Here is a 72,089-nt window from a genome sequence, read left to right on the forward strand (position 1 = left end):
CTCCGAATCGAGCTACTAAACTTAGGGTTTTGGGAAGAGCTAGCCATTTTTTTTCAAATTTTAAAAAAATAAAATTAATTGAATTGGACTTACCTCGGATTGCTAGTTCAGAATCCCAACTTGATTTCAACGGTTAAAGCCTTTCAACATGACAACCAGCTAATCAGACTATGAAACTATCAGAGTTCACTCAGATTGCAGAGAATGTATGAGAGACTGAGAGTCTGAGAAACAGAGAGAGGAAAGACTGAAGAGATTAAGATAATAACTTAATAAGAGAATTGTTGAATGTTGATTATTAAATTGGTGGGATGAGAATGGTGAAGGATAGGGCTATTTATAGGAATTGAACATAATTCAATTGCCCAAAAAACTAGTCGTTATTTAGTTGTTGGGAGGAGTATTTTGGTCATTGTAAATTTATTTATAATTTTACCCAAAAAGCCCCTCTAAACTATTTGTTATATAGCTGTTGGGGGAGCATTTATGTTATTTTTTATCCCCCCATAAGTAAAATACACAAATACCCCCCTAATATGACTGTTTATAACTGTTGCGGGGGTATTTTTGTAAAACCCCCCAAAAGCTTAAACTAGCCATTGGGCCTCAATGGCTATATTCCGAGGGGGCCACGCTCGGCCCGTGAGGGGCCGTGCTACAAGCTGGGCCATGCCAGCACGCGAGCCGTGGGCGACACGACACGAGTTGTCGTGCCGTGCCGTGCTGGCCCATGGACCTCGAACCCCCAGCCCAACACAACATGAACCTTTGTGCCAGGCCTGGCACGGCCCGTGGGCCTTCGTGCCGGGTCGGTCTAAAATCGTGGCCGTCCTACGGGCGGCTCGATCCGATTTACACCTTTACAAAATAGGTAAGCTTGACTGAGCATTTATTTCTTTGAATAATCTTTACCTTTTTTGTGAAAACCTCTGTTAAATTCCAAGCATTGTAGCTGGACGAGTTTCATATCTATCTCCCTCCATTTTCTCTATAAATAGAGGCCCAGGTGGAGGGGGCAATTTCCCAACTTCGGTGATACACCCATTCTGCTTGTAATCCCGAAATCCTTGAAGTTAAGCTCAAGCCTCATCCCCTATCTTCCAAACTTAATACCATAAACACTCAGCCCAACCCCTGCCTTGCTCAAGTTTCATTTAAAAACCTCTTAGCTGCTGGAAAACTTTTGACAAGGTACATACGAAAGGTAAGTCTTTTAGTTTTTCTAAGTTGCTTGAGGTTCTGAAATGTTGGGAAACCATTGTTTGTAATTTCTTCTTGACTGAGAATAGAGACAAATAGGCAAGGGTCTTAGGGAAATAAGTACCTAAGACCCGATAACATCACCTCAAAGTCAGTTTTAGGAGAAGTTGAAAACATGTTCTTCTAGATTTAAGAAATTATTGCAACCATTTTTGTTTTGCTCTGAAAAAAACAAAGCCTGAAAAACTCCCATATTGGGCTGCTACATCAGCCTAGAGAGAGGGGTGCCTAATACCTTCCTTCTCCCAAACCTTGGGACCTAAAATCTCTCAGTTATGTGCTTTTTCCATGGAAAACAGTCACTATCAAAAACTTAAATCGAGTTTTTCAAATATAAAAATGATGGCCCATTTCCTCTAAAAAATGGGTGGCGACTCCATCTCTTTGAGCCGACCATGAGCTTCCTGGAGCTCACAATGGGCCTTAGGCCCATTTCCTTCAAAGGATCACAACCCAAGATATTGCATGGCCAACTTAGGCTAGATTTGTATGGCGTGGGACCCCATAGTGACTTCACATATGTCCACATGAGTTCAACCCAACCTCTATGAAAAGGCTTAGCGACTCCATCTCTTTGAGCCGACCATGAGCTTCCTGGAGCTCACAATGGGCCTTAGGCCCATTTCCTTCAAAGGATCACAACCCAAGATATTGCATGGCCAACTTAGGCTAGATTTGTATGGCATGGGACCCCATAGTGACTTCACATATGTCCACATGGGTTCAGCCCAGCCTCTATGAAAAGGCTTAGTCAAATTTACTGCTAAACGCAGTGAACCCTTGAGAGCATCACTATGGGCCCAATATGGACTAACATTTACACCTAAATGATCTTTGAATTTAGCCATCCTATGAAAACCCAAGGTTAATGGACTTAAGTTAGATAAAGCCCATCAAGTAATCAACCCTGTAATGGTATCTTACAATCAACCTCTCAGCCCATAATGATTAAAACGCTACCCGACAGGGAAGGACCTCTCCCATGGGTACAAGGTGCAGTGTCACACTCTCTACTCAGATGGATCCTGAGAATTAAAACCTCTTGCAAACATTTTTCATAAAAACATAATATATATCATATAAATATATTTTGCAAAATCAAATTTCAAACATTTTTCATAAACCATACTATGCCTAGTCGCTTTGGCACCTAGGCACTTCAGGTTATAATCCCATACTTAATCTATTTTTGAAGTTTATCTTTCGAAGAAGGTAAACGCGAGGTGTAAAAAAAGCAAATTTCATTAAAGGCAACAAAGAGTTACATCATAAAAAAAAATCATGCCGTAGCTCCCTTGTCGACCTCATCTTCCTCATCCTCGAAGTCAACCTCTAGATCGACCCGAACTATCATCTCGTTCGTGTAGGCCAAAGACTTTATCTTGGAAAGGTTGACCTCGGGGTACACCGACCCCATTAGCATCTGACACAGCTTGAAACCTTGGCGAAAAGTGTTAGTGTCAAACTCCTCCCTTTCCTTCAGGAAGTCCAATGAAGTCTTGAACTCCTTGATTGCTCGGACCCTGGCAGCCTGGACCTCGTCGAGGAGCTTTGCCTCATGTTTGATGAAGAAAGCTTCCTTTTCTTCTAGCTCCTGGTTGAGCTTCTCTACGTGAAGCTCCAACTCACCAATCCGGTTCCGCTCTACAACTAGCTTGTTTTTTAGGTCGTTGATGAATGAAACAACTCGTTTAACCCGAGATTGGTACTCGCTCACCGCCGCCTCGACAGATTGGGCCCTCGCTAGATGCCTTTCAAATTGCTTGACCAGGGGAGTTCGGGTGCGAAACCAACTTTGGACTAGACGGGTTGAGGATCTCGAACACACATCGTGAGGCCCATAGTAGCTCGCCTATATAAAGGCATAGCCTCAAGCCTCACAAGGTATGCACAATTCAACTCTCTTAATATTCTAGCAATATTGCTTTCAACTGTCTCAAAAACCTCTAATTTGCTAAGTGCCTACACTGGGTAAACCACCCTGGACACTTTGACCTCTTTTTCTTATAGCTCGAGTAGGCGACCTCGTTAGTCCAACTTCCGAGCTGTCCTCCAATAGGGAGCATTAGATCACACATCATCAAAATTCACTCTAAAATTATACATACATGTATTTATGCAAATATATATATATACATATATTTTATGTATATATGTATGCAAAATATGTATGTAAATAAATAAATACATATATGTAAATATGTATGCAAAATATGTATGTAAATAAATAAATACATATATGTAAATATGTTTGCAAAATTAATATATATAGTTGAGTTGGACTGGTTTGGTCTACCAAGGGCAAGGCCCGGGCTTGACTCGAAAAATAAAAAAGTCTGATTTCTTGGACCCAAGCCTAACCAGAGAACGAAAATCTAAACCCAACCCATGTAAAATTTTGAGCCAATCCAGGCTCGGATTGGGCATGCGCAAGTTTTACACCCCTTATTTGGCCCTCCGCAACCCCGGGTTGGGCACGCGCAAGTTGCACCCCTACTTATTATTGGCCTTGCGAAACCCCGTAAGTATACATAGGTATATATATATGGTTACTCAGGATACAGAGAAGACTGTAACTCCGAGTTGCGGATTCCAATAAACAGCAGTAAAGCTTTGACTTTCTCCATCCATTTGTTTTGTGTCTTCGTTTTTTCCTTCACACGTCGCAGACTCCCAATTAATATTACATCAAGTCCAACCCTCAAACCAAACCAAAAAAGGGTTTGTGTAGTCGAGTAGCCATCAATAAAGTCGCCAAACCAGAGTAATAGATGAAACAATTTTACAATCCTCAATTAGAACAGTCCGGTTCTACCAAACGAACAAAAGAAGTTAGAAGTCAGTCCGGTAATTGAGTTTCGTACGATTTCCATTATAAATATATAATATATTAATTAATAAAAAAGGAGAATATAGTTGATTTTTAAAAGGGAATTAGTTGTTGAAAAGTATTCTATGATGGGTTGGGTCTGATCGACGACTTCTGCTATTTAAAATTTATAAATACTCTCATAGGAAATTTCCTTGTTTTCTTCGGAATTTCTTCTTCCTTATTCGTCTGTTTTCACTGAATTAGGGTTTGCCTGCTTGTGACTCCTAAACTAATTTTTGTTGGGTTCCATTTTGACATTTTCTGTTGGGTTCCATTTTGACATTTTCTGTTGGCTTTGATTGACTATCGGTGTTATTCTTGTTAAAAGTTTCAGGAAATCTAGGTTTTTGAGGTATTTGGTTCTGAAATCGGCTTATAACAGGGCTTTGGCTGCGGTGCACCAGTTTGGGGATGTTCTGGAAAGCTGGGAGTTTCTTCGCACGACCTTGAAAACGTTACAGAAATTAGGGTTTCTAGCTGTGCTTGATTTTTATTTTTGTTGGGTTCTGTTGATGATTTGGAGTAACAGCTTGTTAATTAGGTGTGGAGTTACTGGGTTTTCTGTTCAAAGGGAGTTAAAGAGGAATGATTGAGTGATGGCTCCTAAAGGAACTACACCGCAGAAAGCTGCCGAGGTTGCGATTCAGTCAATTGGGCTGGGATATGATGTTTCTGAGGATCTGAGGCTCAAGTACTGTAAGAGGGATTCGTCTGGTTCACGGTTAATTGAGTTTGATGAAGATCAGGTTCAGGAAATTGTTCTACCTGGTGGTATCAAAGTTCCAAATGTGCCTAAGTGGATCAAATGCGATAAAGGGGAACGGATGCGTTTCAGGTCCGATGTGCTCTCGTTTCAGCAGGTATTCATTGTCTCTCTCTCATGGGTTCGACTTAGTTTGGTAATTTGTTTTTTTTTGCTTCTTAGAAAAACCAAACTGGGTATCTTTCTGTTATAACGAACTTCAGAATTCATTGTCTGAGTCTCTTTATTCATAGATCAGGCCGAAGGAACATGTGCTGCTTTTCCTCATTGTTAATTGAGCAATCCCTGAAATTGTCTATAAAAGAAGGGAAGAAACATTGTAACTTTCTTCTCCTAGTTATACTTATACATTACATATAACACATGAATAATGCCCCTAATAAATTAATTGAAGTAGAATTGATTTGCATGATGATTTTTATTTAATTTTATTATATGTCATTTTATTTTTCGAGGATCCACACTCTTTCAGGATTTCCCATGATAAATTGGTGTGATGCAAGAATTTGTGTACATTACTTGCATAAATAACGCCATTACATGAAGTATGAAAGGTAAAAATTCACAATGAATGCAGTTAGTGAAGAATAGAACTGGACTGAAGCTCTAATTTTTGGTATTAGCATATGAAAGCCTTAAATGCAACAGACAATAAGTACCTTGATGCTGTTCAGTGTTTAGGCATTTTGACGTTTTGGTTTCTCTCAGATGGCGGAGCAATTTAACCAGGAAATATCTTTGTCTGGAAAAATCCCCTCAGGCGTTTTCAATTCAATGTTTGATTTTTCGGGTTGCTGGCAGAAAGATGCAGTCAACACTAAAACCCTTGCTTTTGATGGTTGGTTCATTTCACTATATACCATTGCATTGGCAAAATCTCAGATAATACTGCGAGATCATGTGAAACAAGCTGTCCCATCATCATGGGATCCTGCTGCATTGGCGAAGTGAGATTCTGTCCTCACCATTTTACTTTTCATGGGATTGATGATATATATACACATTTGCAAAAGAACTCTTTGAATAATTCAGGTCTACGGATGAATTTCTGTGGCCTTTACTGTGTTTACCTAATACTCTTTTTTTTGATAATCACCTAATACTCACTCTTTTCATTGTTTTCATTTATACACAAACATGGTGATATGCATGCTTTTAGTGGCAATATGATACACACCTGGTTTAAAATGTCCACATATTTCCTAATTTTCCCACGACATATTTCCAAGTCCATGGGTATTGTATTGACACATAATATTACTAGAATTGACTTATTTCCTAGTGAAAACTACCAGCACTATGTGGAGTACTCAAGATGGTATTATAACATAAGTTGGTAAGAATATTGTGATGTGTAGTAGTAGTATTATGGCTCACCGTATGGATATTATTACCATTTTGAGCAAGCTTGAATTCTCTCCAGCCGTGAAGTCACTCCTAGTTTTATTTTTATTTTTTTTTTGTGGAAAAATAATTTGGTTGATCTATTAGAATCAATTGCACTTTCTATGAGTTTAAATTTTGCTTAAACTCAGTCTATTATGTAACTTTGACTCTTAAGTTTATAGGACAACTTCTCTGTGTATTAATTTTTCTGTTAACCTAAATTTCTATTCTCTGTTTGATGCTTTGGAACAAGATGATAATTTATAAGGGTGTAGCTAGCTTTTTTTATCACTTCTTGAAATACTGTTCAATATTTTCACTTATTGCACAATGTTTACACTGTGTATAATTTGTACACTATTTCCATGTCTTTTTTTTTTGATAAATTCTTTTCATATGGCATTTTTGACATTTTAAGCCATGGATATATATTGTGAAAATATAGCTACACCCTTATATATATTGTATATTTCCTTTGAGAATTTTAGTGGATATTGGTACCTTGTATTACAGTGCATGCTTATTTGTGTTCTATTAGAGAATCTTCTTTCATGACTGTAGGATTTTGGCAAAAAGTTTTAATGCTGATTGTCAACTTGGCACATTCCTCCTCCTTTATCTAGGCTTGGGTCCAGTGGCGTAACCGTGTAAGACAAGCTCACATTGGTAGAGTTACAATGGGTCTTCACCAAGGCTCAACACTTGGTCCTTGTTTAGTTGCACTAGTCATAGATGAATTGACTAAACATATTTGACAGGAGGTCATGTGATGCATATTGTTTGCTGATGACATGGTATTAATTGATGAAGCTTACGAATTGATTAAAAAAAAATGATGAAGCTTACGAAGGATTAAATACAAAACTAGGTTTATTGAGAAATACATTAGAAACAAGAATTTTAAAATAAGTAGCTCTACTAGAATATGTGCAATTTAAATTTAATAATAATAGGATTGCAAATGAGGGTATAATTGGGATTGGAGACCAAGAGATAATTCAGTGTGGCCTCTTTTGTTACCTTGGTTCAATAATTCATAACAATGGAAAGATTGAAGAGGATGTTACTCATAGAATTAGAGCAGGATTGGTAAGATGGAGGGGTCATAGTTTTCAAGGTGTCTAGGCGATTCTGGGTGACACTGGGGTGCCTAGTTTGTCTAGTTGCCAAGGCGATAAAAATTCTATAATATGAAGAATTAACTTTTGGCTAGTTCTATGGTTTTATATACCATTCAGCATACATATTAATTGAAACAATAACATTCTCTTTATTAAGAACATTAAATTTCCTCTAAAAATGTTTCAAATTACTATCTAGAAGATAAAAATCTTTTAAATATATTAATTTCTTTGTTTTCAAAAATAATACTCCTATAATATTTAATAGATCAATTTCATATCAATTAGCACCCAATGAAGGTTGTTAACTTTATAAGATAAAAATTCAAGATGGGAAGTAAAATAGAAGAAAATAAGGATGAAGTTGCTATTTTATTTAATTGATGAGAGGGAGAGAGAATAGAAAAAAAAGAAACCTCTTTACACTTTTATTCATTCATTCTTTTTTCTCTTTTGAAAGCCCTTTGATTTTTTTTTTTAAATTTCAAAAACAAAACATGATTTTGTGGCCCCCCTACTTCATGCTTGCTTTATGTTATTTATGTTGCTGTTAGTATGTTTCTTTTTGATCAATAACAGAATTCAATTTATTAATGGACAATAAAATTACAATAACCCCGGAAGTGGTAAAAAGGCTTAACTCTCCTGAAAAAGATAAAAGAAAAAAGAAAAGAGGATAACAATACAGCCCAAAACATCTGTTCCCTTCCCACCCCTTGTTTTGCCAATGTATCTGCAAAAGCATTTGCAGTCCTCTTCACCCAATGGTATTGAACCTCCAACCCCCTAGTTAGCCATTTAGCTTCCCTTCTCTCATTTGCGTATTTCCACAGTCTATTGTCCTTTTGTAACCAGCTTAAAACCAACTTTGAGTCTCCTTCAACAATTAGTCTATGAATACTAAGCTCCTTTGTCTTTCGTAAACCTTCCATTAAGGCACATATCTCAACTTTGTTAGTATGTTAGTTGTGTTAGTTATTTCAGTTTCTGTTTGTTTATGTAAGCAGTAGGGGCATTAGTGGAGCTTTTCTATGTTTTAAGTTGTTAATAAATACTGATTAGACAACTTGGTACCATAGCCAACCTAGGGTCTCTAATGTGTGTCTAATCCAGCTGACTGCATGAGAACTTCCTAGTGTTGAAAGTTTAGCAAGATTGATCCATCGAATGATTCTTGGAGATTACTAGAAGAGTGCAGCAGATGCCCAAGGGATTGTAGAGCCTTGGAGAGTGTTCGGTGATCTGGAAGAATCTGAGAAAAAGGAAGTTCAAGATTAGGGTTCAGTTTGAGGAACTTAAAATTTTATCTAATCAGCACATTTTCCTCCATATATTCTTCTTCTACACAAATAAGGGTTCAGCCCCTATATTTTTTGAATTTTATTTTCCTTCTTCCTTTTTGTTTCATGAATATGTTGATTTTCTATACTTTAATATGAAATTTATACTTTTTTTATGAAAATAATGAATAATTATTAAAGAAATGTGGTTATGGTACCTAGGGAACTACCCTATAAAAAATCTGTCGCCTAGGCGATGCCTAGGTGACTAGGCGACAAGGTGCCCTCTAGTCGCCTAGCCTTGGCGTGGCGCCTTGAAAACTATGGAGTATAGGTGATTTGCAAGATATCAAGCAATCACTCGCAACGGTAATGGCACAGTTGGAGAAAAACTCATCGATAGGAAATCTTGAGAATGAGAATGAAGAATCCAACTGAGAAGCTGAAGGAAATAGAAGAGATTCAAGAGCATCCATGAGAATGGCAAAACTCAACTTTCCAAACTATGCAGGTGAAGACCCCATTACCTTGGATTTTCAAATCTGAAAAGTTCTTTGAATACCACAACACACCGAGCTATCACAGTTCATAGAGTCTCCATAGCCTCCTTCCATCTTGAAGGAGAGGCAATACTGTGGTTCCTTAGGTCTCATCCTCAAGTTTCTTGGGCTGACTTTATGCAAGCTCTGTGCATAAGGTTCGGGCTAGTCAAATTTGATAGCTATGATGAAACCCTATCAAAGCTGAAGCAAACTGGATTTGTAAGAGACTATCTGGTTGAGTTTGAGAAGCTTTCGACGAGGGTACATTGGCCAGAGACTGCTCTATTGGGTTGTTTCATCGGCAACTTAAAAGAAGAAATTGAAGTGGAGGTGAAGGACCTCCAAACTCTGTCGTTGCTTGCAGCTTTCAGCCTATTCAGGAAGAGAGGCTAAATCGCCTCAAGAAACTCAACCAAAACCCCCTCTTATGGCCTTCCTAGGTTCAAATTGGACGCCACGGTTCACCTCAGCTAACATAGATGAACTAGTCAACAATCGGTCTCTACCCACTGGAAAGAATAGACTGGCCCAACATAATGAAGGCCCACAGTCCAAATCTATTGCGGTAGTGCCTGCATCAGTTCTTCTCAAGAAACTCTCATGGGCCAAAATGCAAGCCCGTAGAGACTAGGGTCTCTGCTACAACTGTGAAGAAAAATTTGGGCCGGGTCACAGATGCAAAGCCCAATAGTTATTCATGCTCCAGATTGAAGAGATAAAAGAGGCTCAAACTAAAGTCAGAATTGTAGAACAATGTGAACCCGACCAACCGGAAATATCATTGCATGCCCTCACTAGGATAAAGTCCCCAACCATGAGGGTTTTTGGGTCTATAAAAGGGCGGAGAGTTTTTGTCTTAATTGGTAGTGGTAGCACCTTGAAGCCAAGGTGTTATCTAAACTCGACCTTAGATCGGGTTATCATCAAATATGGATGCACCTGGAGGATGTGCCCAAGACAGTGTTTTGCACACATGACAGCCATTATGAATTCCTCGTTATGCTATTTGGGCTCACCAATGCCCCATCAACATTCCAGGCCATCATGAACGAGGTATTCCGACCATACCTGCATTGCTTCATATTAGTCTTCTTTGACAATATTCTTGTGTTTAGCGCTGATTGGGTATCTCATTTAAAACACTTGTCTATTACCTTGGAACTATTGAGGCAACACAAATTGTTTGCAAAGGTTGCCGAATGTGTTTTTGGATAATCACAAGTCCAATATTTGGGCCATGTGGTGAAGGCAGGACAGGTCATGGCTGATCTAGGCAAGGTTAAAAGTATCCAAAATTGGCCCCTGCCAAAGTCTGTTAAAGCAATGCAGGCCTTCTTGGGCCTTACAGGCTACTACTAGAGATTCATCCCTTATTACGGGTGGATAGCTGCACCACTCACATAGCTGCTGCGTATGGATGCATTTCAATGGTCAGATGAGGCACAATTGGCATTTCAAAGATTGCAAAAAGCAATATAGGTGCTGTACTGATGTGAGAAGGCCAGCCCATTGCTTACTTCAACAAGTCTCTATCACAACAAGCACAATCGTGTAGCAGATGCCTTGTCATGCATGCCCGAAATGGCCCAGCTCATAGTGTCTCAATCCAGCTATCCCTTGCTGTTACAACTCAAGCAAGAAGCATAGCATGACCCTACATTAGTCATTTCTGCTAATTCCGCACGTATACCAGAAGTATTAACACTATTCCACAACCTGTCATGGGAGGCCGCCACTCAGGATTTTTTAAAACAGACAGGAGAATTGTGGCTCATTATTTCTGGACAGGCATGAAAAGGACCATAGAGACTTAGCTACTTCATGTCCTTTGTTCCACCAACAGAAATATGTGGCACAATCCCCAGCTGGCTTGTTACACCTTTGCACATCCCTAATGAGGTCTGGGGTGAAGTTTCAATAGACTTCATTACAGGACTACCACCATCTAAAGGCAAGTTAATTCTCTTAGTGGTTGTCGACCGCCTCTCAAAATACAGCCATTTCATCCCTCTAGTCTACCCATACACAACAAGAAGGGTGGCTGAAGCATTTGTTTGAGAAATTACAAGATTACATGGCACACCCAGGGACATTTTATCTGACAGGGACCTAGCCTTCCTCAGCAGCTTTTGGAAGGAATACTTCAAGCTGCAAGGAAGCAAACACAACACATCAATCAGTTACCATCCACAAACTGATGGCCAAACTGAAGTTGTCAACTGATTCATTGAAACTTACTTGCATTGCCTTGCAAGTGAAAGGCCACGCCAATGGACTCAATGGCTACCGTGGGCTGAATTCTGGTACAACTCCTCTCTTCATGTATCAGCCGGTGCCACACCATTCAAGGTCCTCTATGGTAGAGAACCTCCAGCTATCCTGCCATATGACAAAGGGTCCTCAGCCAATGCAGCAGTAGATGAGTGCCTCACTCAATGGGATGAAGTCCTAAGGGACCTCAAGGTCCACTTGAAACATGCTCAAGAATAGATGAAGAAACACTATGACAGAAAACATAGGCCCTTGGAGTTTCAGGTTGGTGATCTGGTTTACCCCAGATTACAAGGCAGTCCTCGGTAGCTACAAGGTCTTACAATAAGTTGGGTCCCAAAATATTATGGACCTTTTAAAGTGGTGCAGCGCATTGGTCCTTTGGTGTATTAACTAGAACTACCATAATCCACTTTCCACTCGCCCTCTGTTCTCTCACCATCTTCAATTTAGGAGGTAGCTTCTCCCTCGAAGAGAAGCCTATGTTGGGGCAGGACCTCAACAACGACAGAACTAAGCATATTGAAGTGGATCGACACTTTATCAGAGAGAGAGCTTCTCAAGAAGTGTATCTTCCATATATTGCCTCCGATGTAGCTTGCAAATTTACGAGAGTTGCTTTTTAGTTACAAAGACTAAGTTGGAAACAAATTTACGCAAGTTGGGAATGATTAATATCTACTCTCAACTGGAGGGGAAGTGTACAGATGTAGAGCAATACTATGATTATTTGTGGTCCCCATTGGGCATGCTTGCTTTATGTTATTTTTGTTGATGTTAGTATGTTAGTTGTGTTAGTTATTCAGTTATTTTAGTTTCTGTTTGTTTATGTAAGCAGTAGGGGCATTAGTGGAACTTTGCTATGTAATTTGTTAATATAAATAGCTGAGTGGGGCGCCACTCTATCATTGACCCGCACTCTTTTCTAATTCTTCTCTCTTTTGTTTTCTCTCTTCTTCTCATTCTCTTCTTCTTCTTCTTGCAGACCTAAAGTAAGACTGATTACAGTCTTTGTTAGACAACTCACATATTAATAAGATTGGTAGGTTGGAAGGGGAGGTATCTTTCACTTGGTGGAAGGATAACTCTTATAAAGAGTGTGTTGTCTAATCTTCCAGTATATTACCTTTCACTATGGCTTCTGTAATAAACTCAATTGAAAAAAAATGCAAAAGGAGTTCTTATGAGGAGTCAAAGGAATTGAAAAGAAATTTCACTTAGTAAAGTGGGATAGGGTCTGCAAGGAAAAGAAAGATGGAGCCATGGAGGTCTGGGAATAAGAATATTGAAGCATTTCAATAAAGGTTTTCTGGGAAAGTGGTTGTGGAGATTTGGTTTGGAGAGGAAGGTTCTTTCGAGGAGGGTGGTGTCTTGTAAATATGGGGGTGATTGGTCATGGGTGGGATTTTGGAGGAGTGAAGACCTCACATGGAGCAAGTGTTTGGAAGGGAGTGTTTCTAGTCGGATTTTCTCATCTTAGTGTCTTTTAAGGTTGGAGATGGTTCAACAATCAAATTTTAGGAAGGTGACTGGTTAGGTATTGGAAAACTGTGTGATCTTTGTCCTCAGCTATATAGGTTGGGTATGAAAAATAGCTCTGTTGTGGAAAATTTTGAGATAAATCAAGGTAGAGCTGTGTGGTACCTAAAATTCAGGAGATCTCTATTTGACTGAGAAATTCAAAAGTGTGTGGATCTACTTGCAAAACTTCAATCAACTGAAACATAGGTGATGCACATTGGGAGTGCTGAAGCATGGATGGAGATGCTTTGAAAAGTGAAGTGACTTGAAGAATCTTCAACAGAAAACCATATTATTGGCTAAAACTAAAAGATGGTCATTTGGGGCTTTCTAGGGTTTTCACAAAAGTAGCTTATGGGCTGTCCAGGTGGGACACACATTGTAAAGCCAGAAGCCGCTACGTCAAGGCCCTCTCAAATGGGCACTACATTTAGAAAATCTAAAATTACAGAATTGCCCATACAGCTGTTCAAAATATTGGAATACATCAAAGTGTTTACAACCATAAAAGTCTTTTATGATCTTTTTCAGTTTTTCTTTCCCTCCTTTAATGGTACCTATGTTGCAAGCTGAAAACTTTGCTATTTTGGTATCAACTAGTTCTATGTAGATAACCTATTCCATAAATAGAAAGTTCATCTTCAAATTTCCTCTTTTTTTTCCTTGATTTGTATTTTATACATATGTTAGTCCAATTTTATTAATTTTGAGAAGAAAGTAAAACATGCATCCAGAAATGAAGGGAATTGTTGATTAATGCTAACATAAATGTTTGATATATTTTATTTGAACCCAATACTTATTTTAATATCTCTATTCATTTCTCAATAACTATAATCTTTGAAACCAATCTGCTAGTCCAAATTTGCCATCTTTATTTGCTTTTATTTGAATTGTGTATTCTATATATTATTAATCAACCGTGCAGGTTGTACCAGTTTTATGATAAATTACATATTAAGTTCCAGTTTCCTATGAATTATGATAATTGATCTGCTAATGTTCTTCTTAACTTGAAGATCCTAAGAAGTTCTTGAGTTATTATTGTTTTGTTTGGTTTCAGGTTTATTGGAAGGTTTGGTACCCATGTTATTGTTGGTGTAAAGATGGGGGGAAAAGATGTAATATATTTGAAACAACAGCATTCATCGAATCTTCAACCTGCTGAAGTACAAAAAAGGTTAAAAGAGATGGCAGATAAAAGATTTCTAGACATGAATGGGCAGTATGAGATGAACCCTGAAGAAGCTTATGAGAAGGAGAAGGTTTGTGCTATCTCCATTTCTGGCGTCCTTTAATTCTACATCTTTCTGAAATTAAAAAGAATATAGTAGTTATTGTGCTTCTAGCTAGATGAATTTAAGCAATTATTAAGTCACTGAAGTGTTATAGTTAATTCAAGGACAAAATTGTCACTGGCAAAATAAGTTGAAGTTTCAGGTATCATACTTGTCAGAAAGGAAAGCCCACAGATAGAACATTGCTCTCTCAGATCTCTTCTAGATGTTACAATATCATATACTACATGACTTCTTGGTAAAGATTACTATTTTTTGATCATTAACAGATTATATTCATTAAATAACTGAAAATTTGGTTATTGTATGTTATAATATATAATAGTATATATATTGTATGTTATAATATATATATATATATACACACACACACATTGTATATTGTATGTTATAATATATAATATAGTGTATATTATGTAACCAAATAACCGAAAACCGAACAAAAAATTTCGGTTTTGGTTATTTCAGTTTTTCTATAATTCGGTTTTGGTTTTGGTTTAGTTTTTGTTTTTTTTTTTATGTTTTTTAATTTGATTTATTCAGTTTGGTTTTTAACTGAATAAACCGTTTCACCCCTAATTTAAAATGGTATAATATAGTCTTTGATCTGTTGTACTCATTCTAGTTGCTTTGAGAATTTGTGATTGTGCATGATTGGTTCCTGGTATATAGATAAGACATGATGTAGGATGGGGTAGGGGTCCTACTAATTTAAGATCTGGTAGTGGGCTTTGTAGCAGTGAAAGAAGAGCTTAGGGTGATCAAGGATGAAGAATTAGGATTGCAAAACAAGTAGACAGCTTGCTGTCCCGCAAAGAATAATGAAAACGGAAGTTTCCTTGGCAATCCCAGTGCTTTGAGGGCTTCCAAAAGTTGGGGCAGAAACACTTCTATTAGATGAACAAAATGGTCGATGCATAATAGTCCAGCAGTTCAAAATTTTCCAGCAAATACAGGCTTATCCCAAAGATAAGGGGATTTGACAATGGAGGCAATTCGACGTGACGGAACTTTCCATACAGCAAGAAGATGGAGGTTTGAAATTGCTGTCGAAGCAAAAGAAATATTGTTTGAACTTGGAAGAACAGGAGGTAAGGCTGCTTTGAAAATCAGAGAAGACAGCAGAGCGACAATCTTCTTGCCTGCGGAAGCTATGCTCTGGTTGAAGGGTTTTGTTTTTGTGTACTCAACTCCCCTAGATGAGTGGGCTAGAAAAATTGGAAACGACTTGAAGCTGAGCTGAGAAGGAATGGGAAAGCCTGGTTTATCACTGTTACAGAAAACTTTGGTAACAATAGGAAATAGATGATTTGCGTGCTGGAAGGAGAGGAAAAACAAGGGTGGAAAGTGTTCTCGAACAAGCTTCAACACTTCCTTCTTTTTGTTGACAAGATTACAAGGACGAAAGAAGCTTCCTCCAATGAAGATCTTGTTGTGCAGAATCTTCTTAGCCAGAGGGAAGAAGTTAAATCCATCACACAAGGGGAAGTGGAAAACAAAGCTCCTTTGTTCATGAAGTAGTGGTTGTGAGTTCCACAGGACTGCAACGCCGGGGAGAGGTAAATGGTAACGAAGATTGGTAGTAACAACCAAGGATAAAGTAAAAGACTAGGGGAAAATTTTGGATGTGGTGGCACAAGAGTTGGAACCTGAAAATGAGGCAGCTTTATTACTGTTTATAGACAGGAAGGGCAATCTTCGACATTGGTGGTGGAAAAAAGAGTTCTACTATGCTTGATTCAGAAGAGGGCTTGATCCAGGTTCAGGAATGGACTCTGCTGTGCAATGAGGTGGAAGGCATTATGAAAAGCTTCTTGCTTATGATGTTAGGTCTTCCGTTCCACTTATGGAGTAAGATGATCATCAAAAACATAGTGAGTTCTGTGAGAGGAGTCTTGGAAGAAGTTAAACTTCAAGATCTCCATGCCATAGAGATTAGCTTGGCAAGAGTGAAATCAAAGCTTTTGCCTCGATCTGTTGAAGTTCTCTCCAATGGTGTGTGGAATCGTGTCTGGCTGATTCCGGAAGTGGAAGCCTTGCTCTGGGGAGGAAGAACCAAGGTTGAAGACGACTCTGATGTGTTGAGTTTGTGTCCACATGGCACATGAGTGTTGGTAAGAAAGAAAGGGAATCAAAGGGAAGACGAAACAGGAAACTAGAAAGTTGCTTGAGGTTAACCAAAAGACAAGTAATTCATCAAAAGAAAGTTATTTAAATTGTTTTGACTTAAAAGGAAAGGTGGCAAGACATTTATATTTTGCAGACATGGCTAGGAGAGAGTGTGGCCCAACCTTTAAAGCCTTTCAAGCCGCTATCTCTGACCCATCTGGAGGTAGGGCGGTTTAGCAAGTGGGCTGGGCTTGAAGGTTGTCTACCCACATGACACCTTAAGTAATCATGTGGATCGGGTTAAGGGGCAGCTGCTTATAGATGATACCAATTGTCTATCTTCTTCTACTTTGAAGGGTCCAGTCTTTGGAGGTGCCGCAACATTGAAGGTTGGCAGACCAAGTTCCTGGAGGCCTCTTGCAGTGGTCTCCTTGACTAGATTCAGACATCGTTAGTGCTGTTCACTCCTCTTTGGAATGTCCAAATCCAAGATACTTGAGAACTTGGTTTGAGGAGAGGGAGGAAGTGGACGAAGGATGGGTGGCATGTAGTGTGGAGGAGGATGTTGAAGAGGATGACTCAGATGACTTGACCAGCCTAGCAAGTGTAGGGGACGAAGTCTTGCCTAACGAAGAGATTATAGGAACCCTAAATCTGGAGCTGCTATTTCAGGAAGATTTGGGAGAAGGAAAACTAAATGGCCCAGTGGTCCAGAGCAACAGAGAAGTGGAACTTCTAGACAAGGTGTGTGTAAAGAAGTAACCAAGGCTTATCAGAGGCTAGGCAGGACCGCTTCATTGAGAGATAAACAGAAGGTCGAAGGAATCCTTGTGTTGCACAAGTGGCGGGTTCACATTCTCATGGAAGCCAAGTGAAGGAGATAGTTGATTTTGAACCTCCTAAAAAAGGATGAACAACCAATTGCATCAGTCCTAATTCTCTCCCTCTTCAGCTTAACCCCGATAACTCTGTTCATTCATTTTGTGGTACTAATGAATGCTCTGTGTCTGTAGTGCTAGATTCGCTTCCCAGCCCAAAGAACACAACCTGTGTTAGAAAAGAAGGAGAAATAGGGGACATTGGAGAAAGGGAGGATAAAAAAAGAAGAAAGGCATCAGAGGAGGAAGCAAAAAGGAATAAAAGAATTTGGGAAATTCTTGAGAACCTATTGAATGGATTTAAGCATGGAATGGAAGCCACCAGCACTGAACAAACTAAAACTGAACTTTGATGGGAGTTCTCTTGGCAATCCAGGAAGGGCAGGCTTTGGGGGTGTGTTTAGAAATCATTTGGGTGTGGTGGTGGTACTTTACTCAGGACCAGTAGGTTTTGGTGACTCAATACAGGCTGAATCTCTAGCCCTACTTCAAGGTCTAAAGATGGCTGAGCAGCAGATAGGAACAACAGACTTAGAAATAGGAGACTCACTATTGGTCATCTCTTGGGCCTAAAACATCACACCAGTACCTTGGAAGCTCAAATTTATCTTCAGAGAAATTGACACACTTGCAAAGAAATTCAACTCTCAGTTTGGTTGGGTCAAACGGGATGCAAATGGGATGGCGGATACCCTAGCAAAACAAGGGGCAAATAGATCTTCATTGTACTGGGCAGAATTGTAGCTAATTGCTGGAGTTTGCAGTGTATTCCTCTGCAATCTTTATCTATTGTAACTTAATTTCTCTGTTATTAATGAAAGTTTTTTGCTGATAAAAAAAAGGAAACAATAGAAGGGCCAAGTGCAGAAAATATCGAGAAGAGAGAAGAAAGGAATGTGGAGGGAGGCAAAAGGGGAATATCAGCAAGGTGAACAAAGGGGAAATGAATAATGAGGACTTTGTGGCAAAACTTGGGTGGAAACTAAAGGACCCAAATGACCTTAAGGTTTTCTTAAAAAAGAAGAGAGATGAATTCAAGGCAAGGAAAAAGAAGTTGAGAGATTAAAGAGGGATGTTGAAAGAGACAAGAAATTTGGTATATAAGGGGAAAGGAGGAAAGAGATTAAAGAGGGATGTTTGCTTTTATTTTTAAATTTTCATTTGAATACGCTTTCCATGTTATGTTTATGTACTTTAATTTTAGATAGTAGGTTTTTTAAAACATTTGTTTTAAGTTTATATTTTTTATTAATATTATGATTAATACTTTTTGAAGTCTTATGCATTTTTAAAATTTTTTTGGCATTTTTTTGATTTTTTTGTATTTTTGCACCTTGCTTAAAAAAGGTGTGCACCTCTCGCGCCTCAGGAGCAAATTGGCCCTTGTACTTTTTTTGTGCCTTGCGCTTTTGAAACACTAGGGCTGCTACTTTCTGGTTTGAAAACATGTGGTTATACACCATCCAAGTTTCATTTAGAAAGTTAGAGAGTGGTGGACGAAGCGTAATCCAACAATGGTGTGGGAAGGGATGCGATTTCATAAGAAACTTCAATATTTGAAGGATAGAATTAAGGAGTGGAACATATTGGAGTTTGGTAGGCTAGAAGAAACAAACAAAATTTGATTGAACAGCTTGAGGAATTGTATTTCAAGGAAGGGAAGGGGCCTATAGAAGAAGAGGCTGAGGAGCAAAGGAGAATGGGAAATCAATAGGAGGATGTTTTTCTCAAGGAGGAGATTAGATGGAGGCAAAAATCTAGATGCAAATGGGTGAAGGAGGGATATAGGAACACTAAATTCTTTCATGCTTTGATACATGGTCGGAGGAAGAATTTCTTCTTGAGATTAGAAGTTGATGGCTCAATCACTTACCATTAGAGTGAGATTGCCAACACCTTTGTGAATCACTTCAAATCTATATCTTGAAGATCCTTAAATGATAGACTATGGCTAGAGGGGATGGAGTGGCCGAGAGAGGAGGCTAGAGAGGAGTTAAAGAGAAATTTCAAGCTAGAAGAGGTAAAGGAAGCAGCGTTTTCTATGGATACATCAAAAGCACCAGGCCCAGATGGTTTCACCATGGCTTTCTAACAGGATTGTGAATAGTTACCCATTTGAGGCTAAATTCTACCTTCATTGCTTTGGTTCCCATGAAGAGAAAAGCTACCCATCCGAGGGACTATAGACCAATTAGCTTGGCAAATACTTTATACAAGATTATTGCAAAGGTGTTGCTGCTTAGGATTAGAGAAGTGCTCCCCAACCTTATCACTCATAACCAAGGAACTTTCGTGAGGGTAAGGTAAATAGCAGATCAGATCCTAATAGCAAATGAGAGTGTGGAGGATCTTTAGAAATCAGGGAAAAAGGGAGTGGTGTGCAAATTTGATCTAGAAGAAGGCTTAAGATATGATAGATTGGTCATTCTCGCTGGAGGTGATGAGTAGCTCTGGTTTTGGAGATGGATTGTGCAATTGGGTGTTGGTGTGTGTTAGGACTTGCCATTACTTTACATTGTTAAATGGGACAGTGGTGGATTTCTTGTTGACATTGAGGGGAATAAGACAAGGTGATCACCTATCTCCATTCTTGTTTACCTTGGTGCAGAAGTTTTGGGGAATTTGATATCTAGAGCACATTCTAGAAGCTTTGTAAGGGGTTACTTGTAGTTTGTAGATGACATGATACTTTCCTTTGAAGGAGGGGATTTTTGAAGTTGCAGACAAATGTCAAACATAAAAGTGAATTTTGAGAGTTGTATAGTGGGAGTCAATATGGAGGAAGGGGAAATTTTTGAAGTTGCGGACATTTTAGAATTCTCAGTGTCTAATTGGCCTCTAAATTACTTAGGTTTGTTGTTGGGAGACAATCTAGGAAGAGGTAGTTTTTGGACTCCAGTTGTGGAGAGATTTGAAAAGAAACTTGGCTCTTGGAAGAAAATTTGCTTATCTCTTGGAGGAAGAATAACCCTGATTAGGTCTACTTTAGCTAACCTGCCTATTTATTTTTGTCGGTTTTCAAGATCCCAATAAAGGTGGCTCGCATATTGGAAAAACTAAAGAGAAACTTTCTTTGGGATCCAGGGGAGGAATAGGGGCACTGAGCATTCTCCATTTCTCCATTTTGTTTTCTAGGACTTTACGATGTGGAAGATGATTGGTGGAGGTTGTGAAGTTGGAGGACTATACTACCTAGATGACAATGGTCCACGAAGAGGTCTTCACTCGTCTCTCACTCCTCATCAATGACATTGTTGTTTGGGTCATCCCTCCATTCATGTTTGGAAAAATTGGTCCCTAGTTTAGAGTCAATCTCTCAATTAGAATGTGAGTCATGTGAGCTTAGTAAACATCACGGAGTTCATTTTGTTCCTAGAGAAGATAAAAGAGTTATGAGTCTTTAGTTCCTCATTTTGACTAACCTCCTTTTTAGCTTGATGTTATGATTGCCTTCCCCAATGATGATCTACAGAAGGTGTACATGGAGCAACCTCTTGGTATGTTGTTTAGGAGGAGGTAAGAAAGGTGTGTAAATTGTGGAAGGCTATCTATGGGATGTAGTAATCTTTATGAGCTTGGTTTGGCTGATTTAGTGGTGTGGTGCGGGAAGTTGGCCTAAAGGAGTGTAGTGCTGACCATTTTGTGTTTAGTTGGAACACCTTGTCTTGGAAGATTGTCTTGGCTGTGCATGTTGATGATATAGTTCTCATAGGTAGGGATGCACAAGGATTATTGAACTGAAGCATTTCTTGTTGCAACATTTTCAAATCAAGGATCTAGGTTCCTTAAGTATTTCTTGGGAATTTAAGGCCTTGTTGGTGGTACTTTATGCTTTATACTTTCAATAGCACTAAATACAAAGTATGTGGTATACTTTTGGTTTTGTATTTTCACTTCAAAAACATGTTTTTTCAAAGTAAAAGTAAATGATGGTGTTTGGATACAACAAAATGTTTTAAATGTATGCATGTCATGTTTCATCATATATGGATGCCATGTGGCGATTGAATGTAAGTCAATAATATGTGGATGCCATATACATGGTGGTATGTATGGATGTCACGTGGCATTTGAAAGGAAATCAATGACATTACATGCTCGTGGCAGCATAGATTAATGCTTTTCAGTAACTATGTTCAGATGACATGTGGCATCCATATATGCCACTTGGAAGCATATGCAAATGCCATGTGGCATTTGAAAGGTGGATCAATGACATGTGGATGCCATGTGACAACATAGATGAGTGCCATGTGGCACCTAAAGGTAAGTCGGCGATACTGTATGCCATGTTACGTGCCAAGTGTCACTGAATACATTAATGTATCTATATGTCCATGTGGCATTCAAATATGCTATCACATGGTGGGGTGTATAGTATCACGGGTGTGGTTGATGCACATGTTTTAGAAAGTATAAAGTATGTCAGAGGGCCAAAAAGCATGAAGTATCAAAATCTGACATCATGCTTTTCGTGTTTTTTGTACTTTTATTTCATGTTTTTTAAAAGTAAAAAACACCCCAAACAAATGCTTTCTGGTACTTTTCATACTTTCATACTTTTGAAAATATGAAAAGCACTTTCAAAAGTACCACTAAAGTCTAAACATGGCCTAAGTTCCCCGTTCTAAGTCGGGAAGTTCTTTGTCACAGAGGAAGTGTGTTTTGGATCTGTCAGATGAAAGTAGGCTATTAAGTGCTAAGCCAATTCAGACACCTATGGATCACAATGTAAAGAGGACCAATGGTTAGGGGAGCTATTGAATAATCCTTGGAGGCTAGTTGGAAAGCTAATCTGCCTTGCTACCACCCATCAAGATATCTCCTTCAGTTAGGTGTGTTGAGCTAGTTTATGCAGAATCCTACAACTACTCATTGGGAAGGAGTTGGTAGAGTGTTGAGGTACTTGAAGGATGCTCCAGGCCATGGTTTATTATATAAGAAAGGGGAAGAATTTTCCCTTGAAGGATGCTCCAGGCCATGCTTAAGCTGAGTACAGGGCCATGACACACACCACTTGTGAATTGATTTGGTTAAAGCATCTCCTCCAATAGATGGACATTTCTATTAGCAAGCCAATTAAGCTCTTCTGTGATGAATATACTGCTACACACATTGTAAGGTAAAAGTTGACAAGTGGGATGTTGTCACACTATATGTGAGATCAGTAGATCAGCTAGCTGATCTGTTCATGAAAAGTTTAAGCTGTGCCAGAATGGGTTACATATGTAACAAGCTGGAGCTTTATGATATATATGCTCCAGCTTGAGGGGGAGTGTTAAAATCTAGTTGTAAGGGCACTAGTGTCCTTTTCCCTTTGTTTCTTAGCCTTATGTAACGATTGAAGGCTATTTTTGTAATTTTGTTTTTATTAGAAACTTAATAAACAAAAGGTCAATAGGAGGGAGAGAATAGTTAGAATCTCTCTCTCTATATTAGACCTCGTTTCTTCTCTCTTCTTCTCCTTTTTCTCTCTTGTTGGACTGTGTCTCAACTGAATTTCCTTCTCATCTCTATTCTTTTTTATTTCACCCTTTTTCCTCACTTCTTTTGGTTTTTTATCACAACTACAACTAAAGTCACCAAACTATTTTCTCTGTATACAGGCCAAGAATTTAGGACCCTCTTATGAACTTCTTTGGACTTGCATTAAAGGGTCTTGGTAAATAAGTCTACTGGTGGATAGACGACATCATAGAAATAGGAATACAAGATGTTTAACATCACATTAGGTACATGAAGCAATGCAAATGGGAGAGAAATAAACTGATTGAAAGTTTAAATGCTTGAATTATCGAGTGCTTGAATATGTTTTATGTGTTATGGTTGATTTTATTTCTACATTTTTTACCTTGAATATGTTATATATGTTGTCTTTATGTATTTTAGTTTGAGCCAATAGGCTCTTCAAAACATCTAGTTTCTTTTAAAATTAAGTTTGCTGTTTTTGAATTAAAATTATATTTTGAAAATTTTTAAAAATTTGTCTTTGCTTGAAAAAGGTGCAGGCTTTACCTTTACGCCTTGGATGAAAAATCCTCTTGTGCTTTTTTTTTGTGCCTTGTGCTTTAAAAGGCACTAGTTTTGATATGTTGTTGCATGGGAAATTATGATTTGAATTGCAGCTAACTTGGCAACCCGAGAAAAGGTTTCTACATAGTTTATGCCATGTTTTTGTAAATCACTTGGAGAGTAGATGAGCAACTGGTCCACTGAACCATCCTTGGTATATTTAGTGGTGTAAACTCAGATACGTCCGGTACATGAGTTCCAGTTACTATTCACATGCAAGGTTGATGTTCTTTCATTGTTGTCCACTTGTCCTCTAGTCCAGCTCAAACATAGCACCCTGGAACGACTTGGAGATAAAGTTGCTAATTCTAGGAAAAAAGAGATTTATATGAAGCAAATTGGTAAATAGGATTCCAGTATAGAGCCTTTTACCTTTACAACGGGAAATAGGGATATCCAAATGTTTGCAAAGTTGTGCCATATGGGCTGATATAATTGATATGTTACACCATGGACTGAAATTAATAAATTTTTGACCTGCATCCTATACTTTTAATATTATATAGATTGTTTCTGTTGGTAGGGGGTCATTTTCTGACACAAATTGGCCAACATATTCAACAATATCAATTTTTGATACCATGCACCAATAAACTAGAAATGATCTTTTTCATGCCTAAATTGATCCAAACAAAATCCAAAATATTATGAAATACTACTGGATGATGAATCAAGAGAAACCTAAGCATTATGAACTTTGGTCATCTTACCATCATCATTATGAACTTTGGTTATCATATTATTTTTAAGAAAGCATTATATGAGGGCTCCTTACCCAACTGTTTAACTTATGATGACATTTTTTTTAGTTTGAGATTAGGGAGCAGCGGCTAAGGTTTGCAGAGACCAACATCTCAAGTTCTTGCTCGCATAAGGAGGTATCAAGTTGATTCACACAAGGATTTACTTTTGGGTGACATTTGCCGTGTATTCTAGTTGAAGACATATAATGAAAGCCATTGAGGCCCATTGACCTTAATTATAGTTTTATTTACATATTATTTAACTGCAGGATATTACTACAGTACTAATCCTCACCTATCATTTTTTTTTTTAATTTAATTGCAGGATATTACATTCATTTACAAGAGGAGAGGGGGAACTGATGATATAGCCCTATCTCATAATTTGTGGTTAAACACAGTCCAGCAACATCCTGATGTGATTTCAATGTCTTTTATCCCCATCACATCCCTTTTGAATGGAGTCCCTGGGAGTGGATTCTTGAGCCATGCCGTCAATCTTTATTTACGATGTAAGCATGATCTGCTCTCTTCATAAGTCGTCATCATCATCATCATCTAAGCTTTGTCCCAACTATAACGGGTCAAGGTTTTTTCACAAAGATGTTTTTTATCTTGCATTTTCTGAATGGGTTTCTATCAGACATGGGAAGCTTGTTGATCACTTAACTGCAATACTGCATCAAATGGATCTTCCAGCAGATTATCATTCATCACCATATCACCTTAAATTCCTAAGCCAAGCCAGAATTTTTTAAGCCCTAAATTTAAATCAGCTGAAAGGAAAACTAGATGCTGACTGCAAACAGATAGGATCAAATTGGACATATTTAGATCCAAATTTGGATCGTTAGTTTGTCAGATATTAATCATTTTCTTATCAGACTTGGATTTGATTCAGATATTGAACATCATTATGAATTGAACTAAAAATGATTAGAACATTTTGTATTATTAATAAAAATGAAATAAAAATGACTTTGATATTGTATATCATGCGAAAAAATGTTGCCTTTGTTACTAAGTAACAATTGATAGAAAAATGTTGTTCATCTTGTACATTAGCTGTTCATTTAAATCAAATAAGATCGGAAATAATAAAGAAATGTTGCATATATGCCCTCAAATGTACTTGGAGTGTTGGACTCCAACGTGTTGATTTAGGTTATTTGACTAGCAATAGGGTTTGGGTTTCTTGTTTCTCTATAAGTAGTTGTTTTCTCTTTTAGGAGCTTGTGAAGAAGGTTATTTGACTACCAATCAAAAAAGGTTAGTGGAGACTTGTTTTCAATGAAATTTGTTTTTCTGAAACTTTTGGATCTTATGGCTTGAGGAGGGATCATTTTTCTTCGTTGACACATTATTGATGTCTGTCTTCCTGTATGCCTATCTTCTGTCGTTATCTCTTCTTCTCTCCATTTTTCTTCTTTCTTTAGTTCCTTCCCTTTTCCTGTGGAACTTCAAGCTGCTGCTTAAGTCCCTTTCATCAGAGTGTGTCAATTCAGAAAAGGCAGTACTTGTGCATACAACTTAAGTGATAAGTTGTGATTCAATCTCTTATAAATCAGAGCCTAAGTTCAGGTAGAAGTAGCCTTATCAGAGGTGTAACCAAATGAACTAATAGGGGCATAATCACTTCAATTTTTAGTTTCAGGTGTAAGTGTGAATTTTTTCATATTCAAATGTGACCTCAGTGAAAGATTTGCCATGCATTTTACTAGTTATTGGAAAAACAAATGTGTAAAAATCAGCGATCTGCTGTTGTCACTTGTTGATATGAAGTTTGTTAACCCTGGCTTCTGGTTGCAGATAAACCCCACATTGAAGAGCTTCATCAGTTTTTGGAATTTCAACTACCGAGGCCATGGGCACCGGTATTCAGTGATCTTCCTCTTGGTCCACAACGTAGGCAGCAGTGCACTGCAACTCTGCAGTTCAGTTTTATGGGTCCCAAGCTTTATGTTAATACCAGTGCGGTAAATCTTATTTTTTCTGTTTTTTCTATTAATCCTTTATTAATGTTGTAGTGTATATGATCTACATTTTAGTTGGACTTTGTCTAGTAGGAGTTGAAAATTTGAGTAGTGTAGCTTTCTTCATCATATTTAACTTCAATTCTGTAACAGCGATGTAGGACAGGATACAAGTTCTACAAATTGTAGATCCGGTGGTGGGCTGTATGTGGTGAAGGAGCAAGAAAGTAGAAAGAAAAGGAGGAACTCTTGCTGTTTTATAAATAGCAAAGACTAAAGAGATAATTACTTACAAGAAGAAATAGGTGAGAGAGAGAGAGAGAGAGAGGGAAAAAAGCGAAAAATTCTTGGCAACAACCAGAATTGACTAAATTGAACATCTTTTGATCAAGTCAATCTTCCTTTTGTATTGCAACGTTGATGACTATTTATAGACAATCCATGAGAACTTAGATATCCTTTTATAGATTCCAATTTGCATAGAGATAGTGAAAGTGAGGGTTGAATAGTAATTTTACTTTCTTATAGTATCAGTAATTTTCTATTCTTTATTTTTGTACATAACTTATATAAGGACAATAGTTCTTTCTTGGTGTGGTTGCCTTAATGAGACACACCCCAAATCTGCTGTGTGCTCTCTTGTATGAACTGCACTGACATGGTATCAGAGCAGGTTTAGTGTGGGAATTAGTTTGGTGAACAAAGACTAACAATCGAGTCACTGTTCACGAATACTATTCACGTTACTGTTCACGCGAGGTTCATTCTATTTGGCTTTGATCTTAGACTTAAATCATTTTTATTCAGCATCGAGTTGGGTATACTTCACAACTATTTCGGACTATTATATTCTCTCTTCCTGGATTGTTTTGTTCCAGACAAAAAAGCTAGATTTTCTGGACTGGAACGCCCATCAGGTCAGCTTTTTCAAAGTTTTCTCTCAAACTACTGCTCCGTTTACTTTGAGATTTTAGATTTGGTGTCGCCCTAGACTGTTCTTACAACCCTAGAAATTTAGTGAGATTCGGAGTTGATTTTCTAGGGTTTTGATCACTTCCTTTATTCGGTCCATCTGAGAACCTTCTTTTTTTAGACTACGAACTCTTCATATTTTGTTTCAGCTTGTTAGAACCCTTTTCCTCTTTGTTTCTCTCACTATGGCATCTAAAAGAAGTGATGTTCTTTCTGTTAAGTTTGACGGAACCAACTATGCTTTGTGGTAGTTCCATTTTTAGTTTTATGTTGAAGGCAAAGGGTTGTGGGGTTATATTGATGGATCAACTACTATGCTTGAAGTGATTGATGCAAAGGGGCAGCAAACTTGGAAGATTAATAATGCCCAGATAGCATCCTATGAGGTGTCTTCGGACAACCAAGGAGATGTATGATTATTTGGAGGAAGTGTATCAATAGTCCAACATCTCACGATTGTATCAGATTAAAACTGAGATATTTTCCAATAGCTAGGGCGAAAGGAAAATTTAGGAATACTTTATAGGGTTCTTCAATCTATGGAAAGAGTACAAGCTTATTCACATGGGTGAGATATCCTCAACTTGTTGTCTGAAGACTCTGAAGGGACATTTTGATAGAAGGAAAGTAATGCACTTTTTGATACACCCCCAACCTAAGTTTGAGGTAATAAGATCAAACATCTTGTGTAGGTACACTATACCATCACTTGATACTATTTTGGATGAATTACTCAAAGAGCAAACCGGGATGATTACTCAATAAAAATGAATGCGAAGAATGATAAACTAGATGCTATGTTCCTAGCAACTGACAAGTCCAAACCAAAGGATTTATCTAGGGTGCAGTGTTACGAGTGCAAGGAATTTGGCCATGTGATATCTCATTGTAAAAAGAGAAATACTTACTGCAAAAAATTTGGTCACATCATTATAGAAAGCCTCACACGTCCACCTAAAGGGAATCAATGTGGTGGGAAGAAGAGTCATCACAAGGCATATTAGACTTCAGTTGAAGGAACAGATGATGTTTCGTCCTCTACATCTCGGACCAAGACAGATGTTGCAAATGCTCTGACTAAAGAAAAGATTCAACAAATAATGTGCTCTACAATCTCCTCTGCTTTTTTTGCTTTTGGCTTGTTTTGTAAGTATAGCTACTATTGTGCTTCTCCTAGTCATTTGTGGATAATATATTCTGGTGCTTCCAATCATATGATGGAGGCTACATGTGGTCAGCCATACGAGCCACTTTATAAATAGATATTTTCTATTCCTTTTGAAGCTAATGAAGATTTCTTTGAGTAGAAAAGTGTAGAAAATCTGTGTAAGAAAGAGAAAGAAAAGAGAAGGTTTGTGCAAAGAAGAAAAGAGGAGAGGAAATTGAAAAGAATGGGAGAAAGCCAAAATTAGGTTTGCTCATCCCTTTCATTAGCTTATATACTCTCACAAATAAAAACTGAATACAAAGACAAGCATGCCCTTAGTAAGTCGGCTACTTGTAAAAGCTAAGTAAACACTCTTAACTTAATCATAAACTAATGGGCCTTGGACTCAATAACTCACTAACTATGCTATGTAAATAAAAACAACTGTTATCAACCCAAAACCGAACACTCCCCCTGAAGTTGGGAAATTGATGTTGCACATTCCCAACTTGTGTAGATCATGCTCCTGCTTGTTTCTTGCAACACCTTTTGTAAAAACATCAGCAAGCTGCAAGTCGGATGCAACATATAGTAAGCACACTTCTTCGGACGTCACTCTTTCCCTTATAAAGTGTCTATCCACATATATATGCTTTGTCCTATCATGCTGAACTGGGTTGTGGGCGATGTTAATTGCTGCTTGATTGTTGTAGTATAGCATCATAGGTTCTTTGGCCTCGACTCCAATCTCCCATAACAAGGATTCGACTCAAAGTAGCTCTGAAACACCATGTGCCATGGCTCTATATTCAACTTTTGCACTTGACCTTGATACAATTGATTGTTTCTTACTCTTCCATGAAACTAGATTACCTCCAACAAGTGTGCAAACTCCTGATGTAGATCTTTTGTCATCTAGGCACCTTGCCCAATCAACATCTATGTAAGCCTCTAAATTTAAATGTCCATGGTCATCAAACATCCTCCTTTTAACTAGGGCTGTTCATAAGAAGGTCCAACTCGACCAAACCGACCAACCCAGACCGACCCAACCCGAGTCGGTCGGGTTTTCATCAGCACGGGTCGGTTTCGGGTTGTGCAAATTCCTAAACCGATGATTTGGGTGGGTTTCGGTTTTCACACAAGAAAACCGAAACCGATCCGAACTGAACTGAGTTCCTAGTTCAAACATGAAGTTCCAAAGCCCATTAGGCCACCTAGTTTTTGAATGGTTGCAAGAAACTTTGGATTAGTGAATAGTGATTAATGAACAACTTTTGTGATTAACTTTTCATTTAAATTTTATCATAGGAGATGGCTGAAATGATGTTCAATTTATGACTGTTTTTAAAATTAGCAAGATTTTATCACAGGGATGAACTTAGAACTGAAACCGACCCAACCTGACTCAAACCGACCAGGTCGGTTTTGCTTAACACTGGGTCGGTTTCGATTTCTATATCAGGTAACCCGACCAGGTCGGGTCGGTTAGAAAAACCGCAATAAACCGACCCAACCCGACCCGTGAACAACCCTACTTTTAACAAACAGAGTATGTATTGACTCTACCTAGGTGCCCCTTTAAATAGGAAAGTATCCTGTCAATGGCCTCCCAATGTTGAACTCGTGGGGCATGCATGTATTGACTCACCACACTCACTGCATAAGAGATGTCTGGTTGTGTCATACATAAGTATAGCAACCGACCCACTAATCTCTGATGCCTTCCAAAATCCTTCACTAGTTCACCTTCTGAAGCATTTATCTTGTGGTTTTGCTAAATAGGTGTATCAGCTGCCCTTTGCCACCTCAATGCCAAGAAAGTACTTCAGATCCCCAATATCCTTAATCTCAAACTCTGTGTAGGTTCTTCTTCTTCAAGGTTTCATTCCCATGCAAATCATTTCCTATGACTACATCAAAACTGACACCAGTGATCCCCTCATTTCCTTTAGCCACATCATTGTAAAAATCAGCTTGAAGAGCCATGTACACCTCCTCTTGCAAGTCCCCATTTTTTTTTGATAAATAAAATCATCTTCCATTAATTTAATGATTGGTTACATGAAAATCCCCTTAGAGGTGCGAGGTGCCGCCTCTCCAAAAAGCAAATACAAAAACTACAACAGAGATTACATGAATGTTGATGTTAAACAATGGTTACAGTTGTGCTCAGAACAATGTTTTCCTATTTACCCCTTGTTTTGCCAAGACATCGACAAATGCATTAGCTGATCTCCCAACCCACTGTACTGTTATAGACATATTTCTTGTCAACCATTTGAATTTCTTTAACTCATTTTTGTAGCCCCAAGTGACATCCTTCGGATTATTTAACTAGTCCACCATTGTCTTAGAATCTCCTTCAATCAAAAGCTGTTCCACGCCCACTTCTTTTGCAAGAAGTATTCCTTGTATTGCAGCTAACAGTTCTCCCCTGATAGAGTTCCCAACACCTAAAGGGCCAGAGTAGAGTAAGACAACCTCTCCAGCCTCATTCCTCAGTACACCTCCCATCCCAGAGGGACCTGGGTTACCCTGGCTACTCCCATCAAAATTCAGCTTCAAAGAACCAAGAGGAGGGGGGGACCCAACTAGTCACTACCCTTACCTTCTAGGAAGAACAGCTTGCTACTAACTTCCTATCTTTCCAACAATCAGTAAAAGAGATGGTTAAATAATTCTAGAGTCTTTAACCAATGTATTGGCCTGTACATAATGCAAGCCAATACATTGTCCATAACAATGCTGCTTGCGTGCACCTCCACATTTTTCTTCTGTCATATCCCAACTACACCCAAACAAAGAAAGAAGCCAAACCCATAGCTTTGCAGTTACACTACAAGATAAAAATAGATGATTACAATCCTCACCATGGGATCTACAAAGAATGCACCAGTCTTTTCTTGCAAGTCCCCATTAAGAAAAACATTCTTCGCATCAGGTTGGGAGAAGGGCCAAGAGTATGTAGCTGCTAGTGATAGAAGAATCCAGACATAACTCATCTTTGCCACTAGTGCAAAAGTCTCCAAGTAATCTATGCCATAAGTCTGAGTGTACCCTTTTCCAACCAACCTCGCCTTGTATCTTTCTCTATACTTCCGTCTACCTTATACTTCATTGTATAAACTCATCTACATCCAACTGTCTTCATGCATTAGGTAAATCCCACAATCTCCCATGTCTGATTTTTAATCAATGTTTTCATTTCTTCTTGCATAGCTATCTTCCACTCAGGTTTGGATTTGGAGATAGCCTCACTAACACTCCTAGGTATAGACACAAAGTCGAGGAAAGAAAGGAAGGCCCAGTAGGAAGGAGATAATCCGCTGTAGGAAAGAAAGGGTGAGATGCAATGAGCAATACATTTCCTCTTCCCTTTACGGAGTGCAATAGGGAGATCAAGGTTATCTGCAATGGTGTTAGGAGCATAGGTAGTGGTATCAATAGGAACTAAACCATTAGAGGAAACAAGGGGCATACCTGGATCTGTGTTAGTCAAACCTAGAATCTTCGATGAGCCAATAGGGAGTGTCATCGGTTTCTCTGTTGTGGAATCAACCTCCCTGTGCTATTGTTTAAAACATTGAAAGGCAGGACGCAATGGAGGTGGCAAAGTGCGTGGAGTAGGCGGGTCAGACACTGGAGTGGATAGTGGAGCTAGAATAGGAAGTGGTATAGATTGCTCACTTCCTTCCCCAAAACACTCCCCCTGAGAAGAACCCCCTGAGAAAAAAGGTGTGGACTCAAATAAGGTGACATCCATCGTAGCATACCGATTCCGGGAGACTGGATCATAACAACAATATCCCTTGTGATTTCCTGCATATACCTAAGGAAGACACACTTCTTCGCCTTAGGGTCCAACTTTAAGCGGTGAGGACCAGGAATATGGACAAAGTATACACATCCAAAATCCCTTAAGAGGAATGTGGAACATCTCTCCCTTAGGAAAAAGAAGGCTGAACGGAGTGTTATATCCAAGAACACGAGAAGCCATCCGATTAATCTAAAAAACTGCTGTAAGAACTACATCACTCCAAAAACGAATTAGAACTACAGATCTCAACATCATGTTTATTTTCACTTCCACAATATTTTTGTTCTTCTTTTCTGGTACATCATTCTGTTGTGGAGTGTATGTACAACTTCTCTGGTGGACTACTTCATGCTCTAATCAATGTTTTAAAATGCGGAGGCGGTAAGGCGTTCCACTACCTAGAGGTGTGAGGCGTAATTCAGAACGCAAGAGGCGTAAGCCTCCCGAACACAAAGGAGGCGTAAGCCTTCTTAAGAGGAGGGGGGGTAGGAGGAGGATGAAGAGGAAGGGGGGATCTCATTTTTTCTTTATTTTTAATAAAAATCTTTTATATTAAGAAGAATAAAGATGCATAATAGTAGTTCAAAGGGGGGGGGGTCTTGTCGAAGCCCCCCCAGCCAGTGTTTTAAAAGGCGTCGAAGCCCCCAGCCGAAGGGGCAAGGGGCAAACCATTTTCTTTACCCTTATCTTTTCTTCCCTTCCCTTCCCTTTCCTTTTCTTTCATTTTCTTTTCTTTCCCTTTCTTTTCTTTTCCTTTCCTTTCCTTTCCCTTTCCTTTCCTTTCCTTTCCTTTTCTTTTCTTTTCTTTTCTTTTCTTTTCTTTCCCTTTCTTTTCTTTTCCTTTCCTTTCCTTTTTTTCTTTTTTCTTTTTTTTTTCAAGTATTTTCATAACAGGTGTGCATGAGGCGCAAGAGGTGTACGCCTCTAGCATGCCTCATGAAAAAAGCGCAAGAGGTGTATGCCTCAAAGGTATTAGCGCCTCTAGCATACGCCTAAGGGCGTTTTGGCTGCGCCTCGCCTGGAGGTGCGCCTCCCACGCCTTTTAAAACACTGTCTCTAATAGGGGTATGATGCCATGTTTTTTTTCAAAGTATTTCCTGGCATTATTTGATTTAAACACTTCCACTCATACCCCAAACTACATCAACACCATCTGATGGAACTATTTAATCAAAGAAGATACTTCATCATAGGATCTCATCAAATATATCCAAGAGTATTGAGAATAATCATCCACAAACAGAAGAAAATACCGATAGCCACCCTTAGAAGAAATATGGTACTTAGTTAATGGGTCTATCACATTTTCCTCTGACACTACTTTCTAAATTTTGATGTCTCCTCTACCAACAATCTCTCGTAGAATGTGATATTTTCTCTCGGTGTGCTTTGACTTCGAGTGGGCTCTTAGTTCCTTTGCTTGAGCAATGATTCTTGTGTTGTCACGCGAATGGCTGATGTGTTGGATGGTACTACTCCTAATTCTTGGACAGATTTCTTCATTCACACTACTTCCTTGGCAGCTTCACTTGTGGCAATGTACTCAGTTTCGGTCGTGGAGTCTATTGTAAAAACTTGTTTGCTACTTCTCCAACTGACTGGATAGGATCCCAATATAAAGATGTATTTAGATGTAGACTTTTCATCATTTAGGTCAGACTAGAAGTTGGCATCTGTATAACCGATCATTTGTATTGAACTACCATCAAAGACAAGACAATGGTCTTTAGTTCTTCGTAGTTATTTTAGTATATTCTTCACAACTGTCCAGTGCTCGTCTTGAGTTAGATTAATATCTACTCACAGTACTACCGGCCTGAGCAATGTTAGGTAAAGTGCACAACATAGTATACATGATGCTCCCTACGATAGAGGCTTAGGGAACCTTTCTCATGCCCTCTATCTCCTCAGGGGTTTTAGGTGAAATTCCTTTGGAGAGACTTCATGTCTGAAAGGAACGAATCCCTTCTCAGAATCTTGCATGTTGAATCTTGTGAAAATCATGTCAATGTAAGTAAATTGGTACAATCCAATTAACCGCTTTGATTTCTTTATAGAGTCAAAGTCCTAAGTTAGAAGCTTCTCCAAGATCTTTCATGGGGAATTGTTGCGAAAGCCATACCTTCACCATTGTTAACATTCCTGCATCATTCCCAATGAGCAGAATGTTGTTTACATATGAACTAAGAATGCAACCTTGTATCCCATTGTCTTTCTGTAAACATAGGGTTCATCCAGATTTTGCTCAAAATCAAATTGTTTGTCTGTTAATTCAAACAAATGTTCCAACTTCTAGAAGCTTGCTTTAATCCATATATGGATCTATTCAGCTTACACACCATGTGTTCCTGGCCCTTGGCAACAAAGCATTCCCACTGTTTTGACATTCAGGAACATAGTTTTGACATCCATTTGCGAGATTTCATAATCGTAGTGTGTAACTATAGCCAATAGTATCCTAATGGATTTAAGCATGGTCGCAGGCGAGAAGGGTTCCTCATAATCGACTCCTTTCTGAGTGTGACCTTTTGCCACAAGTTGAGCTTTGTAGGTCTCAACCTTTCCATCAGGGCCCTTCTTTCTTTTGTAGATCCACTTATAACCGATTGCTTTTACCCTAGGGGCGGGCCTACAAAAGTTCAAAATCTATTGTTATTCATTGAGTCCATCTTGGTTTTCATGGCAGCTACTCACTTCAAGGAGTCTATGTCCAACATAGCTTCTATATAAGTCAAGGGATCTTTATCATTGTCCATGGCTTCTATCAAGTAACTTTTTTGATCATAAGCCAAAACGTATAGCAAGTTTAGATACCCAAGTAGATCTTTTAGGTTGGGTATTGTTGAGGGTGTATGTAATCCCCTTCTAAGAAGTGGGCATTTTGACTAACACACACCTTTTGTTCACTCGGGTGGAGTACATAGAGACTATTTTCAAGTTCTCCATAAGCAAGGAACTAGTTATTCAACTTAATTGTAATCTTATTACTAAATAAAATAGAATAACCATCCTTAGATAACTTGGAAACTGAAATCATGTTTCTCCTAAGTTGTGGAACACAAAGACAATCTTTAAGGGTGATGATCACTTCTCTAAACACTAACTCTATTGATCCTATAACAGTAGTTGCAACAATGTTACATGCATGAGTTTAGGATGGTTTCAGTTTTTGTGTCATCATCTAATTTGGAGCCAAGAGCCTCAAGTTTATTCATTAACCTTATCATCTTCATGACATGGTCATTAACCAATTGATTCATAGACATCCAATTGGTCATCAACGGTTTGAGGACCTTTTGTCGTGCATAACGGTTTTGCTTCTCACACATGGCCTTTAAATTATCTAGAATTTCTTCATAAGTTGTTATCTTATCGAATCGTCTCTAGATAGAGTTGTCCAGTGAGGCGATGATGTAACAATGGGCAAGAGAGTTCATTTTTTACTATTTTCGATATTCATTCCTTCTAGCCTTAGGGGTTCTTTCACCAGGATGTTGGTGCTTTTTGCTTGGCAGTCTTGTCCAATTTCTCGGATGTGAGTACCAAGCTAAGGTTGCAAATCCAATTTGTGTAGTTGGGTCCTTTGAATTTGTTATCATCTAGCAACTTAGCGAAGGGACCATGTGCCATTTTTGACAAATTGCACGAGTAATTAATCCGTGACCTAATTATTGTTTCATGTTATGTATCGTAGAATGAATTTTCATCTCCATAATGAAATGGGCTTACCTTGTTTTAATCTAAACCAAACTAGGTTTCACAAGTGTGGGCCGAATTGGTTCATGCAATGGCCCATCAAACCCTTGGCCTAGGTCCAAAATTGATAACATTATCAATGATCTAAGGGGCTGTTAACAGTCCCCTAAGAATCCTAGGTTCTGCCTATGTATGGTGTACCAAAGCTAAATCTTTTAGGGTAATAATCCCTTGATGGATATTTGACCCTTGATGGATCTCACTGGTTGATACATCAAAGACAACTTAGTCCAAAACCCAGTGTAGTATCATAATCAAGTCTGGGGTTAAGTGCAAATTTCCAGTTTTGCCCATCTATCTCCCAGGTCCAGGGCATAATTGGAAATTGGTCTGGGTTCAGTACCCACAGACTACTTGGGGTCTAGCTCTAGTAGCTAAGAGAATCTACTTCACCAATTTGGCAACACACCAGTGTCATCCTTGTCAGGTAAAACTTTCGAAGTCTATCCAATGGATAAGAACATTCTAAACTAACACGAGTCTCATAAGTGTCCGGTTTAAGGAGTAATTCATAGAAACACACCAATAAGAAAATGAAACAATAATATATTTTATTTATTTACTGATAAATGTTTATGTACATCAATCTGGTTGGAGTTAAGGGCATACATTGTCTAACATTTATGAGAAACTTCACTCCAAGAGTGAAGGTCCCTACAAAATCATTGTGAAAACCAGTTCCAATGGCTATGTCTTAGAGCTGTTAAGTGACATGGGAATTAGCCCAATCTTCAATGTTGAAGACCTAAATACATATAATGGCCATAGTGATTGTCCCACAGTCCCATTGCCTAAATTGCCTTTGGTTCCATCTACTGATGTGCCTGAAGACATACTTGATGAGAAGTTGATTTTTACACCAAGTGGGGGTTATCGGAAGTTTCAAGTAAAGTTGGAAGGCTTGTATCTCTTAATCTAGACCTTTATGAGCAATATCATGCCTTTAACTTGCTAGGGTCAAGTTCTTTTAAGCCAGACCATGCTTGAGAATTAATTTATACTAGGCTGAATGAAGAAACAATGAAATTTGTAGATTATAAAAGAAAATTAAGCTGGGCTTGTTGGACAGTTATGCCCTTAGCTCCAATCAGATTGATGTATCTTTTGACATTTATTATAAATGAATAAAGTACATAATTGATTCATGTCATTGTGGTGTGCTTTTGTGTTTTTACCCATAAATTAGACACTTACGAGACTCGTGTTAGTTTAGAATCTTCACAGCCGTTGGATAGATTTGAGGAGGTCTATCCTGCCAAGGCTGACACTGATGTGCTGCCAAGTTGGTTGGGGTGGCTTGTCTCAACTGCCAGGGTGAGGCCTAAGGTACATGCAGTGTGGGTTTTCTTGCAACCTTGAACCAGACCAATTTCCAGTATTGCCTTCGACCTTGGAGACAGATGGGCAAAATTGGAAAGTTACACTTGACCCCTAGACTCGATTATGGTACTGCACTAGGTGTCGGATTGGGCTATCTTTGATATGCCAATCAATAAGATCCTTAGAGGGGGTCAAAACTTGGGTGTGTTGGGGCAGTCTGAGAATTCACCTGAATGATCAGGGAATGCACTCTCTCTGATGGAAACCTAAATTGCCGGCAGTTGATTTCAAACGTTGAAATTTGGTTTTGCAAAATTTATTTATATAAAGATATGCATATATATATTATGGTTTCATAATGTTTTTAAAAGGTTTTAATTCTCGGGATCCAGGTGAGTAGAGAGTGCAGCACTGTTCCTTGCAGCTGAGGGAGAGGTCCTCTCTTGTCGGGCTGTGTTTATTCATTATGGGCTGAGAGGTTAAGTGTAAGACTATTGAGGGTAATACCTGATGGGCTAATTTTGCATCTGTCCACAGTCCTTGGGATTTCATAAGGTGGTTGGACCCAATGACCATTTAGTGTAAATGTTGGGCCCATTGAGAGTCCATAGTGATGGACTCAGGGGTTCACTGTGATATACAATGAATTCGACCAGGCCTTGTAACAAAGGCTGGGTTGAACCCATGTGGCTGATGTGTAGATCAATGTTAAGGTCCCACGCCGTACAAAGAGAGCCAACTGGGCAGTAGGTTAAAGAGTAAGTGAGCACATACGCTTAATGGGCCTAAGGCCCATTTGAATTGGGCTTAAGTTAATTAATTAAAAGGGGGCGAATTCAGTTTTAAACTGATTAGGATTAGTTGAAGGATAAGATACATCTTATCCATTTAAGAGTCCAGATCCAAATATAAGATTTGGATTAGGAAACTCTCTCCTAATTAGATTAGGAGGCTGATCCAGATTAAACGAACAACAAACTGCAGAATTCTTGTTTGTTATTGCCGCCCCACCCAGTTCGATCTGCACTTGTGGATCTGATCAAGAAGTGTTGTTGATATTGTTTCTTGGTAGAAGAAACAATCTGAAGCCGTGCTTACCAACCCTTACCAAATTCTTGTTGAAGAATTCAGGTTCTTGCTGAAGAACCATCCTGTTGATCCTGCTTCACTACATAATGTGTCATCTTCAGTGGAAGCGGGTTTTGGTCTTCTCTTTGGGCGTGAACACCTACGTTGGGAGCTACTGTTACTTCGTATTAGGTATATCCCTCACTTATCTTTTGGTTTCAGATCTGGTCCAGTTTTGGTTTCAAGAACGAACATTGAAAATGCAGTTTTCTAAATTAGGGAATACGATTCCCGGATGGGAGTGAAAGAAATTTTTGAAATTTTGCCCAACCTTCCTATAGGGTTCGGCCATCCATATGATGGATCTCCCATCCCTTCAGGGCTATGCTTGAGAATTAGTTTATATGATAGTCCTCTAAATTGTATCTATACTAGGTTGAATGAAGAAACAATGAAATTTGTGGATTATAAAAGAAAACTAAGCTAGGCCATGGTTGAGAATTAATTTATATGATAGTATTCCGAGAGGTTGGCGGCTTTAACAAACTCAATAACTTAGGCTCAGTTTGGAAGGAGTACAAATACAAATATGTAGAGTGCAAAACTATGTATTCTGTATTAATTTCTATGTATTTGAACTGTACATATTTGTATTTGTACTCCTTCCAAACCGAGCCTTAAGGACAACCTCAAATAACAAGACAACCTCAAATAAAGTTCATATTTATTTCATCAACCTCAATATATAGAGGCATAAGCATTCCTACCAAACAAACTCATACTTGACCAAGAAAAAGAGTACATAAGAACTTTTATTCTCATACACAATTTTCAAACCAGGAACTAGTAGATACAGTAAATCATAGTGATGCTATAAATAATATTTATGGGAATTTATTATAAAAATAAGCATAAAAATAAACTATAATTAGTAATTTTCAATTGTCACTTTAAGATTTTGAGTTCCATTTTAGCTGTTCATCTCAGTGTTGTCATACTCAGACTGGACTGGGCAGTTGTATGTGTTAACCAGTCAAAATTCTGGTTTTTTAATATACCAGTTCTTTTGGTTTTTTTAAAACCCTGAATAACCAGCTGACCTAGTTGTTTTGGTGAAAATTAGACATTTTTTAATGAACCATCTAGTTTTCAATGAAACTGCCTGGGCCAATCATGAGAGTTGCTTGTAGTTATGGTTAATGATAATTATAATGATCTCAAAAATGGTTTGTGGTTATGTATAAGGATAGTTATAAAGATAAAATGTTGTGCAGACAAGCATGAAAATGTGACTTCAATTCTGAAAATGTTCTCTTCATGGATTAAAACGCTGAAGGATGGATAGTGATGTCTCCAAAATTGAGTAATGGCCCTCATATATGGCACATGGACAAAACAAGGTTCTATTTACTGCAATTTGCATTGACTTTGATAAAAGGGTGGTGATTGGGGAAGTCCCATTTTTTATAAATGGGCATAGTAGGTGGTGTCATACTAGTACTTGTTTTAAAAGGACAGAAGTACCCCTCATTAGATAGGGAAATTTTTGTCTTGTCACTGGGGATGTTCACATTCTGTCAAAAATTGGATTTGCCCAAATGACCATAATAAAAACACCAATTGGAATTAAAATAGTGATGACCATTATCAGGGACAGGATGCTATGTGGTGTAATTGTCAAGACTGTCCTTACCATGAAATTAAATTCTAGGACCATGTTTTTGTTGAAGTGCATTATCTGTCTGATTTTGGAAAAGTTAAGGGTGTATGGATTTTCATCTTTCCATTGGATCAGGGTGCAGAATGTTGCTTCCAGAATATTCATTTTTTTTTCATTTATTTATATACTTTTTATTTATTTATGTATAACTTGCAGAATGGAAGGGAAAAACAGTGAATGGTATGGATTTTAAGGCCATGCAGCATTACCCTTGTCCCTCTTAGGATGGCAATCTGTCCTATATGCAGCCCAATATTAATTCCACTGCAATTGTATATTCTTTAAGTTGGCACTTATTTCTTTTGTCCACTGGTAGGTGGAGTTGGGGGGTAATTCTTGACTGGAACCGACTGGATTTCCTTGGTTTGTGCATTGTTGGAGCCAGTTTGAGGTTTTAGCTATAAGTTCTTCATAGGTTGGGGTGTGAGGTTTAATTTTTATTATCGTATTTCAACTCAGGTTCTGTTGAACGTTTAATTAAACCTTCACTCCCCCATCCTGCCAAACTAATTGTCATACCTGTGAAAGAATTTGTGTTCTCTCTAGAATGTATTTAATTTTTCTGTTTATCAATTCGTACAGGTAGATGTTGGTAAGCGGCCAGTGACTGGCCTTCGGCTATATTTAGAAGGGAAGAGAAGCAACTGCTTGGCGATTCACTTGCAACACCTCTCCTCCCTGCCCAAAGTCTTCCAACTACATGATGATCCAATGAGAAACTTTGCCCGTGAGTCTTATGACCGGAAGTATTATGAGAAAGTTCAGTGGAAGAACTTCTCTCATGTTTGCACTGCTCCGGTGGAGTCAGACGAGGATCTTTCAATTGTCACTGGGGCCCAGTTCCAAGTTGGAGATTATGGTCTAAAGAAAGTGCTATTCTTGCGTCTCCGCTTCTCAACGGTTTCAGGTGCCACTTTGGTCAAGAAGCCTGAATGGGATGGCTCTCATCGCCTTGGTCAAAAATCTGGACTCATATCATCTTTGATCAGTTCTCACTTCTCGGCAGTACAGAAACCGCCTCCACGTCCAGCTGATGTGAACATCAATTCAGCTGTGTACCCTGGTGGTCCACCAGTTCCTGTTCAGGCCCTCAAGTTGTTAAAGTTTGTTGACACGACAGAGATGACAAGGGGACCACAGGATCCCCCTGGATACTGGGTCGTCTCTGGTGCAAGGCTTCTTGTTGAGAAGGGAAAAATTTCTCTAAAAGTAAAGTATTCCCTCTTGACTGTTGTACCTGATGATGAGGTACTATAATATTAGTTTGCAAGCATAAAATGGCATGAGGCAGCTAGAGTGCAAAAACAAAAGGAAAAGCAAAAAATTGAAGTCTAGAGCATAAACACGAAGAAAAATTTGTCTTGTATAAATTCTTGGCCCGACCTTTGTTCTAGCCAACTGGTCAATGAGAATTATGTAGGATTGTAGGGTACTTGAAGTAGGAGCCATTGTTTGTACAATGGTAAGAATCTTGGGATGACAAGTTTGAGAATGTGGGTTTGAGTTTGTCGGCTGCTTTGTGCAAAACATGCTGAAGGTTAGGAGGTCCCTTTATGGTCATCTCCCAAGACCACGGAACAGGCACCACATTGGAATGGAAGAGCAGTGGTGGCTATTGTGATGGTTGTACTATAGTACTTTCTTTTGTTTATTCAACGCTTTATTTGTATTTTTCCATGATTATTCATTGAACGTTTGTTGTGGGCTTGTAGCTATAGTTGGAAAATTTGGCGTTGGCTTTGCATATGCTTTGTGCTATGGGGTCAGTGAAAATATGCCCCTGAACTTTCAATTGCGACACCCTTCAACTTCCTAGTTGTCAAGTTAGATGATAGAATCCATTAAAATATTAAAATACTTACCTAAACTTTCATTATTTTCTTTTTTCTCTTCTTAAACTTAAATGACAAAGTATCTTCATTTTCTCTGAATGAAACCATCTAAAATAATAAGAATCATTTCACTAGCATAAAAAATAGTTTTTTTTTTTTTGTTTTTAATTTTGTTTCATTTCACTCGCATGAGTCTCTCTTCATGACTTCATCCTAAAATATAAAAATTATACATTCCTTTTCTTCAATAATTCAAGAAAAGTCCAAACGAAAATCTATATTTTATTAGAATGGAACCTCTACTATTTCATTTGAATGTTTAATCTAATCAGAAATTTGTAAGGCTCTATTGGAGCAACCAAGAGGGCTTCAATGTTATCTTTACAAAATTAATCAAATCATAAATTATTCAAATAAATGAGAAAAAGGTATTAAGGTAGTATGGGGACTAATAAAAATTTCAAACATATGAATGAGACTCTTTTTCAAAGATAATTTGACTAAACTTTAACGGAGGGGGTATTTGTCACGTTGAAAATTTAGGGGTACTTTGTTTCAAATGAAGTTCAGGGGATATTTGTCATTGACCGCATAGTACAAGGGGTCTTTGTAATTTACCTTGAATTTTTCATACCGGATAGGCATAGGCATGGATATGTTATGAAACTCAAATACTTACCAATAACACTAGATATACATTTTATAAGACAAAATAAGTCATATACTATAAGAAATACATAATTTAATGGTTTATTATGTGAAGTGTTAACTATCAATATACATTATTAAACATTAAAAAAGATGATGAAAGAACTAAAATATGCATGCATATATTTAAAATTAAGATAAGTAAAAAAATGATATCTAAAATAAATCATATGAGAAAGTAATTGATAAGAAAATAAGGTAATTGAGAATCGTAAAGAAATTAATAATTAATTATATATCACACTTCAATCATAATTAATTATATGATCTTATAATAATTAGAATTTTTGTTACTAGTAAAGATTTTAATTAATTTTAAATCAATTTAAATTGTATTTAAAAATTATAAAATCAATAAAAATACTAAGATGACTAAAAATTATTAAAAAATTAATTGTGCTAAGAAGTAATAATGTTTTATTATTTTAAAAATTACTTTTATTAATTTAATGTTTATTTAAAATAATTACATTAATAAAGTTTTATAATTAATTTTAAACTTTTATAGCTAAAAATAAAAACTAAATTATTAATACAAACAAAAAATATTAGTAAAAACAAAAAATGTATTTGTTTTAGTTTATTTTATTAATTTAAAGTCCGCTTAAAAATAATAGGAATTAATACTGTAGGCTAAAGGGTAAAGATTATAGTGGAGGTCCACATGAAGGATGGTAGATGATCGGAGGATCAGTTGAGGATGTAAGGGCAAGGGCTAGAGAAGGGAACATGGAACACTAAAAGAGGTAGGATGTTAGATTAATAGGATTCTTGTGGTACTATCGAGGATGATCTCATGTGCCTCCCTTATTTATAGAGAGAGAGAGGTGTAGCTATAAGAGGGAACAAGAAAAATGACAAAGGGAAACTTTCCAACTTCGAAAAGGAGGTTACGTGGAATGATGCCTATTGTAGTTACGTTTGTAACTTCAAGAGAGAGGTTATGTCCTCATGTGAGTATGTTTGTAGCTACAACACCTTTTTGGAAGTTCACTTCTGGTTATGTGGAATGATACATCTTGTGTAGGTGTTTAAATATTTATAAATGGCATCACAAAGGAATTGATGTCGTTGTTGCATCAGGTGTTGCCTTAGTGACCTTTTGCGATGTCAGATCGGGTAACAAAGTAGATATGATTGTGTAAGAACTCTATCAGAATCGTAGTATTGGATATCTTTTGTGATATTGCATGATTCATTACTCGAGTTGTAGTGTTTGTTATTGTTATCATAGTATTGGGGTCGCTCTTTGCAATAAGGACCACCTTCTATCCAAGGATGTAATGCATGAATTTTTGGATTCTGAATACTAGGGTTAGACACTACTGTTCTGTGTCATAGTAGCTCTTTTCGGCCTACTTGAGTGTCCTACTAGCATAATAGATTAGGCATTTATGTCCTTTCTTGTTGTCTTGTGTGATGCCACACCCTTGTGCTTCCTAGTTGCTTGTAGTGTATAGGTTAAACTCTTTATTACTTTGAGGAGGGGACATAGTTGGTGCTTTAGTGAAGGTCTACTTGATTTTTTTGAAAGCTCTTCTAAGTTCCTCAATCCATTGGAATTGGTTGGTCATTTTGGTTAGGTTGAATAAGGGGGATGATGTTGGTATTAGTCTTGGAATAAATCTTTTGAGGAAAGATTCTTTGACTAGGATGTTTTTGAGCTAGGATTCATTCTTTTAGGGCGGTAGTTGTTCTAGGATGACTCTTACTTTAGTGTCATTTGGATGAATTCTAGATTGGTCAACCTTGTAGCCTAGGAATTTTCTTGACTTGACTCCCAAAGCACACTTTAAAGGGTTCAATGGCAAATTATACCACCTACATCTTGTGAATTCCTCAAAACCTCTACGTGATAATTCGTTTTCTTGGCTTTGACCATGATGTCATTCACATAGCATTTGATTTTTTTGTGCATTAGGTCATGGAAAACACATGTCATCTCTCTTTAATAAGTGCCCCGACATTCTTTAATACGTAGGGCATCATTTAATAATAGAAATTTCCTATGTGAATCTTGAAGGCAGTATGTGGAGCATCTAGAGGATCCATATAAATCTCATTATATCCACCGCAGGTGTCCAGAAAAGAGAAGAGTTCATGGCTTACTATATAGCATCTATGAGTATTTCCATGTTGGATAGTGGGAGCTCATCCTTTGGCTAGGCTTTGTTGAGGTCTCTAAAATTGACACAACAACTAAGAGAGTGGTAGATTTAAGGGTTAGTTTTACTACATTGTACGATTATGAGGTGGGAATGTATCTCATTTGAGAACTAACCTAAGATGGCCAACCACTTGTTGGAAGGGTTAGAATCCATCTTATGGATGGCCGATTCATGCTAGATGGCTGGGGAGAAATTTCAAAAAAAAATTTAACTCTAATGGGAACCAATTTTCTAGTGTTTTAAAAAACTAGAATTTGTTGGATCGATCTTGCACTAAACCAGACCAAATTTGAAACCAAATTAAAAGGGGAAATTATACTTGATATGGATACTACAAGCACAGATCCCAAGGTGGAAGTTCATGCCCAAATCAGTCCTGAAACCAGCCTCCACTAAAGATGGCACAGTGTATAGGGAAGCTAGTTCATCAACACTTTTTTTTCCAAAATTGCTATCCAACTTGCTTGGGTCGAATGGGGTGAGTGAGCCTGATATTCCTCAACGTTTTTTCTTGCAAAAACTGAAAAAAAAAATGATCAAAATAAGTTCTTGAAAGACTAGGTTGAATTGGGGTTTCTTGGAAGACAAGAGACAAGAAGAGAGAGCAAGAGAGTGAAGTCTCGAAGCCTATTTCGCCCTCTTCTCTTTTATCTCCTTATGGAACACTCTCCTAATCTAATTAGGAGATTATTAAAATCTGATTTGGATCTGGACTCTATTAAGAGATAAACCTTATCCTCTTAAGAGAATAGGTGCTCCATATGAAGATGTTGCATGATCGAAGGTGTTGCATGACCACAATTGAAGGTGTTGCATGGCCACTTTAGGCTTGATACTGTATGGCGTAGGACCCCACAATGATCTTACACAAATCCACATGGGTTCGATCTTACCCCTGAAAGAGGTTAGGCCAAATTCACTGCTCAGGGCAGTGAACCCCTGACCCAATCAGCATCACTTCAGTTTGGGCCCAACATTTACACCTAAATAATCATTGGATTCAACTACCCTATGAAAACCCAAGGATAATGGACTCAGGTAAGATAAAGCCCATCAGGTAAATCAATCCTGTAATGTTCTCTTATACTTAACCTCTCGGACCATAATGATGAATACTCTCTGCTTCACAGGGAATGACCTCTCCCTAGCTGCAAGGTACAGTGCCATACTCTCTGCTAAGATGGATCTTGGGATAAAAACCATTTGCAAACTTTTTCATAAAATAGTGCCCCGCCCTGAACCCACCTCATTATCATTCCTATACAATTGTTAATTATTAGTGAAATTGATAAAAATGTTAGCTTTTGTAATTATTTTTGTTTATTTAAAGTTAATCAAAATTTCATTTAAAAGTAATAAAAAACAATAACAATTATTAAAATTACTACAAATTATTAATAAAGCTAAATTTATGAAAAAATATTTGTTCTTATTAAATTATCAATAATTATTTTCTATAAATCAACATTAAATGAAAGATACAATTATTAAAATTTTAGATATTAACAATAACTTTGAATACTTTTAGTTAATTAATAACAAATTTTGATTATTAATTTAATATTAATTCATAGTAAATAAATTATTAAATCTTTTAGATTTTCTTGTGCATCGCATGGGTCTCTATTAGTACCAATATTAACATGAAACAACAATGTACTTTATCTATTTACAAATAAATGTTTATGTACATCATTCTGATTGAAGCTAAGGGCATACACTATCTAATGGCTCCCACTTGTAGTTAGGACCAATCGGGTATAAGCCTCAGTCCCATACTATCCACGTGTTCGTTAAACACTGTGTCAGTGGTTTTGTTGGTGAGTTTGCCACATTCTCCACCGATACTACCTTCTGAATTTGGATGTCTCCTCTACCAACAATCTTTCGTAGAACTAGTGTTATCATACAATAATGGAATGGGTGATGTGGTGTGGCTCCAAATTTCTAGATGAATTTCTTCATCCATAGTACTTGGCAGCCTCACATACGATAATGTACTTGCCCTCGATCATGGACTATTTTCTAACTCACTACATAGGATCCCAAATGTATCTAGATGTAGACTTCCGATCATCTGGATTAGATTGGAAGTCAGCATCTGTGTACCCGACCATCTGTAGTGAACTACCATTAAGGACAAGTCAATAGTCTTTGCTTCTTCGTCGGTATTTTAGTATGTCCTTTATAGCAATGTAGTGCTCTTGTCCTAGGTTAGATTGATATCTACTTACAACACTCATGGCCTGAGTAATGTCTAGTTAAGTGCACAACAAAGCATACATGATGCTCCGTATGACAGAGTCATAGGGAACCTCTCTCATTTCCTCTATCTCTTCAGGGGTCTTAGGTGACATTCCTTTGGAGAGAGTGATTCCATGTCCGAAAGGAACGAATCCCTTCTTGGAATCCTGCACGTTGAATCTTTTGACGATAATGTCAACACAAGTAGATTGAGGCAATCCTATTAACCTCAATACGGGGCGTATCGTATCGGTATCGGGTCATATCGGCATGGGATACGCTACAACTGGAAGTGTATCCTTCCAGTCGTGCGTATCGGTCCGATACGCCACCGTATCGGTGTGTATCGTACAGTATTAGCCGATATAGCCCGATACGCATCGATATGGAAGCGTATCGAACATCCATTTGACAACTTCAATACAAAAAATGCAGCTAGCGTGACTCGAATCCAAAACCACAACTCACTTAGTGCCAAATAGCAATCCGCCTTTAACCACTGAACCATCATTCATTTCATGTCAATAAATGGAATACATCAGCCTTTATTACTTAATATCTACATAAAACACCAACAACCAACATACACTTATCTTCAACAACTCCGATTATAAATTAAAAAGAATAATATTTAAAATTAATATTTTATAAACCAATAGAATAAATAATCTACCAGATCCACATTTATATAAAAAGGATGATTTTTAATTTAAAGAAATTCTAAAATATTAATAATAGAATAATTTTTTTCATACTTAAAATTTACTAATTTGCACATGATATATATCTCAAAATTTTTATAAATTATTAATTAATATTTTATTTTGCACTAAATAGCCATGTATTTATTATTTACAAAAAATATTTTTTATAAAATATTTAAAAATGTAATATAAATTGAATCTATCAAATCCACTAGTTTATATTTATATTAAAAATTATTTTATTATTTTAGAAATTTATAAAAATAAAATATTAATAATGAAATAATTATTTTAGTAATTAAAATTTGTGAATTTTCATATAATATATATCTTTGAATCTTAAATAGATTTGATATATTTTAAGTTAGGATTATATATTTGTATAAATTATCAGTTAAAGAAATTTTAAAATATTAATAATAGAATAATTATTTTAATATTTTATTTATTTGCACATGATATATATCTTAAAATTTTTATAAATTATTAATTAATATTTTAATTTGCACTAAATAACCATGTATTTATTATTTACAAAAAATATATTATTTATAAAATGTTTAAAATTGTAATATAAATTGAATCTATCAAATCCACTAATCTATATTTATATTGAAAAATTATTTTTTTCTATTTTAGAAATTTATAAAAATTAAAACATTAATAATGAAATAATTATTGTAGTAATTAAAATTTGTGAATTTTCATATAATATATATCTTTGAAATTTAAATACATTTGATATATTTTAAGTTAGGATTATATATTTTTATAAATTATCAATTAATTTTGATTTGCATTATATAATAATAATATTCATTGTTTACAAAAATGAAAATATTGTTTACTAAAATTTTGAGAATTAATTTTTAGTTAACATTTTTGTTAATGTTAAAAATTATAAGCATTAAAATAAAAAAATGATATAATAATTGAAATATAATAGTTGCGAACGTTTTGTGCCTTGGACTTTAATATAAAATTAGATAATAATGGCTTTGTGCATGTATTAATTTATAAAAATTTATATAATATGTTGCTTGGAATCTTGATTGATGCATATCAATAAAATTGTATGATATCTATGCATTCTTCTATATTAATTGTAATATATTTCTTCATATATACCGTCAAAATATATAATTTGTATGTATTTATACATTATTTGTAGCTATTTTGACAATAAACCTATTGTTAGTAATATATTTATGGAATTAATATTCATTTTCCTAGTGTATTCAAGTGTTTTCATGTTTTTTGTTTGTATCCATGCGTTTCGAAAGCGTATTCATATCCGTATCTGTATCTGAGTTATTTGATACAATACCCGATGCCGATATTTTAATCATTGGATGTAAGAGGCTTCCCCAAGATCTTTCATGGAGAATTGTTGTGAAATCCATACTTTCACTATCGTTAATATTCATGCATCATTCCCAATGTGTAGAATGTCATCTACATATAGAACCAAGAATGTAACCTTATCTCTCACAGTCTTTCTCTAAACATAGGGTTCATTCGGATTTTGGTCGAAATCAAATTGTTTGACTGTAGAGTCAAACTAAATGTTCCAGCTTTTGGAAACTTGCTTTAATTCATATATGGATCTATTCAGCTTACACACCATGTGTTCCTAACCCTTGGCAACAAAGCCTTTCGGCTATTGCATATAGATATCTTCAATAAGATCTTCATTCAGGAAATTAGTTTTAACATCTGGTAGCCAAATTTCATAGTCATAGTGTGCAGCTATAGCTAATAGTATTCAATTGGATTTGAGCATACCTACAAGCGAAAAGTTCTCATAATCGACTCCTTTTTGATTGCAACCTTTCGCCACAAGCCAATCTTTACAAGTCTCAACCTATCCATCAGGGCCCTTCTTCAGCTTGTAGATCCACTTGCAACCATTTGCTTTCACCCTAGGGGACAGGTATATGAGATTCCAGATTTTGTTGGTTTTCATCGAGTCCATCTTGACTTTCATGGCCGTAAGTACATGATGTTCACCATGACTGTGATGGCAATGAAGGTACCAAACCAAAGCTACAAAAACACGTGATGAGTGAAGGAAGGTGAAATCCATCATATGGATGGTCGACCATGCTGGATGATTGGGCAAAATTTCAAAAATTTTCTTACAACCTTCCGGGAATCGCATTCCCAGTTTTAGAAAAACTGCATTTTTCTAAGATTGATCTTGCATTGAAACTGCATCAGATTTGAAACCAAACAAGAGGGAGATGTATACCTGACACGAATTCCACAAATGTAGCTCCTAAAGTGGTATTTCATGCTCAAATCAAATCTCAAAACCAGCTTCCACTAAAGATGGCACAGCTTGGAGTGAAGCCAATTAAACAATGCAGTTTTTAGCAAAACTGCAATCCAACTCTTTGGATTGAACAAGGGAGGTGAGAATGGTTTTTCCCTATATTTTTTTTTTTGCAAAAATCAGAGATATAACAGATCAAGATCAGTCCCCAAAACCAGAGGTCAAACTAGGGTTTCTAGGGCGGCAAGAACAGAAAGAGAGCTGAAAGTAGAGAGTAATCTGAAGCAGTTCCATCTTTCTTTCTCTTAATCCTTAAGCAACACCACTCCTAATCGAATTAGGAGGTTAAATCCAAATCTTTATTTGGATTTGGACTCTCTCAGTAGATAACTCTTATCCCCTTATGAGAATGGGTGCTCTAAACCTAGATCCATACCCATATTCACTCATGTCACATGACAACTTAAGCATTCATGCGACATCTTATTAATCATGGGCTTTAGGCCCATTAACCAAGTGGCTCACGTCCCAAGAGTGTTGCTGGACCATTTAGGTTTGATTTGTATGGCATGGGACCCCAACAATGACCTCACATAAGCCCATGTGGGTTCGGCCCAGCCTCTATGAAAAGGCCTGGCAGAATTCACTACCGAATGCAGTGAACCCTTGAGCTCATAAGTATGGGCTCAAATTGGGCCCACCATTTACAACTAAATAATCCTTGAGTCCATCCATCCTATGAATGCGCAAGGATAATGAAATTAAGTAAGATATATAGCCCATCAGGTAATCAATGAAGGGATGAGAGATCCATCATATGGATGGCCGAACCCTGCAGGTAGGTTGGGCGAAATTTCAAAAAATTCTCTCTCTCCCATGTGGGAATCACATTCCCTATTTTAGAAAATCTGCATTTTCAATGTTCAATCTTGAACCTAAACCGAACCAGATCTGAAACCAAAAGGTAGGAGAGGGATATACCAGATACGGAGTAGCAGTAACTCTCAACGAAGGTGTTTACACCCAAGGAAAGCTCCAAAGACTGCTCCCACTGAAGATGACACAGTGTAGGATGGAGCAGAATCAGTAGGTTCTTCACAAGAACCGAATCCTTCAACAAGAATTCGATGGAGGGTATGTGAACACAACTTCAGATCAGTTTTTCTCCAAAAACTGATATCAAGAACTCTTCTTGATCGCTCCTACAGTGGAGATCGAACTAGCAATGGCGGCAACAGGAAGAGGACGCAAGAGAAGAAGATGGCGCAATCTTACTATAGCTGTCTTCTCTCTTTCTGTGATATGAGATCTGACGTGTTGAGATGTTTTGAATGGTTCGCCCCCTCCTCCTTTTATAGCCTTAAAGAGATCAGCTCCTAATCCCATTAGGAGTTTCCTGATTGAAATCCTTATTGGGATCTAGACTCTCTTTAAGAGATAAGGATAAGCCCTTATCTTATCCACAGATTAGATCAGCCCTCCTAATCTCATTAGGAGCTTCTTGATCCAAATCCTTATTTGGATCTTGACTCTTTGAGTGGATAGGGATGACTCCCTATCCTATCTGCTGGTCCAAATCCCAGATCCGCCCCCTTCTTTAACTAATCAAATTAGACCAGTTCGAATTGGGCTTTAGGCCTATTAAGTCTATGTGCTCACTAACCTTCCAAACTGCTGCCCAGTTGGGTTACCTTGTATGGCGTGGGACCCAAACATTGATCTACGCATCAACCACATGGGTTCAGCCTAGCCTCTGTTATAAGGCCTAGCCGAATTCACTGTTATGGGCAGTGAACCCCTGAGCCCATCACCATGGGCTCTTAATGGGCCCAACACTTACACTAAGTGGTCCCTGGGTCAAGCCACCTTATAAAAACCTAGGGACTGTGAGTAGATGCAAGATTATCTCATTAGGTATTACCCTCAATGGTCTTACACTTAACCTCTCAGCCCATAATGATCAAACACTGCCCGACAAGAGATGACCTCTCCCTCGGCTGCAAGGAACAATGCTGCACTCTCTACTCACATGGATCCCGGGAATTAAAACCTTTTGCAAACATTTTGAAACCGTAATATATATGTATATCTTTATATAGATATATTTTGCAAAACAAATTTCAACGATTGAAATCGGTTGCCGGCAGCTTTGGTTTCCATCAGAGAGAGTGCATCCCGGATCATTACCTTTGTCCGACAAAGGGGCTGATCCTGTCACTATGATCACCCACTCAGATGAATTCTCAGACTGTCCCAACATACCCAGGTTTTGAGCATCTCTAAGGATCTCACTGATTGGCATATCAAAGACATCCCAAGCTAACACCTAGTGCAGTATCATAATTGAGTCTAGGAGTAAGGTGTAACATTCCAGTTTTGCCCACTAATCACCAAGGTCCAGGGCAATACTGGAATTCTGGTCCAGTTCAGGGTTTCAAGTAAACCTACACCGCATGTACCTTGGGTCTCACCATGGCAGCTGAGACAAGCCACTCCAACCAACTTGGCGGCACATCAGTGTCAACCTTAACAGGATAGATCTCCCTTGATCGATCCAATGGTTGTGAAAATTTTAAACTAACATAAGTCTCATATGTTTCCAATTTAAGGGTATTACACAGACACACACCATAATAACACGAATCAAATATGTACTTTATTTATTTACATTAAATGTCATAAGGTACATCATTCTGATTGGAGTTAAGGGCATACACTGTCTAACAATCAGCCCTTAATGGTCTCTTACATTTAACTGTCAGCCCATAATGATCAAAGACTTCCCAGATAGGGAAGGACCTCTCCCCTGACTACAAGGTGGTGTCACACTATCTGCTCGGATGGGTCTTAGGAATTAAAACCTTTTGCAAACACTTTTCTTAAAACATAATATATATCATATAAATATATTTTCCAAAACAAATCTCAAACATAGTTGAAATCCATTGCTAACAGTTTTAGTTTCCATCAGAGAGAGTGCAGTGCAGTCCTGATCATTCACTTTGTTCGACAAATGGGCTGATCCTATCACTATGATCACCCATTAAAGTGAATTTCAGATTGCCCCAACATACCCAGATTTTGACCCCCAAAGGATCTCACTAATTGGCATATCAAAGACAGTTCGATTCGACACCTAGTGCAGTACCATAATCAAGTCTAGGGGTTATGTGTAATATTCCAGTTTTGCCCATCAGTTTCTAAGGTCCAAGGCATAGCTAGAAAATGGTCAGGGTTCAGTGCTTCAATCATACACACACTACATGTGCTTCGGGTTTAACCCTAGCAGCTAAGACAAGCTGCCCCAACTTCTTTGGTGGCACATCAATGTCAGTTTTAGGGGTAATTTCACAGAAACATACCAATGACAACATGAAACAATTATGTACTTTTATTCATTTACAATAAATGTATATATACAACAATCTGATTGGAGCTAAGGGCATACACTGTCTAACAACTCATACTTACACTTAGGTCCAATCTGGTATAAGCCTCAATCCCATACTGTCCACATGTTTCTTAAACACTTTTTGTGTCAGTGGCTTAGTCAATGGGTCTACCACATTCTCTGCAGATGCTAACTTCTGAATCTGGATGTCCCTCTACCAACAATCTCCTAAAGTATGTGATACTTCGTCTCGATGTGCTTGGACTTTAAGTGGGCTCTTCGCTCCTTAGCCTGAGCAATGACTCCAGTGTTGTCGCACAACAGTGGAATGGGTGATGTGCTGGATGGAACAACTCTTAATTTGTGGATGAACTTCTTCATCCAAACTGCTTCCTTGGCAGCTTCACTTGTGGCAATGTAGTCAGCCTCGGTCGTCGAATTTACTGTGGACCCTTGTTTGCTGCTTTTCCAACTAACTTTATAGGACCCCATCGTGAAGGTGTAACCAGGAGTAGACTTTCTATCATCTGGGTCAGACTGGAAGTTGACATCAGTATACCTGACCATTTGTAGTGAACTACCATCTAGGACAAGACAATAGTCTTTAGTCCTCCCTAGGTATTTGAGTATATTTTTCATAGTGGTCTAATGCTCATATCCTGGGTTTGACTGGTATCTACTTACCACACTCATAGCCTGAGCAATGTCTCGCCGAGTGCACAACATGACATACATGATGCTCCCTATGGCTGAGGCATAGAGAACCTCTCTTATGCCTTCAATCTCCTCAGGGGTCTTAGGTGACATGCCCTTGGAGAGTGACTTTGTCCCTGAAAGAAACGAATCCCTTCTTGGAGTTCTCCATGTTGTGCCTGTTGATGATCTTGTCAATGTAAATAGATTGGGATAGTCCTATTATCCTTTTTGATCTATCTCTATAGTGTCAAAGTCCCAAGATGGTGGCTTCTCCAAGATCTTTCATGGAGAATTGCTGTGAAAGCCAAACCTTCTCCGTAGTTAATTTTCCTACATCATTTCCAATGAGTAGAATGTCATCTACATATAGAATTAAGAACATAACCTTTTCTCCCACTTTCTTTCTATAAACATAGGGTTCATTCGGATTCTGCTCAAAGTCAAACTGTTTGACCGTAGAGTCAAATTGAATGTTCTAACTTTTGGAAGCTTGCTACAACCATTAATGGACCTGTTCAGTTTATACACCGTATGTTCTTGACCCGAGGCAACAAAGCCTTGTGGCTGTTGCATATAGATATCCTTAGTAAAATCTCCACTCAGGAACGTGGTTTTGATATCCATAGTGTGCAGCTATAGCTAACAGAATCTGAATGGATTTGAGCATGGCCACAGGCGAAATGGTTTCCTTATAATTGACTCCTTTTTGAGTGTACCCTTTCGCCACAAGACGATCTTTATAGGTCTCAACCTTTCCATCTGGGCCCTTCTTCATCTTGTAGATCCATTTGCTATCAATTGCTTTCACCTAGGGGGAGGGTCTATGAGAGTCCAGACTCCGATGGTTTTCATTGAGTCCATATCAACTTTCATGGCATCTACCCACTTTAAGGAATCTATGTCCAACATAACTTCCATATAAGTCATGGGATCCTCTTCACTGTTCATAGCTTCTATCAAGTAACTTTCTTGATCATAGCCGTAACGAACTAGAGGTCTAGACACCTGGGTAGATCTTCTAAGTTGGGTGTTGTTTGGAGTTTGTGGGTTATCTCCCACTACTCTTGAGTTCTCTTCATCAAGAACAATTTCTTGACGATGATCATTGAAGATGTATTATTCTTTCAGGAAGTAGGCATTTCAACTAACAAACACCTTTTGTTCTCTTGGGTCATAGAAAAGGTACCCTATAGAGCCCTTGGGGTAGCCTACAAATAGGCAACAACTGGTCTTGGATTCCAATTTATCCACACTTGTTCTTTTAACGTGCACTGGACAACCCTAAATTTTCAAGTGTCTTATACTTGGTTTCTTTTCGGTTCATAGCTCATAAGGAGTCTTAGGAACTGATTTGGTTGGAACCTGGTTCAACACATATATTGCAGTCTCCAATGCATGTCCCCAAATGGATTTAGGTAGTTCTGAAAGGACGAGGAGTTATCAAACCATATCTAATAGGGTCCAGTTTCTTCTCTATGACACACCGTTTAATTGTTGTGTATTAGGTGTAGACAATTGTGATATAATCCCATAGTCCTTTAAGTAGTCCCTGAATTCGTCAAAGAGATATTCATTCGCTCGATTTGATTGAAGGGCTTTGATGTGTCTCCCCAAATGTTTCTCGACTTCTTGTCTCAACTCCTTGAACTTTTCAAAAGATTCAAACTTATGTCTCATTAGGTACACGTAACCATATTGAGAAGTATCATCTGTGAAAGTTATGAAATAACAGTGTGGGTTCCGTCTCCTAACATTCATGGGACCATATACATACATACATCTGTATGTATCAGGTCAAGTGTGCCTGTAGTGAAGGGAAGGGAGATCCATCATATGGATGGCCGAACCATGCAGGGTGGTTTGGCAAAATTTCAAAAATTTTCTTTCTCCCTTCCGGGAATCCTATTCCCTGGTTTAGAAAAACTACATTTTTCAAGGTTTGTTCTTGAAACAAACTGGACCAAATCTGAAACCAAGATTAAGGGAGGGTTATACCTGATACGGAATCCACGCAAGTAGCTCCCAACATAGGTGTTCACGCCAAAAGAGGGTACCAAATCCCCACCTCCATTGAGGATGAGACAGCTTAGGGTGAGGTAGGATCAGCAAAGCAATTATTCAACAAGAATTACAATCCTTCAGCAAGGATCATGCATGGATGTGAGCACAACTTCATATCTGATCCTTCTAGTAAGAATCAGAATCAAGAACCTTTCTTGATCAGTCCAAGAATGTGGAGATCGAACTGGGTAGGGCGGCAAGAACAGAGAGAAGATATGGATTTGTAAAAAGTGTTTAATACAAGGATTTCTCCCTCTATTTATAGTCCTTCTTGGATCAGCTTCCTAATCATTCCAATAGAGGATTCTTTTGATCCAAATCTTTATTTGGATCAGAACTCCTAAATGGATAAGACATATCTTATCTTCTTGTTGATCTAGAAGTAGATCTAAACTCAAATTTGCCCATCTCTTATTAATCTCATTAAGCTAGTTGAATCTATGCTTTAGGCCCATTAAGTCATCAGGCTTACTTTCCCTTTAATTTGCTAGCTAACTTGGCTCTCTTTGTATGGCATGGGACCCTAACATTGATCTCCACAAAAGCCAGATGGGTTCAACCTAGCCTTTGTTACAAGGCTTGGCCGAATTCACTGTTGAAGATAGTGAACCCTTGAGTCCATTAATATGGGTTCTTAGCAGGCCCAACATTTACACTAAATGGTCCCTAGGTCCAACTACCTTATGAAGGCCCAAGGACTATGGACTTAAGTGAGATTAGCCCATCAGGCATAAATCCTCAATGGTCTTACACTTAACCTCTCAGCCCATAATGATCAAACATTGCCTGACAAGAGAGGACCTCTCCCTCAGCTACAAGGTATAGTGTTGCACTCTCTTCTCACATGAATCCCATGAATTAAAACCTTTTGCAAACATTTTATAAAACCATAATATATATGTATATCTCTATATAAATATATTTTGCAAAACAAATCTCAACAAGTTTGAAATCAACTACTGGTAGTTTAGGTTTCCATCAGAGAGAGTGCATTCCCCGATTATTCACTTTGTCTGACAAAGGGGCTAATTCTGTCACTATGATCACCCACTCAGGTGAATTCTCAAACTACCCCAATATACCCAGGTTTTGAACCCCGTTAAGGATCTCACTGATTGGCAATTTTAAAGATAGTCCAATCCAACACCTAGTGCAGTACCATAATCGAGTCCAGGGGTTAGGTTCAGTTTAGTGTTTCAAGCAAACCCACATTACATGTGCTTCAGGTCTCACCCTGGCAGTTGAGACAAGTCACCCCAACCGACCCAGGTCTATCCAACAGCTGTAAAGATTTTAAACTAACACGAGTCTCCTAAGTGTCTACTTTAAGGGTATCACACAGAAATACACCATAGATAACATGAATCAATCATGTACTTTATTCATTTATAGTAAATGTAAAAATGTACAACAATCTGATTGGAAATAAGGTCATGCACTGTTTAACATGTAGATCTTTCAGGCTTACCTGTAAATGGCCATTTTTCCATCTTACTTTGGTGGTAAGGCTTACAAGTTGGTAGATCTTCTACAGTTAGAAAATCTAGAGGACTATCCTTCACCAATCTTGTGATACACTTTATATTAATGTGGCCAGGTTGGTAATGCCATAGGCACGTGGGATTAACTATATCACATGTTCTTTTATTGGGGATACATTCCGACGTAGTTTCGGTTATATTTGTTTTCAGAGAAGGATAAAGGACATAGATTAAAAGACATATCTATGTAGATAACATGAATCAAAATAGGTTGTGGACTGATGTTTGCTCTTTTATTAGAAAATGGCAAACAAGACAATTTGCAAAGCTTCTTGATGACAACAAGCTTAAGGACCCAAACTATGCAGGCTGGTATCGTAACCTGATGCTGGTCTTAACCTCTAAAGAACTGGATAAGGTGGCCAAGAATCCTACCCCGGAATGTCCGGGAGATAAAGATTCTGAGGCCCGGAGAAGGGACTTCCAAGAATGGGAGGAGAAAAACTCTCTCGCCCAGTGATATATCATTGCCTCTCTAGACAATCTGATACTGAGGCAGTTTGATCAGATCAAACTTGCCAAGGGCATATTGGACAGTCTTAAGACAATGTACGAAGAGCAGAATCGTTCTACTCGACAAAAGGTCCTAAAAAATTTCATTACCGCTCAAATGTCCAAGGGACAACAAGTTCACGACCATTGTCTCTGGATGATGGGTTACATCAACGAACTTGAGGCTCTTGGATCCGGGCTGGATCTGGTAACCCAGATAGATGCCATTCTCAACTCTTTGCCTCCGTCCTTCAATCTGTTCATCATGAACTACAACATGAATAAGCTGAATGTTAGCATCTAGGAACTCAGCAATACGTTGTAGAGGGTCGAGGAACTGATCAAAAAGTATGAGCCCATAGCCATGCTTGTTGAAGTAGGCAAGTCGGGCAAGAAGAGGAGGGCAAAGAGAAAGCCCCAGAAGACGGCACCCAAACCCAAGAAACAGAGGAAAGACAAGGCATTAGATGCCTGTCACTTTTGCAAACAGACCAGCCACTGAAAGAGGAATTGTCCCCAATACTTGGAATCCAAGAAAGGTAATTTTGAATCTTGTGTCATAGAAACCAATTTGTTGGTAGCTTCTACGTCCTAGTGTATTGACTCCGGGGCTTCAACTCATGCGTGTAACTCACTGCAGGGGTTCAAGGTAAGCAGAAGGCTGAGTGAAGGAGAGATGACACTTTACTTGGGGACTTCTGCAAGTGTTGCAGCTGCGGCCATAGGACCATAGAATTAAATTTTAGAAAAGGATCTATTGTACTTAAAGATTGTCTTTTTGTACAGAATTTAAGAAGAAATTTGATTTCTATCTCAAAATTGTGTGCGGATGGATATTCTGTCTTCTTTAGTAATACGATTACTATCAAAAGAAACAACAAATTCATCGCATACGGGGAACTAGAGAATGGTCTCTATGTTCTACATCATTCTCTAGAAACTAACATAACTGAAACTACGTCGCCTGATATCCCCAAGAAAAGAACTCGTGATACAATTTATCCCACATGCCTGTGGCATTACCGACTTGACCATAGCAGTATTGATCGTATCACAAGGTTGATGGTCCTTTGGATTTTCTAACTGTAGAAGATCTTCCCACTTGTGAGCCTTGCCTTCAGGGCATGATGACGAAACGACCATTTAACGGTAAGCCTGAAAGATGTACGGGCATGCTTGACCTTATACATACTGATGTATGTGGTCCCCTGAGTGTTAGGACCCATAATCAACATGTGTATTTCATTACATTCACCGATGATTATTCTCGGTATGGTTACGTGTACCTGATGAGACATATGTCTGAATCCTTTGAAAAGTTCAAGGAGTTCAAACAAGTGGTCGAGAAACACTTAGGGAGATAAATTAAGTCCTTTAATCAGATCGAGGTGGCGAGTAAATCTCTGACGAATTCAGGGACTACTTGAAGGTCAACGGGATAGTATCACAGTTAGCTCCTCCTACTACACCATAGCTTAATGGTGTTTCAGAGAGGAGGAACAGAAACTTATTGGATATAGTCCGGTCATTTCTTGTACACTCAGAGTTACCCACATCCTTTTGGGGTTACGCATTAGAGACTACGATATACGTACTGAATCGGGTTCCAATCAAATCGGTTCCGAATACTCAAAATGAACTTTGGACCGGAAAGAAACCGAGTGTCAGACACTTGAAGATTGGGGGTCGTCCAGTGCACGTTAAAGGAATGAGTGCGGACAAGTTGGTTACCTATTCTATGACCCAAGTGAGCAGAAGGTGTTCTGTAGTCAAAATGCATAGTTCTTGGAAATTGATTATATCTTGGACACCCATCGTCAGGAAATAGTTCTTGATGAGGAAAGCACTGGAGTAGTGGGAGATGTCCCACAAGTTCCAGGTAGTGACCAACCTAGAAGATCTACCCGGGTTTCTATGCCACCAGTCTGTTTTGGCTATGATCAGGATAGTTACCTGGTGGAAGCCTTGACTAGTGAGGAGGATCCCGTGACTTATGCGGAAGCTATGTTGGACATAGATTCCTTGAAGTGGGTAGATGCCATGAGAGCTGAGATGGACTCGATGGTGACTAATGAAGTCTGGACTCTAGTAGATCCGCCCCCCGAGGTAAAAGCAATTGGTTGCAAATGGATCTATAAGAGGAAGAAGGGCCCCGATTGTAAGGTTGAGACCTACAACACTCGTCTGGTGGCAAAAGGGTATACTCAGAAAGAGGGCATCGATTATGAGGAAACCTTTTCGCCCATGGCCATGCTTAAATCCATTTGGATCTTGCTAGCTATAGCAGCATACCATGACTACGAGATTTGGAAAATGGATGTCAACTGCATTCCTGAATGGAGATCTTACTGAAGATATCTATGCAGCAACCGCAAGGTTTCATAGCTGTGGGTCAGGAACACATGGTATGTAAAATAAATAGATCCATATATGGACTCAAGCAAATTTCTAGGAGTTGGAACATTCGGTTTGACTCTATTGTCAAAAGTTTGACTTTGAGCAGAATCTAGATGAGCCCTGTGTTTACAGGAAGTCCAGTGGGGACAAGGTTACGTTCTTGGTTCTGTATGTGGACGACATTCTACTCATTGGGAATGATGTAGGAATGTTGACTACGGTGAAAGTATGGCTTTTACAGCAATTCTCCATGAAAGACCATGGAGAATTCTCCTATATACTGGGTTTTCGACTCTATAGAGTTAGATCGAAGAGGATAATAGGATTGTCCCAATTTGCTTACATTGACAAAATAGTCAAGAGATACAGCATGGCGAACTCCAAGAAAGGAAATGTTCCTTTCAGGCACGGTGTCACTCTCTCCGAGAAGATGTTTCCCAAGACTTCTGAGGAGATTGAGGGCATGAAGAACGTTCCCTATGCCTCAGCCGTAAGGAGCATCATGTATGCCATGCTGTGCACTCAACCTGACATTGCTCAAGCAGTGAGTGTGGTAAGCAGATTCCCGGCCAACCCAAGGCAGGACCACTCGACCGCTGTGAAAAATATACTTAAGTACCTTCAGAGGACATAAGAGTTTTGTCTAGTATTCTAGGGGTATACTGATGCCGATTTCCAGTCGGATCCAGATGATAGAAAGTCTACATCTGGGTATGTTTTCATGATAGGATTGTGTGCTATTTGCTGGAAAAGCAGCAAACAAGGGTCCATGATAGACTCCACAACCGAAGCCGAATACATTGCCTTAAGTGAAGCTGCCAAAGAAGCCGTGTGGATGAAAAAGTTCGTTCACGAATTGGGAGTAGTTCCGTCCAGCACATCACCCATCCCGTTGTTGTGTGACAACAATGGAGCTATCACTTAGGATAAGAAGCCACGAGCCCACTCGAAGTCCAAGCACATCGAAAGGAAGTACCACGTACTGCGGGAGATTGTTGGTAGAGGAGACGTCCTGATTCAGAAGGTAGCATTAGCGGAGAATGTAGCTGTCCCATTGACAAAGCCACTCACACAGAAAGTGTTTGAGAAAAACGTGGAAAGTCTGAGACTCCTGCTTATACCAGAAACACGTGTAAAGTCTGAGACTCCTGCTTATACCAGAAACACGTGGAAAGTGGGAGTTGTTAGACAGTGTATGCCCTTAGCTCCAATCAAATTGATGTACATTATGACATTTATTGTAAATGAATAAAGTACATATTTGATTCATGTTTTTTAGGTGTGTTTCTGTGTAATACCCTTAAATTGGACACATAATGAGACTCGTGTTAGTTTAAAATGTTCACAGCCAGTGGGTCGATCTGGGGAGATTTATCCTGATAAGGCTAACACTGATGTGCCGCCAAGTTGGTAGGGGTGGCCTGTCTCAGACGCCAGGGTGAGATCCGAGGTACATGTAGTGTAGGTTTAACTTGAAACCTTGAACCGGACCAGAATTCCAGTGTTGCCGTGGACCTTAGTGATTAGTGGGCAAAACTGTAATGTTACACTAGACCCCTAGACTCGATTATGATACTACCCTAAGTGTCGGATTGGGTTGTCTTTTATATGCCAATCAGTGAGATCCGTAGCGGGGGTCAAAACCTGGGTATGTTGGGATAGTTCGAGAATTCATTTGAGTGTGTGATCATATTGATAGGATCAGCCCCTTTGTCGGACAAAGGTAATGATCGGGGATGCACTCTCTTTGATGGAAACCAAGACTGCCGGCAACCGATTTCAATCGTTGAAATTTGTTTTGCAAAATATATTTATATACGGATATACATATATATTATGGTTTCAAAATGTTTGCAAAATGTTTTAATTCCCGGGATCCATGTGAGTAGGGAGTGCAGCATTGTTCGTTGCAGCCGAGGGAGAGGTCCTCTCTTGTCGGACAATGTATGATCATTATGGGCTGAGAGGTTGTGTAAGGCCTTTGAGGGTTATACCTGATGGGCTAATCTTGCATCTGCCCACAGTCCCTGGGTTTTTATAAGGTGGCTTGGCCCAGGGACCACTTAGTGTAAGTGTTCGGCCCATTAGGAGCCCATATGATGGGTTTCAGGGGGTTCACTGTTTTCTTAGTGAATTCGGCCAGGGCTTGTAACAGAGGCTGGGCTGAACCAATGTGGCTGATGTGTAGATCACTGTTTGGGTCCCACACCATATACAAAGAAGCCCAACTGGGCAACAGTTTGGAAGCATTTTGAGCACTTAGACTTATTGAGCCTAAAGCTCATTTTGAACTGGCCTTACTTGATTCAAATAAGGATTTGAATCTAGAAACCTCCTGATAAGATTAGGAGAGAGTTGATCTAATCTGCAGATATGATAAGGACTTATCGTTATCTCTTAAAGAGAACTCCTTATCCAAATACAGATTTGGATTAGGAAACTCCTAATGAGATTAGGTGCTCTCTATAAGGCTATAAAGGAGGAGAGGGGTGAACCATTCTGTTCATCCCAGACCCATCCAAGAATTCAGAGATCAGATCTCAGACCACCAAGAGAGAAGACAGCTACACCATCTTCTGCTCTTGCGTTCTCCTCTAGTTGCCGCCATACTGCCAGTTCGACCTCCATTGTGTTAGATAGTTTTGTATGCCCTTTAGCTTCAATCCGATTTGATGTACTTTTGTTATTTAATGGAAATAAATAAAGTGCATGTTTGATTCATGTTGTTTGGTTTAATTCTGTGTAAGACCCTAAAACTGGACACTTATAGAGACTCGTGTTAGTTTTAAATGTTCACAACCATTGGATAAGTCTGGGGAGATTTATCCTGCCAATGCTGATACTGGTGTGCCACCAAGTGTTGGGATGGCTTGTCTCGGCCACCAGGGTAAGACCCAAGGCACATGCAGTATGGGATTACTTGAATCCTTGAACCGGACCAGATTTCCAGTATTGCCCTGGACCTTGGAGATAGATGGGCAAAACTGGAAAGTTACACCTGACCCCTAGACTCGATTATGACACTTCACTAGGTGTCGGATCAGGCTGTCTTTGATATGCCAATCAGTGAGATCCTTAGATGGGGATCAAAACCTGGGTATGTTGGGACAGTTTGAGAATTCATCTGAGTGGGTGATCATAGTGACAGGATCAGCCCCTTTGTCGGACAAAGGGTAATGATCGGGAATGCACTCTCTCTGATGGAAACCAAACTGCCGGCAGTTGATTTCAATCGTTGGAATTTTGTTTTGCAAAATTAATATATTTATATATATATGTACGGTTTCGAAATGTTTGCAAATGGTTTTAATTCCCGGGATCCATGTGAGTTGAGAGTGCGGCACTGTTCCTTGCAGCCGAGGGAGAGGTCCTCTTTTGTCGGGCAGTGCTTGATAATTAAGGGCTGAGAGGTTAAGTGTAAGACCATTTAGGATAGTACCTGATGGGCTAATCTTGCACCTGCCCATAGTTCCTGGGTTTTTATAAGATGGTTTGGCCCAGTGACCACTTAATGTAAGTGTTGGGCCCATAGGGTCCATGTGATGGACTCAGGGGTTCACTGAGTTTTTTCAGTGAATTCGGCTGGGCCTTGAATAAAGGCTAGGCCAAACCCATGTGGCTGGTGTGTAGATCAATGCTTGGGTCCCACACCATACAAAGAAGCCCAACTGGGCAGCAGATTGGAAACTAATTAAACACTGAACACTTAATGGACCAAAAGCCCATTTCGAGCTGGGCTGATATGATCACCCATGTATGGGGCGAATCTGAGATTAATGTTAGTAAAAAGATTGGAACTTTAACCTTATCCACTCCAGGAGACCAAATTCAAATTAGATTTGAAACTGGTAACCTCCTGATAAGATCAGGAGTAAGCGAACTTAATCTGCAGATAGGATTAAGGTAATCCCCTATCCAAATACTGAATTGGATTGGGTTAACTCCTAATTAGGAGGTTTCTTAATCAAGAAGAAAGGAGGAGAAACCCAAGAGAAATACATCAGTGTTTAGAGTTTCCAGAGGATTCTTGCGAAGGATCCAGTGTGTAGGACGCACCCTGCTGGTTCCGTTCCATCCACAGTTGTGTCATCTTCAGCAGGAGAGGATCTTGGTTTCTTCTTTGGGCGTGAACACCAACTTTGGGAGATACTGCTTCTCTGGATCGGGTATATTCCTCCCTTTTGTTTTTGGTTCAGATCTGGTTCGATTATGGTTCAAGTAAGATCCTTGAATATAGTATTCTAAATTTAGGGAATACGATTCCCAGTTGGAAGAAGGTAGGAAAATTTTTGAAATTCGCCCACCCATTCCGCAACTTTATTGGCGTCCATTATATGGATCCTATCATTCTTTCAGTGGTATCAAAGCCACAGGTTCGAATATTGAACCAAAAGAAAATCAGATCTGACCCTGCGCAGATGGATAGAAGTTGTTCTGCCAAGATTTGCGTAGATTGCTTTCTTTTTTTTCAAGAAATGGTTTCTTGTTAAGGGCAATTGATCTGAAATTAATTTTTTTAAATCCAAAATTTATTTAGAAATGTTTTTATTTATTTTGATTTAATGGACTGTTCGAACCTGGAGATCGTAATGCAGATTTGGCGCAGATAGTCTGCGCACCCTTTTTCATTTATTTCATTCAATTCGGTCTGTAAATATTTTTTTTTGTAGACTGATCCAACGGATGCAAAATGCCTCTCCACCTGCGATCTAGCCTCACCGCACCCCCGAACACCCATCCTCAAATGTCAAAACAATGCCCACCCTCCGAAGGTGAAATGATGCTCCAGGTGAACCAATGTGTCCGCCCACTGTGAACCACCGGCTTATGTGACCTGGCCGTGCGAATGCGTGCACTGGTCCAGCTGGAAAGACATCCTATGCACGGATCCTCGGACCTTGGTGTGTCTAGAAGCATGTCATTAAACAACCTGGAACACCAGCTTAAATATTTATAATTTTTACCATTTCTCAAACAACTACTAACGTTGTAAATGGGTGAGAACGGGTCGTATCCATAGGCAAGCAAGTGAAAAATTAATATATACTTAGATCCGAACAAGAGAATGCAATCAGGAATGGTAGAAAATACAAAAATAAAATCTATTATTGTTGAAATTAAATATTTTGAATTTAAACAAGACAATAAATAAAAATCGAAATTTAATAATGTATTTGAATCAACAAAGGAAATAATAGAAGTAAATAAAAAAATGATCCAGAATCTGAATCCAGTGGCGGTAGCTACAGATCGGCCAGATAGCTTGGAGAAACCCCTCCTGACAAGAACTGGGCATCTGCCCCTTCTACAACCCTCGAACCCCTCGAGACACCTTAGCCTTGAATTGAACAACTTCAGATAAGCAAAAAGAGAAACAAAAAATAATTAAATCTATAAGATTCCAGAAATAAAAATATCAGAAAAGAAAATAAAGAAAAGAATAGAATGGTTGATTAGATCCAGTGGCGGTAGTTGCAGAATGGTTGAACAACTTGCAGGAACCCCTCCTGACAAGATCTGGGCATCCTCCCCTTCTACAACCATTGAACTCCTCAAGAAACCTTAGCCTTGTTAACTGGGTGAATTGACCAACATCTTCTACAAGGCCCCTAGGGTCCCTTTTATAGAGAAGGGTGGACGCAATTGGAAATAAAGAGAAAGAGGGGGTCGACAGTTGGGTTTTAGCAAAAATATGGGTGCCGTAGGGTTTAGAATGAAGGGTTAGGATGGTTCTAGTGTGATCCTAAGGCTGAGAAGAAAAGGAGAAAGCACCCAATATTATGTAAGGCTGAGATTTAGTGGCTAAAGGCTGAATGGTGAAGATTAGAAGTTAGGAGGCTCCTAAGGTTAGAATGCTAAAAAGAGAGTGCTCTAGAATGGATGGTGGAGATTAGAAGGGATGGGAAGGTGAGGATTTAGCAGTTAGGGGCGGTTAGGGTTTGTTAAGTGTGAAAAGAATGGATAAAAGGTGCCCTAGGGTTTGTTAAGGCGTAGGGAGCATGCTAATATAGTAGGAGGGGCGCCAAACTGGGTTTAGCAGCTAGGAGGTGCCCTCCTGCTTTTAGTTTTTCACAAAAACACCCCCTTTCTCACCTGGACTTCACATCATCTTCCCAAAATCTGCATTTCATCCCTGAAAACTTTCCAGTTTTCCCCAGAATTTGCACAAAAACCCTCAGAGGCCACAACATTGCATTTAATTGGGAAAAGGGCATACTTTGACTATTCTATGGCCAAAAATACCCCTGAAATGATGCCCTTAAGGCATCAAAATGTAGAGTTATTAGGCCTCACAAGCCCTCAGCTTAAATAGCCTTCGACTTCGTAGTCCCTTAGCTTAAATAGCCTTTGGCTTCATAGGCCCTCGGCTTGAATAGCCTTTGGCTTCATAGGTCCTCGCCACAAATGGCGGCACCAGAGCATCCATCCACCTAGGTCATTTGTTTGAAGCAACAACACTGTAGACCACTTGCAGCCTCGGCCCAACTTACGAAGACGAACTAGGCAGAGATGCGAAAGAGGATGCCACTGCAGGGTACACCTCGGCTTCTGGGCCCACTGGTGCTCACCATTACTACTCCCATCAGCCGAAGCCAAAATTTTCTCCTGAGCCTCGGGAGTGGGGGGCAAGATGTGGAGTGTCCCAACCCAACCCATTTGAGGTTGGGAGGCCTAGCCCACGAGTGCAGACCTGAGAATGAGATCCGCTACAACAAAGGTTACTCTGCTCCCCTCGTACAGAGCCAATTGTGGAGCGCCCACGCATCCCTGCAGAGTTCTCTAATTGCCCTCGTACGGCTCCCATCTCAGGCGTTCCTCTCCACCTACCTCCAGGCAACTTAGGTATAAATTGGGGTGCCCTCCTCCAGGTAAGGGAGATGGAATACAATCTGCATTTGGACTTGGAACTGATCTCAAAAGCTACATTCTAATTTCCCTCTTCGCACCCCATACTAACTTGACCGTCGGAGACTCAGCCTCGGGTTCTCATAGGGCCTCTGACGCATTTTTCCTTGTAGCACATCGTCCACCTGCCCTCGGCTTCTATAGTACTTGGAGTCCTCTTTGCCTCGGCCTGCATACCTCAGTCTTGACAACAAGCTCCCCGAACCCTTGAAGCCTTCGACTAGTCTTCGAAGTCTAGGGGTGAAATTACTTTGTTGTCCTCGGCCATCTCGAGCATCAACACTGAGCATGTCAGCGGCAGACCAAGTAAAGACCTCGGCATTAAGTCTAAGGAAACTTACCAGTTCGGATAGGCTTTCAGGGGGAAGGTTGGACCCAATGCGGACTACTTTGTTGGGCTCGTCCTCGTCTAGGGGGACTGAGACGAGGTCCTCGGCCGGTTGGCCTCGGCTCGTTGGCTCCCTGAGGTCGAGCCCTTCTAGTAGTAGAGCTTCTTTATTCTTTCCCTTCAATTTTGCTACATCGCACTGATGGGTGGCATGCTAGTCCCCATGAGCCATCGTGCTCAATGGGAAACATTAAGGCGAGGTGGTAGGAGGTGATGGCTGCCCGGAATGCGTGAAGAGTTGGTCTCCCCATGATGGCATTGTAAGGTGAGCTGATCTTCATGACTAGGAACTTTGTCATCTTTGTCACCTGCTGGGGATCCACCCCTATTGTGACTGGTAGGTAGATCTTGCCCTATGGTTTGACGATGTTGCCGAAGAAGCTGACTAGTGGGGCATCTACTAATTGAAGGCGCTCCGGGGCTATCTTCATTTTTTCAAAAGCTTTGTAGAAAAAGATGTCGGCTGAGGAGCCACTGTCAACAAGGATCCTTTTGACTACGAAGTTTGCAATGATGGCCGAGACCACCAACGCGTCGTCATGGGGGACTGCTACCCCCTTCAGGTCCTCATCTATGAAGGAGAGGGATCTTGCTTCTGCTTGTTGGGGGCTGGCCCTTGGATGTTCAGCTGCCTGGCGCTTTGCGAGCCAAGGCCGAGGCTCCACCAAAGGCCTTGCTTCCCACTATGACGTCGATGACGCTTCCTGCTGCTGCTGAGAGGACGAGGCACTGATGACTCAGTGGAACTCTATCTCGTTTTTGATATCATAATAGTCCTCGGTGTCGTGGTTGGTGCCTCGGTGGAACTTGCAATATTTTTTGGGGTCCCCCCTGCGGGGGTTCTTCTTCTTCATTTTAGGCCACTTCATAAATTTCTTCTTTCCGATCTGCATCAGAATTTGTGTGCGTGTGGAGTTGAGTGGCGTGTACTGGTTGTAAGCCAAGGCCAAAGCCAGTGGCTTCCTGTTGTTATTGTGGCCCTGGTCCCCGTTCTTCCTCCCTGGTGCTCTGTGCCTCTCTCATGGGCGTTGATAACTCTGTATTTTGATGCCTTAAGGGCATCATTTCAGGGGTATTTTCAGCCTTGGAATAGTCAAAGTATACCCTTTTCCTAGTTAAATTCATTGTTGTGACATCTGAGGGTCTCAGTGCAAATTCTGTGCAAAACTGGAAAGGTTTCATGGCTGAATTGCAGTTTTTGGGAAGCTAGTGTGAAGTCCGGTTGAGAGAGAGGGTGATTTTGTGAAAAGCTGAGAACAGGAGGGCGCCTCCTATCTGCTAAACCCAGAATGGTGCCCCTCCTATTGTATTAGCATGCTCCCCTCTCCTTAGCAAACTCTAGGGCATCTTTTAACCCTTTCTTTTCATCCTTAGCAAACCCTAGCCGCCCCTAGCTGTTTAATCTCCACCCTTCACCTCTTCTAATCTCCACCATTCATTCTAGGGCATTCTTTTTTTAGTTTTTAAACCCTAGGGGGCCACCTAACTGCTAATCCTCACCATTTAGCCCCTAACCACTAGATCTCAGCCCTCCATTCCATCTTCTATCTCAGCCATCCACTCTAGGGTGCCACCCACCTCTTTTAATCTTCACCTTTCAGCCCTAGGCGCCTCAATCTCCACCATTTATTTCTGGGCACCCAAATCTCAACCCTACATAATATTGGGCACCCTCTCCTTTTATTCTCAGCCTTAAGATCACCCCAAAACCATCCTAACCCTCCATTAGAAACCCTAGGGTTCCCATATCTTTGCTAAAACCCAGCTGCTGCCCCCCTCTTTCTCTCTAATCTCAAATGTTTCCACTCTTCTCTATAAAAAGGACCCAAGAGCTCCTAAGAAAGGGTTGGATTCTGCCCCAGGTAAGATGGAAGGCTGATCTTGAGATGTTCAAGGGTAAAGAAGGGGAGGACACCCAGGCAAGAGGAGGGGTTCCTACTTGCAGTTCGCCAAAGCCACTACTGCACACCTCTGGATTCGGATCCCAACCATTAGCTTTAGTTTTAATTTCAGTTCTTTTAATTCCAGTTTCGTTATTTCCTTTCTGTAATTTATTTTCATTCTGTTTGATCTTCATTTTCTTTTCTACAGATCTGGAATTCGACCAGGTAAGATGGAAGGCCTAGCTCGAGAAGTTCAAGGGTCGAAAGAGAGGTCCAGAGGCTGCTACCTCTGATCGGATTATAGACATTTTAATTAGTTTCTTTTATTTATTTATTGCTGTATTTATTTATTTTTTTGCACTTTTAATTTCTGCAATGTTTGAATTCTATCTTTTCTCGTTTAATTAATTAATTTTTATATTTTTGCACTTCCATCTTATGTTCTCTTATCTGGATTTGAGTACGTATTAAATTTTTCCTCGCTTGACTGTGGATACGAGTTGTTTGAGTACGTATTTTTGCACACCCATTTACTGCCTTTGTATTTGTTTGAGAATCGGTAAAAAATTATAAATGTTTAAACTGGTGTACCGAAGTGTTTAAATATGCACTTCCGGACACACCAGGTGTCCATAGCCGAATTCTCTTCGATGGCAATGTATTTCTAGGCCCTTTCTAGGAAGTCCAGCTTCGTCTGTGGCTGGCTTTTGGCTATGGAGCACTTGAGGGCTGAGTCAGGGAGGAGCCCGCTGATGGCAGCTCGCATAGAGATCAAGGGGTCGAGGTCACAGACCTCGAGTTCTTCTTTCTTGAAGCGGTCGATGTATGACCGCAAGCTCTCTCTTCGCTTCTACTTGATAGTCACCAGCGAGACAATGCTTTTCTGGGGGCACCGGCTGCTGATGAAGCGGGTGAGGAACATATTGGAAAACTGCTCCCATGAGGTGATGGATCGAGGAGGGAGGCTAGAAAACCACTGCCGAGTGGCTCCCTTGAAGGTTGCTTGGAAAGTCCGACATGCCAAGGCGTCGGAGTATCCATACAAGATCATGAGTGCCTTGAAGCTCTGCAAGCGGTCGTCGGGGTCTGTATTCCCGTCGTACATCTCCAAGGCGGAAGCCTTGAAGTTCAGGGGCAAAGGCTCGGTGACGATATCAAGGGAGAAGGCATCCATTCTCCCTAGGCAGTTGCTTTGCCCGACCGAGGTGTCGGTTCGGCATTCCTTAACTTGTTGTAGCTCGGCTTTGATAGCACCAAGCTCGGCTTGGAGTTCGGCGAACATGGGGTCGGGCATGGCCTGCATGCCATCCCGGTCTTCATGAACATGGTGGTGCACGATGCAGACTGCAGAGTGCTCGGAGTTGAGATCACGTGCTTCGCGCTTAGCATGACGGTCGTTTAGGACATCCTAGAGGTCCGAAACGTGAGGGGAAGAGGCTCAACGCCGGCCCGCAGCCCTGGAATGGGTGCTGGGGCGATCGCAGTGTCCGTCTTCATCCCTCAGATTGGCCCTTTAGCATCGGTGATGCTGCTCAGAGGCTGACAGTTATTCTTCGATTGATTCGACTCCTCCCTTCAGTTGGGAGGTCTGGAGTTATCCTCCCTTCGTTTGGGAGGTCTGGTGGGTGGGGAGAATGGGTCGGCTGCACGATTGCTACCAGACTCTGAGGGTGCAGTCCGCTACGTGTGGCCAAGTTTGGGGACTGATTGGCTAGTGGACCCATGTTGGCTCGGTTGTGTTGACTCCTCAACGGGGCGGCCACCCTGTGGGTGACCTCCTGCCTAGGGGTAGTTCTGCTCTATTCACTATGTCAAGTACTCTAGGTGGTTGAGTATGGCTTGAAACTATTCATTGGTGACAAGATTTTGTGTATTTCTTGTTCTTTGTACCATGTTTGTTGGTTGGAGCTTGAGACTCGTTAGCTTGTTAAAGTTCTTCTAGGGAACGTCCTTGATGAGAGTAGAATTTATTACATTTTTACCCCCAAATATTCTGTCTTTCATAAATAATTAGCACTTAATTGGACTCATATTCCTTGTATTTCGGTTCAGGGCATGAAAGAAGGCATCCGGAGCAAAGAAAGACAAATCGGATGATTTTTCACAGTTTCGACATCATTTAGTAATCTGGGCCTAACTCGCGAATCCGAACTCCGATTGGGCTAATTCAAGACCCACTGGAAAGATAAGAGAAAAATCCACAACTTTCATGTTTTAGGCATTCGCAGATTCGGCCTGAATCGAAGTTAAATCCGGGCCCGAAGTTGGGCTAAATTCGTAGGAAGGCCCAATCCGTAGCTGAAACCCAACTTGCAGAAAAACCTGACTGTAGCCCAATTCACAGAGGACGTTTAATACGAATCCAAGAACAAGAAACTGAGAGGAGTCCTTCCAGATCTAAATTATTGATGTAATCTTAGAAAGATAAAGGGATTGAGTTCATTAGATAAGGAGATAAGAGTAGGATTGGAATAGGACTTTCTATTCTTGTAAGATAAACTTCAAGAGGAA

General features: G+C 39.2%; 1 protein-coding gene across 3 annotated transcripts; it reads left to right on the plus strand.

Annotated features, from left to right (window-relative positions):
* The first annotated feature begins 3,832 nt into the window (after positions 1-3,832).
* Positions 3,833-41,618, plus strand: LOC104587841 (MAC/Perforin domain-containing protein). Of its 3 annotated transcripts, none has more exons than XM_010245588.3 (8): positions 3,833-4,107; positions 4,461-4,992; positions 5,604-5,842; positions 14,080-14,281; positions 24,183-24,251; positions 24,442-24,628; positions 25,926-26,092; positions 40,475-41,618. In XM_010245588.3, exons 2-8 carry the CDS (start codon positions 4,729-4,731, stop codon positions 41,147-41,149), a joined length of 1,803 nt encoding a protein of 600 aa, XP_010243890.1. In that variant the 5' UTR covers positions 3,833-4,107; positions 4,461-4,728; the 3' UTR covers positions 41,150-41,618. The 3 variants fall into 3 exon arrangements, with proteins under 3 accessions (XP_010243890.1, XP_010243891.1, XP_088743646.1); XM_010245589.3 differs by having other exon boundaries at positions 3,882-4,107; positions 4,515-4,992; XM_088887520.1 differs by lacking the exon at positions 3,833-4,107 and having other exon boundaries at positions 4,170-4,992.
* Positions 41,619-72,089: the final 30,471 nt, after the last annotated feature.

This window comes from Nelumbo nucifera, chromosome 5, assembly GCF_055504915.1.
Source record: "Nelumbo nucifera cultivar China Antique chromosome 5, China Antique-T2T, whole genome shotgun sequence".
NCBI lineage: Eukaryota > Viridiplantae > Streptophyta > Magnoliopsida > Proteales > Nelumbonaceae > Nelumbo > Nelumbo nucifera.

Excerpts from the sequence above, each read along its gene's own strand:
- LOC104587841 (XM_010245588.3), top strand. The coding sequence starts at position 4,729 with ATGGCTCCTAAAGGAACTACACCGCAGAAAGCTGCCGAGGTTGCGATT. Across the intron at positions 4,993-5,603 it reads ATGTGCTCTCGTTTCAGCAG|ATGGCGGAGCAATTTAACCA; the intron begins GTATTCATTGTC and ends GGTTTCTCTCAG. Across the intron at positions 24,629-25,925 it reads CGTCAATCTTTATTTACGAT|ATAAACCCCACATTGAAGAG; the intron begins GTAAGCATGATC and ends TTCTGGTTGCAG.